At 26.5% G+C, this 72089-nt stretch overlaps 4 protein-coding genes across 5 annotated transcripts in view; 2 read left to right on the top strand and 2 right to left on the bottom strand.

Moving 5' to 3' along the window:
- Positions 1–6095, bottom strand: part of LOC145842212 (uncharacterized) — a 12791-nt gene extending 6696 nt beyond the window's left edge. The window contains exons 1-3 of the mRNA XM_082949624.1: positions 5992–6095; positions 4006–4177; positions 1–15 (exon numbers count right to left, since the gene is read on the bottom strand). The exon at positions 1–15 is cut by the window's left edge and continues 205 nt beyond it. Of these exons, the coding sequence (XP_082805750.1) occupies positions 1–15; positions 4006–4177 (187 nt within the window). The 5' untranslated portion in view covers positions 5992–6095. The remainder of the gene's footprint in view (positions 16–4005; positions 4178–5991) is intronic.
- A 35325-nt stretch (positions 6096–41420) lies between these two features.
- On the top strand, positions 41421–46443 carry LOC145842481 (metalloprotease TIKI homolog). The gene is made up of 7 exons (XM_082949933.1): positions 41421–41571; positions 42313–42450; positions 42713–42941; positions 44064–44311; positions 45401–45520; positions 45734–45833; positions 45974–46443. The coding sequence occupies exons 1-7, from the start codon at positions 41494–41496 to the stop codon at positions 46051–46053; spliced, it is 993 nt and encodes a 330-aa protein (XP_082806059.1). The 5' UTR covers positions 41421–41493; the 3' UTR covers positions 46054–46443.
- Positions 46444–46930: 487 nt separating this feature from the next.
- Positions 46931–56262, bottom strand: LOC145842500 (uncharacterized). 2 transcript variants are annotated; one of them, XM_082949954.1, is made up of 7 exons: positions 56128–56262; positions 53856–54017; positions 51796–51931; positions 50910–50987; positions 49993–50165; positions 48148–48373; positions 46931–47476 (listed from the first exon to the last, which is right to left on the bottom strand). In XM_082949954.1, the coding sequence occupies exons 1-7, from the start codon at positions 56151–56153 to the stop codon at positions 47189–47191; spliced, it is 1089 nt and encodes a 362-aa protein (XP_082806080.1). In that variant the 5' UTR covers positions 56154–56262; the 3' UTR covers positions 46931–47188. The 2 variants fall into 2 exon arrangements, with proteins under 2 accessions (XP_082806080.1, XP_082806081.1); XM_082949955.1 differs by lacking the exon at positions 56128–56262 and adding an exon at positions 54155–54287.
- Positions 56263–58210: 1948 nt separating this feature from the next.
- Positions 58211–58636, top strand: LOC145843183 (histone H3-like). Its single transcript, XM_082950642.1, has one exon. It carries the CDS (start codon positions 58211–58213, stop codon positions 58634–58636), a length of 426 nt encoding a protein of 141 aa, XP_082806768.1.
- Positions 58637–72089: the final 13453 nt, after the last annotated feature.

Raw genomic sequence — 72089 nt, 5'->3', positions numbered from 1 at the left:
TGATGAGCCTGGATACTGTGAAGTGAAAAATAAGTGATTAAAATATGCTCTATAATAATGATAATAATAACAAACAAGTTGCTGCTGATAATTTAAAATTAGATATGTTATGTCTAATATTTAAGAAGCGTGTAAAATTTGAAATAAATACCAAATACCTTAGAAATTATTTTTTGACGTATTAGAAAAACTTGATGAGCCTGGATACTGTGAGGTAAAAAAAAGTAATTAAAATATGATATGTTGCTTTGTAGTTTAATTTTAATGCATTTTTACTTAATAAACCTAAAAGCTGCAAACTAAATCATATTTATATCTTGTTTGATTTAGAAAATGTTTTAAAACATTGGGTAAAACAAAAAAGTCTGGGTACTGCAGTATATTGTAAACTGGAGACGAAAATAAGGATGAAAACATTTTTAAAAACACGAATACTGTGAAATATAGAAATACAAGTGACCAGTTGTTGATAAGCTTGAGATTTGTTTCTAATATTTAAGAAGCGTGTAAAATTTTAAATAAATACCAAATATCTTAGAATTTTTTTAGACGTACAGTAACCTCTCGCTTATTTACGCACATTTTGTCCACAGAAAAAGTGCGTAAAGATATGAGAGATCGTAAAGAAACGAGAGGTACCAAATATACACACTATAATGGCTGTTTTTTAATAATGCTTCTAGTTAAAAGCAGACTGTGCGCTTTCCCTTTTTAAACTATTTGTTTACTTTATCTATAAATATTAAAACAACAGATAAAACTATACATATATTAAAGAAAAAAGGATTTGAATTTCTATAAAATAATAATACGAGCAGAAATAATTTTACTATTTTAATATCAAGTATTCTATATGTGACATTTATATTCTATTCTACTTAGCAAATTCATTTTATTATTAAGCATTTCTTTACAATTATAAAATGGTGTATATTAATATATAGGGCAAAACTGATATATTATTTCTTTGTGTTTTAAACTCTCATTATTTCATTATACTTTCATTATTAAACACAGTCATGTTAATTTTAGAATTTTGATTTAATCTCTTATTGTTAACAAAATTTCTGATATACTGAGGTATAACTAAATGTTTATCAATTAGTCAAGGAACATAAATTTACAAAGTCTAAACCTAAAGATATAGAGAGGTGTGTTAGCATTCAAAAACATATTTTAATTTTAAAATATACATTAAACCTAATTTGTGCAATATTAAAAATAAATAAAAATTTTATTTTCTGAATTTTATAGAATTCTGAAACGCGTAACTAAACGAGAGTGCGTAACGTCACGAGTGCGTAACGTCACGAGTGCGTAAAGATCCGAGAGGTTACTGTATTAGAAAAGCCTGGATACTGTAAGATGAAAGTATAAACAAAAAAGTCTAAATAATGAGTTATAAATTTATTTGTAGAATAAGGTCCGTTTTTATGCAGTTATTTATACTTAAGAAGCCTGGAAACTCTTAATCAAAGGAAAATGTTTATTAAAAAAATAAAACTTAGTACACTTTTAGCTGTTTTCTAAAATTGAGCAAACAAAACAAGAGATAGGCTGTTAATGAAGAGTGCTTTGGGCCAAGAAGTTTAAAAAACTTATAAGTTTTGATGTGGACTTGTTTCTTAAAATTAGTGTTTAGAGCTATAAATAAATTTAAACAACTTTTTGAAAACTTTTTTTGAAGAAAACAATAACTTTTTTGATGTTGGTGTATTTAAAAATTATAAAATTATTAAGTAAACTATAAACTAGATAAACTTTAAGCAACACTGAAAGACATTTCTAGTCTTTATAAAAAATGTTTTTCATCAAAATAACTACAGTATCCTGCCCAGAGCTTTTTGTACATGGTTTTGTAAGTTACTTAAAGAAATAAAAAAAAAATAACATAAAAATAGGTTAAATCTTTAGTCAAGCTGTCAAGCACTCTACTAATCAACTTAAAACAAAAAACAATTTTAAAAAATGTTAATGTAAAAACAATACATTTAGTGTAGTGAACGTAACTCTTAGGTTTTTATAAGTTTACTTTTTCAACTTGATCAAAGAAAATAATAAGTTGATTTTATGTTTCAAATTTAAGAGTACATCCAATATTGAACTTCGAAAAAACATGACATACTGATGGCTCCTTAGTTTATTTATTAACTAACACTAAGTTTAGAATTATTAGTTTGACAATGGATTTATATTTCAAGCAACAGTGCAATGCAATAACAAGCGTTATCGAATGATGTTTATGAGTAGTTTGAAAATTTCATGAAAACGTACACTTGAACAAATTACTTTAAAAACACATAACCAAGCTTACTGCAATTAGAAAACTTGTTGCATGTTATTAGTTTATAAAAGTTATGATATAATTTTAAAGCTTTTACAAAACAAAAAAGCTTTTTTTTTGCAACCAAATATAATGATACAAAAATTAATTCAAGGTTTAGAGCTTTGGAAGCTCATTAAATTTTTTAAATATTAGGATTTTACATTTTATACTTTTTATTTAACAAGTAAAGACAGAGAAAACAATTAAGTTTTGAAAAACGGAAAAATGTTTATGTAATAATATTTTATAAAACTATATCATTCGTTGCTGTAGACAATATTAGTAATACTGGTAAAACATTACTAAGTAATTAGGTTTGTTATTATTAGTTTACTTTGTGTACTAATATCTTTTGATAGACATTGAAAGTTTGTTTAACAGTACTAAAATTTGTTTACTTAAGTTTTTAATAGTAAATATACATTAAATTAAACTTTCACTGAATACTTTTTGTCAACAAATAGTTTTGAGAAGTAATAATAATAATAATTGAAACACAGAATAGATAAATAAATTTCACTCTTAATACAAGTCACAGCCTTAAAAAAAAGTAAAACTAGCAAAAATAGTATTATCATTTACACTTTACCAACATAAATACAAAAACAAACATAATATACAAAGTTACACAAATGAAATACAAACTTTAAAAAGCATAACTTAAATGTATAAAAAAGCAAAGAATGTGAACAAAAAAATTGAAAGCTTTCAATTTCAAATATTCCAAAACATTTTGCAAAAGAATAAACCTCAAATTAGCCTGGGGTTTACAAAAACTTAAAACCAGCCTGACTATCTGCCCAGAATGAGAAAAGTACATTTTTGTAACAAAATATATTTTGTTTTAAATTAGGTCCAAAAAACAAAAATATATATTTCATACACAAATCTATTTTATACAAATCATTTTAACCAGGTGATTCCTGAATTTCAAACGTCGACATTACAGCCCAACAAGCTTGTTCCTTCTGCAAGCAGCACAGCATTGATACAAAACAATGCAAATAAATGTAGATAAAAATACAAATTAGTAGTATTTCGGTCGAAATGAGCTTTTATATTTAATTAAAAGAAACCTATTTCTATCAGTATTTCTTAACTTAAAGCATTTAAAAACATTTACCAAAGTAGTATAACTTTGTTAGAAAACCAAATTAGCATAACATAAATACAAAATATAAATAAAATACAAATAAATAAAATCAATTTTTATACAAATCATTTTAAGTAGGTGATTCCTGAATTTCAAACGTTAACATTACAGCCCAACAAACTTATCCCTTCTGCAAGCAGCACAACATTGATAGAAAACAATGCAAAGTATAAATAAAAAATACAGATCAGCACAATAAACTTATTTCGGTCGAAATGAGCTTTTAATTTTAATTTAAAGAAATCTATTTTTACTAGTATTTTTTTATCTTTAAGCATTTAAAAACATTCGCCAAAGTAGTATAAGATTGTTAGAAAACTAAAGTAGCATAACATAAATACAAAATATAAACAAAATACAAATTACTACAACTGACTTCTCCAGGTCGAAATGAGTTATTATATTTAATTTAAAGAAACCTGTTTCTATTAATATTTTTTTAACTTTAAGCAATTAAAAACCTTTACTAAAGTAGCATAACATAAATACAAAATTTAAACAAAACACAAATAAATAGAAAACTGACTTCTCCCGGTCATTACAAAGTGGGGCTGGAGGCAAACGGCGTCGTCGTTGAACTTCATGGTGGTCTTGGTGTAGAAGAAGATGGCGAACAGCACGTAGAAGACGACGCAGCACACCGGGAAGCTCACCGCGAACCTCTTCAATATGCCAACGGACTTTTTGTAATTAAACATCTGCGATCGGGTGTTTGTTACGGGTGATGAATTGAAAAAAGTAAAACATTTTAAAAAAAGTTTAAAATGTTTAATTGTAAAATTTATCTAGGCAAAATTGGTCAAAATTTTTAAAGCAAATGACAAGTTGAAATTTTTTTAATTAATAAGTTATCAAAGTAGTTTTTATCACTGAAGAGAAAATATGTTTGGAAGTAGTTAAAAATTAAAAATATTTAATAAAACTTTTCCAGGATTAAATGTTTACAACAAATCAATTTTCAGAAAAAAACGTTAATAAATATCTTACTGTTGCTGAAAATTCCAAGCTACTTTTGTTATTAAGCAATATTTTGTGGAAGTTTTTGTGATTCAAGTGTATGTTTTTGACTATTTTTTAAGGTAATGTGTATATGTTAATATAGTAAAGTCTAGTGACAAACCTTTTCAGAGAATAGCAGAATGTTTTAAAGCACATGATAAGTGGAAAATGTTTCAGAAAATAAAACATATCATTGATATAAGTCATAAGTTTATAAAATAAGATGTTATAATGAAACAGCACAATTTGATTTCCATCCAAAAAACAAATTTTCTAAGAAAAAATGTTAAAATTATCACAAGTTAATAAAACAGTAAGTTTTTCATAATTAAAAAATGAACGGCATGTTTTAGCAACAATAAAGGATATTTGAGTATAGACTAGAAATAAGTTTTTTTTTTTTAATAAATTAAAAGTGTATACATTTTTAGGAACAAATGATACATTGAAGCAACCTCTCGCAACAACTACCACTAAACTTTAAAATGAGGTAATAAACAATGTTTAATACCAACTAACTAAATGATAATTATACATGAATTTAATTTACTTCGCATCAGACTTACTGTGCACACCTGGAAACAATAAATCAATTTTGACACTTGAGGAAAAGTAACTTGATATATTATAAAAACAAATATGTTAGTGCCCTTTTTTAAAACTGTAAAACTTTACTACATGTTTTTTGTCAAACAATCTAAGAGATGATTTTCTAGCTTTCATTAGCCACAATACATTTTGAAAATTCAAGCAATTAACATTTGATTTTTCTGAAGACAACAAAGTAAGCAGTGGCAAACAACATTTAGTATATAAAGAACAAACATAACAGTTATATGTATATAAACAATTTCAGTATGGCTATATTGCAACAACACAAAATGTAAATTATAAATAATATAGCAACATATTTAGTTAATTTGATTTTAGTAGATTTCAAAGGTGGAAATAGAATTACCATAATAATAATTTACCATAAGTACCACAGCATATATTAGCTATTTTTCACAGGTAAAGTATATGAGTAGCATCAAAATTATTTTTTACATGATTTTAAATATAACTACGACAAAAATTTACAAACTATAAGTCTGAGTATGCAATACTACAAAATAAAAAAAACTCTTTTTAAACTTAAAGGAGTTTAAAATATAACAGCTTTGAAAATATACTATTTAAAAACATATATTATACTGTTTTAAAAATTTTTGATTAAAACTTATTCTTAGCTAATTTCTTTATTTGAAATTCATTAGTTTTAAATAAGAATTTACTAAGACAGTTTTAAAATTTAAACATACTATCTACTGTAAGTGTGAATAAAGTCTAAAGAAATATCAATGTCTTTTTTAGATTATAAATTTGAAAGCAGAACTTGAGTTAAAAACTCAAAGATTATATTGATAAAAAAATAAAATAGCAAAAGAGCATCAAAATAGATATAATATAATTAAAAATAATGTTTATAGACTAAAAATACATTCTCAAATGATAGAAAACAAAATTTAAAAACTTATTCATTTTTGGCACCATCCTCATCAAAGTTAACAATTTTCTCTTCAAAGTTAAACTGTTTCTTAGTAATTCTTTCATAAATATCAATGATGTCATTGCAAGTTGTTTCAAAGTGAGTAGAAGCATCATAGGACTTGCTTATGAAAACTTTGTCACCCTTCTTATCTTCTGGTTGCTCATAAAGATCATCAACCGTGAATATCTTGTCTGTGATTGGTTGAAGCAAATCCAAGGCTGGCTTCAGTTTATTTCCGGGGTTATCTGTCTCAACCTGTTCCAAAAATGATTGCATCGTACTCCTCGTCCATGAGTTACTTAGTCATTAATTCTAAAATGTAAAGGGTTGTGTTTTAACAAAACATTCTTGCTTAAAAATACTAACATTCAATGTGATATGTAGTTGACATGCAGTGCACAGGGCTTTTTTAAGTTAGAATACCACTGGCAAAAACTATTGTTTTATACTCTCTCAATTTTTTATAATTGTTACAAGTTTATACTACTGTATTTACACTATAAATTTAGATAGTTTGTTTTTAATTTAGTTCAATCATTTTAAACTATCAACCTCAATTAAATCAAATTAAGAATTCAAGTAGAAATGCTTAAGAATCAAAAGCATAATTTAAATATATTTAAATCATACAACGTAAAAGTTTTATTGTTAATAATTGTATATACCAAAGAAAGTAGTCCACCACTAAGCAAATAAGTAAAATAACATGTTCTTAATTTTTTTTCAATATTGTCAGGTGTTTTTTAGAAAATTTAAATTTTTCAGAATTTTTTAATGCACTGAAAACCATATACAGTACAGGATAGTTTAAGTTTGTAGTACCCAGTAAAAATATCTATATTTAGAAACATAAAACAAATGAATATTATCACTGAACCTAAATAGAATTTATAGTCAGTTTTTACTTTTACTGTTTTGATTTACATAAAAGTAAACACAATGTAGTAGATATAATTAAAAAAAGAAATATAATAAACACAACCAAAGCATAACACAAAACACATCACAAGAAAACAGAGTGGCCAGGCCACTGATAGTTATACAATTTTTTCAAGTTTTATCAAAATATATGGTTTCTTGACCTTTTATAGTAACAAATTAAACTTTAAAAATTTTCAATAGTATAAAATTACTGAAAAGATATTGTGGTGTGATTTAAACATGTTTCATAATTAACAAAAATAACAATAACATATATAAGCTTTTTTGGTATTTTATATAGATTAAATTATTTTATTTTTATAAAATATTCAATATTATTCAAGGTTTATTGACAAATTATCAAACTCCAGACTTTTCAATTTTTTTTTTTTGCTTAAATTTTTGAATTCAAGGTTTCCAGCTAAAACAGTCACCCTGACAATAGCTAAGCAAAAGAAAAGTGGTATTTATAAAGATAATATACAAAATTTTTAAATAAGTATATTTCTCACAGATCACATACTATGCAATGATCACATAAATAAACTTTACTCAGGTCACACTTATCAATCTCTAGGTTATGAAGCAAAAAAGTAAAGCTTTAAATGTTTCAAATAGTACACATACAAATTTTTATAACTGTGGTGCAGTTACTTTACCAAAAAAAAAGGTACTGATTTTCAAACAAAACTGTCCTCTCAAAAAAGTGCATTTAATTTTTTACCACTATGTATAACGCCTAACCTAAAAATAGATAATAGGAAGAGAATCAAATAAACTAATAGCATGATATTTACTCAAAGAAGAAAATGTTAAGTTATGCTACTACTGATTTAAAACCAATCAATAATTTTAAGGCCATATGGGGACACCTTTATTTTTAAAAGTTTATCATAAATTTTGTAGAGTTTTATTTCAGCTATCATACATTTTCAAAGGCTTAACCAAATGCAAAGTAACTCTTGAGATATGAGCCATCAAAGTTGTTTAACTCTTAAGGTTTCTTATAGAAGGAGCAATATAAAATTGCAAAAAAGACTATTTCACTAAATATCTATCTTATCCTTCATTTTTTAACCAATCTTTTTAAAATTTAAAAGTAATTTTATTGCTAATTTTCAAATTTTTTTTTAATTTTTTTAAATTTCAAAATTGAAAATCTTTTAAACTATAAACGATAGGTTTCCTAAAACGTTGAGGTCTTTAACTCAAAAAATGAAAGAGATGATAGATTTTAGATAATTTTAAATTTCTGAGAAAATTGACCCTGAAAAATGACCTCAATGACCAGTTTTAGAGATCAATAACTTAGAATCATATTCCTAAAACATATAAAATTAAAACTGCACCAATACTCAAACTCTGAATATATAAATTCTTGCAATTATTAGTTATTGAGAAATATCTGTTTTAATAAACAGTTTTAAATTTTTTTAATATTATTGCAATCTTATTAATTAGACTTACTTATATTTTATTTCAAATTTGGCTCACTAAACTGGAACTATTTTCAATAGTTACAAATTATATCTTATAGTTTTTTTATCATTATATTTGTATTTAATTGACCTACCATAAGCAAATTATTTATGAAACTCCTTTAAAATAATTTTTTGACAAATTTACCCATTCTGTCAATTTTTTCACACAACTTTTATTTGATGCACCTGCGAATCGCTAAATTATAAAATAGAATTTAAAAATTTATCTACAGAAGCTTTATTATGCATGTTTTAACTTTTTGCATACAGTTCCATTGTAATTAACATAAATTTTTCAAAGTATCTATTTCAGTTTTATTTTTGTGTTAGCTAACTTGAACACATGCAATGCTACGAGCTGTAAAGCTTTTAGTTCAAAGTTTGTCTGAGTTTTAAAACTGAAAAAGTTAAAAGAAATAAAAATATTCAAAACAAAATTTCAAAATTTAACCTTTATGTTTTTACGAAACAAAAATAAAAAAATTTAAATTTAAGCTAGATATATTTAAAACAGATAAATAAAGTTTAATCATTTACTATTTTTTTTTTTATAGTATCTTGAATATTTTAAACTTTTAATAAAAAAAACTATATGTCCAAAACTACAGAATATAATTTTTTTTTTTGAAAATAAAAAAAGTTTCAACATACTAAAACTTAATTTTAGCGTTATTAAACTTTAAATTTATAAGAGACAAAGATATCTTAAAAACATTTTTTTTGTTTATTATAACTTTTTGGATATAGTTAAATGTTAGTCACTTTTTCAACAAAAAACAATCAAAAAGTTTTTTGTTTGTAAAAGTGTAAAAGTAATTAATTACTTTAATATTTTGTAAATTCAAGAAAAATACTATTAAAGATTATTGGATTTAAAAATGATTTAGGTAGAAATTTATTTTTCCTTAAAGAAAATTTAAAAATGTTATTGTAAGATATTAACTAGCTACTTAGTATTGTTTTGCACAAAAACAACATTGAGAGTGTTGTTTTATTTTAAATCTATAGTTTGGTTGTACTTTTAAGCTCGCCGTACTAACACATTGAAATGTTCTTCAATGTCTTTATATTGATCTTGGTATGAGTTTTAAATGACACAACATTAAAGTTTTACTTTACTTAAAAAAAAACAAAGTCTTAAACACTGTAATAAATTGTATGAACTAAAATTATTTTTGTTAAGTACCATCGTACTTTAGTTAATTAACACATTTAGAAAAAAAAAACTGATCAATTAAATTAAATTAGTTTACACTTCTGAGTTACAAAAGAACAAAAAAAATTGTTACGTAATTAGTACTGTAATGAATACTTGCATTATTAATTGTTTAAAATTGAGCTTAGAGAGTACTTAGAATTGATACGGTTGAATACACGAGCCAATGAGAATCATCTGACGAAATGTTTCAAATTAAATACTGATGCAACAAAACATCAAGATATGTCAAGACAGTGTCATGTAAGCAGTGAGTTAATTAGTTTGGTGTGCAGCTTGAAGCAAAAACATATCTTGATCTTTTTTGTGAATGCTTATTGTAAGTATTGTTTTGTTTTAAAAGTAAATATTTCAACTGGTGTTTAATTGTTTAAATATTTAAGCCAGTTTTATGATTTAATAGTTTATTAAACCTTTTACAGTATCTTGTTTACTAAAAGTGTTATTTAGTTTTTAGTTTATTGTTTTAAGTCTTTTGATATAGATTTAAATAGCTACCATACCAGCTCTTAAAGTGTTTATCATAGTAATTTCTACTTTTAATTTTTGTTTGTATTGTTTTGTGGTTCTTTATATAATAGATTCATCACTCCAAACTGTCCTCTTTGATTATATAAAGTATTCTCAATATAACTTAGTATTTATTAGATAGTAATTAAATAAGGTAGGATTTAATTATGATGGGTAGTACTAATAAGTTAAGTGTACTACAATCCAATGCTACCGTACTATTAAATTGTTAAAAATTATAAAACCTCCACACCAAACGTCAATAACTCACTTTAACTCGATATGCATGAAAGTTTAAGTAATAAATTTAAAGCAGGGTTTCCCAAAGTGGGCGATATCGCCCCCCTGGGGGCGATTTTAGTATTTCGGGGGGCGATAACTAGTAAGGGGGCGAAAAGGGGGCGATTTTAAAATTTTGGGTTGTCATAAATTTTTTACTTTTTATTTTGCTTTTTTACTAATTCTAGCTTGCTGTTAAATATTTGACCCTGTGGTAAAACTTAAACAAAAAAGTTTATTGTGTTTTTGTAAAATACAGAGAAAAAAAATCAAGTACTTATGACTCTTACTTTCAAGTTAATTACATATTTTCAGTTATATATTTTCTTATTTAACACTTACATAGATCATAGACGATCGGAATTCTTTTCACTATTTTTTAACCTTACATATATGTTATTTAGGATCATAAATGGTTTGTAAAAATCTATGTTTTCTATATTAACTATCACCTCATGATATTTCCAATTGTTTTTTGAAAAGTCATTAAGTTAGACTAAGAAATAAAACTATACAGGGTTGCAAATTTACCTAATTTACCTAGAAAAACCTGGAATTTGACAATTTAGACAAAAAAAATTTTTAATCCGGAATTTTCAACAATTTCAACATATTAAGTAGTAAAATTTCGATTTGACACAAAAAGCTATCATATAGATAAAAATATGGATCCCTTCGTGGCAGATCTTTTTGAAGTAAACGACTCACAGGAAACCTTCTCCGACTTACAAACTGACCTTGAACTTAAAGTAATTTTTTCCAAAGAACGAAATGAAAGCTTTTGGACTCAACAAAAACTAAGGCAAAAGTATCCAATCATTTGAGAGGAATTTAGATTGTTGTGTATAGTTTTTTCTTCTAGCTATGTTGTTGAGAAAGCTTTCAGTTTAGTTATCAACATCTTGAGCAAAATATCTAATCAAAATATTGTAAAGGAGGTGATTTGAGGCTTTATTTGACTGATTTAGAATCAGATTATAAAAACTTGCAAGCATTCATGAACCTCATCCTTCGCATTATATTAGAATTCAGTAGCAGACATTATTTTATTAAAGTTTTTTTTATTTATTTGATCTTTTAAAATACTTCTTGTTTAACCTGGTTTGTATTGTATTTAAGTAGTCTTTTTATATAAAAAATTCTTTTAAGTTGTTTTTCTATAACAGGTTTGCATAATGCCTAATAAATAATAATTACGGTAGACTTCCTCTTGAGTTCGCACTTTTTACCCAAAAAAATGGCAAACTTATACTTTCTTAAATTTAACTTAAATACTAACTAAGTATTAATAAAACAAAAAATACACAATATTTAATAGCTTATATAGAGCTTTTTTTATGAAAGTTTGTTTTATGTTTTAGTTGATTTCATGTTTATTCATAACGTTATTGCATATAACATATTTAAATTTATCATTTTGTAAAAATAATTATAATAATTTTTGAGTTTAAACTTTTTTATTTTGGTCAAAGTGCGAATTGAAGAGGAAGTCTACTGTATTTATAAAATGTTTAATGCTTTAAATATGTTAATAGCTTTGTTTTGACCGGGTTAATTTTATAGTTTATATTTGTTGATTTACATTCCACTAAAAGTTTTTATAGCATAATGGTTAAAGTATTTGTTTGAAAGAAATTTATTTGACATATTTTTGTTATTACTTGTTTAATCTGTATAAATAATAATAAATAATTGATAACGATTAAAGTTTTTATTTCAAAAATTATTTTTAGTTTTAAAAGAGTATAGATTTGATGTCTCTTTTTGAAATGACTTCAAATTTTTCATTTAAAAGATTGTTAAACTCAAATTTATTTTTTAACTTGATTTATTACTGTTAGAAAATCTATCAAATAAAATTAAATAATTTTAAACTAATTATACAACTGTTTTTTGTTTTATCTTATTTTTTAATATATTAGCAATTAGAATATGTTGTTTATTTCAATAGTTCAACACTAGCTTTTAGTTTTTCACTATTTTCTTCTGGTAAATTATTATAGGCTAATCGCTAATAACTAGAGAAAAAATAAAATTAAACAGTATTAAATAAGCAATCGAAAAGACTTTTACAGTTACAAAAGAAAGTTTTAACACAATTAAAAGAATTTTTTAATTGATTACTTTCTGTTCACAGAATTAACTGTAAAACATTTGATTTTTTTTGAATTTAAATGAAGAAAAAAAATGTTAAAATTAAGGTTTAGTTTCCTAAAGGTTATTTTAAGTCAAATACTATTTATAGTATTTTACTACAAAACATATAGTTTAAAAAGTTTAGAATTAAATTTTTAATTTTGCAACTAAATTGCTTATAATAAATATCAGCATTGAAATTAATAATTTTACTGCATTAACAGAAGCTATTGATAAACCCACTTTTCATGTGAGATAATCAACCAGTCGGTCAAACTTCCTAAAACTGGATCAGCAATAATGTTTTAATATCTATTTCATTATGTTTAAAAAACTTGTTCATTCTTTTACAGTTTTTTAATCTCTGGTATTTAATTTTAGAATATACCTATTTATAAAATAATTTAAGTATTTTGTGCGGCTTAAATAAGTTACTTAGTATTCACTCTAAATGTCCGAAATTCGTTAAATGAGATATAGTTATAATGTCAGGTTTCAGTTAAGATTTCTGATGGGTAACTTACGGTCCAGATCCAATCAAATTTCGACCCGCCAAGTAACTTGAAAATACTTGTGCAAAATAAACGAAATTTAGTTTTTTGATGCTTATGATTTTGAAATACACTTTCAATTTGGTTTTCATTTACCTTAGTATTTCCTAGATCACAATAGTAGTAAACCATTTTATTACAATTATGCTCGAGTTTTTTTAGTTTTCTATATGTTATTTTTTTAAATTATGCAGCCCGCAATTACATTTTTTTAACGAGTTGAAACAAGAAAATATTTTTTAGTAAATATGAATTGTTGACTACAAAAGTTGTCCACCACTACCCTAAAAGTTTCATTAGTTTCATAACAATTCATATTTAAACAAGATTGATTACTGATTACATAGGGCTTTTTAATATTTAAGTATTTTAATACAATTTACTGGGCTTATAAGAAAACAACATAACTTATTTTCTTAAGCCCTGTAAACTACTTTGAACACAGCCCAAAAGTGCGTGTATAAGAAATACCAGACTAAATTACATTTCGAACACAATTTTTTGGCTCAAAAGTTTGTACTCAAGAGAAAAACTACTTTTTAAAATCGTGGGGGGCGATTATTTCCAAATTTCTGAAAAGGGGGCGATTTAGTAAATGAGTTTGGGAAACCCTGATTTAAAGAGTTCCTAAAGTACAGAACACAAAAGTACTCGTTAACAACACTTTATAAAAATCTACAGCTGATTTTAATGAAGTAGCACAATGTGGAGTAATCAGGCAACTTTTATTCATAACTTGTATTAATGACATCGCAAGAGAGGTTGATAATCAAAGTGTTATAAATTTATTTGCAGGTGATGCGAAATTGTTTAGTAAAACAAATAGCACCGTACAATTAACTCTAATTACGCTATTTAGTTTTAAGCTAGAGTACAACATTTTACTTTGTTCCCCTTATCGTAAAAAAGACACCAACAAAGTTAATAAAAAAAAATCAATCGTTTAATTTTTTGTCGTTGTAATAGTTCCAATGTGATCAATAGAACAAAATATCAAATAACCTTAGTAAAAGTTATTAAAGTATAAAAGATGGCAATTTGTTATTATGACTATTAAATTTGTATTTAGTCAAATATATAATTTATTAAATAATTTATTGTCAAACGATATAAAATGAAACGAAAATTAAAAAAATGGAACTAAAGTTTTTTCGCAGAACCATGATTTTGTGGAATAAGTTACAACATGATGTAGTAGAAGACGTAGTTTCGTTGAAGAGATTTTCGAGTTTTCGATTAAAACTTTAAAAAAATAGGTATTAACAAAATATTTGTCAGTTAACTTCCATATATCCCCCCATTAATCACAAAGTTATTTTTTTTAATACTTACTTTAATACTAATGATTGCAAATTTTAATAACAATGCTTTTCCAACACCATTTTCCTTAAATGTTTCAAGAATTGAGTAAATTAGTTTGTTTTAAAAATGCTTCCGATTACTTAACTTGAAAGAATGTGTTGTGTGTTCTTGGTATATTTTTATAAATATTAAGGTATTTTCTAATGTGTCTTATTTAAATAGTATGCTCTTTTTATCAACCAAGTTTTTTTTTATGAGTTTTTGTATTTTTTCATTAAACTTTATTTTTACGTAATTCCTTTATATTTTAATTCTCCGTATGTCTTTTGTTTAAGCGGCTCAGGTTTTGATGCCTTAGTCCAACGTTGAACAATAAATAATAATAAAAATAATAACATGTTTTGATTGATTTTTTTTTTTTTGATTTTATGACAAAACCAAACGTATCACGTGAGACACAACAACTTAGTTTTTTACTGCGTATGTACATAAAGTTTGTTTAATTCAATTTGCGTTCTGCAACCTTGTAAAATCATTGATTAAATCAAACATTCTAAACGTTGATCTATACTTAAGTCGATAGCTAGTACCTTGGGTTACATACAACTTATTCATAATGCAGCCAAAGGTCATGTGTTTAAATCCTCATGTCAATTGTGTGAGACTCAAATTTTCATGTCAAGTGTTAGAGATTGAAATCTTCATGTCAATTATTTGAGATTCAAATCTTCATGTTAATTTTGTTAGATTCAAATCTTCATGTCAAGTATTTGAGATTGAAATCTTCATGTCAAGTATTTGAGATTGAAACCTTTATGTCAATTATTTAAGATTAGAATTTTCATGCCAGTTATTTAAGATTCAAGTCTTCATGTTATTTATTTAAGATTCAAACCTTTATTTCAATTGTGTAAGATTGAAATCTTCACGTCAGTTATTTGAGATTGAAATTTTAATGCTAGTTATTCGAGATTTAAATATTCACGTCAATTGTGTGAGACTGTTTGTTTTATGGAACGCTATGCGGCTAAACAGTCAAACTTCGCCGCTCTCGTTCGTTCTTTGAAGGAGGCAACTATTTTAGTCAAAGAACCTGTCGAGAAAAATTCTCTATCCATTTAATACTTGTGTCCTGCAAGACACATTTAAAGTCCTTGACACAAACGTCAACAATATTTTTGTCACATGTTGGCACGTTTAATATTTTTCAAACTGTAGAATCTGTCAACTGTGAGGAAAACATACCTGCTCAAAGTGCCAAACGTATACATTTCTCTTCTTAAACAAGGTTTTGTTTTCTGCCATTGGAGATATAGCTTTTGGTTGCAACAAAATTTTTTTTTTAATTTTACGTATCTGCGTAGTTACCAAAAGGAAAAGTGATGTTGAAATAACGATAAAAAAATTTTTTTTTGTTGCTGTTATTAGATTTACTATGTTTCAAGCCAGTTTTGTTTTTAATTAGTTTCTTTTACTAGTGTAACACGACTGTTAACTTTCTTTAGTTAGCCGAAATTAAGTTGATAACAAGCTTAAAAGTTTATATAATAATAAGCAAACCTTCTGTACGAATATTCCACACTGAAATTACCTTGCTTGTTGTAAGATTTAAGACTGAAATTTTTTTTTTAACAGATTTAAAAGTATACAACGTTTGCAAATCTTGTATTAAATAAGACAAACAACTTGTGTATGTTTTTTCAATTTGTTTCATAAAATTATTAAAAAAAAAGTTTTTATTAAGGCCATCATCAACAAAGTTGAGATATTACGCGCCATTATTAATGAATAATATGCTTCACCACACGACCATCAACAACAGTATCTAAGACAAACTACGACCGGTTTCGTCCTGATTAGGACTCTTCAGGCAGGCATAGTTTCTCGTGACTACGATGACTCCTAATCAGGACGAAACCGGTCGTAAGTTGTCTCGTAACTGTTGTTGATGGTCGTGTGGTGTAGTTCATTATTTATTATATAACTATTTTGAAATTTGATTGTAGGTAAAGAAGAGATCTGATATTATAACGCATTGTATTGTTCAAGTAATAAAAATATGGTCAATTAAATAAACGTTTCTTTTTACTGTTAATTTCATAAAAAGTATCAGGGAAGTTCAGTTCTAGTTATCTTTTTGTATATCTTTCTACTAATATTTTAATACACGACCAGTTTCAATTTCTTGTAATAAACTTTTTGTCTTTATTTAAATTTGATCAATGCAATGCTTTGATTGCAATGCTATTTTTATTTAAATTGTAGAAATAAAATAACTTTTGCAACGTTTCAGTCTGAACAATTTTTTCAACAAAACTTTCAAAACCAATGTAGTTACGAAATTGTTGGGAAAACTTATAAACTCGCTTGTTTTGTTTTTAGTATACATGTTTAGCAGATTCTACTTAGTATCGATACTGAAAAAATAGTCGTATTTAAGTTTATGAAAACTAATCCAATAAAGTTTTTACTGCTAGTTTTTTATGAGTTATTCTCAGTTCAAAACTAACTGAGAGCTTGCTTTAGCTTCTAACAATCAATTGAAGTCTAAATTTGAAAAATCTGATCAATACTAAATAATGATTAGTACTATAAGTCTAGATTTGAAAAAAAATCAAATGCTTTAATTACGCTGAATAATAATGGGGAACTATATAAACGAATTGATACGATATTTGAAGAACTAAATGAAAATGAAAAAAAAAATATCTACAATGAATCCTTACAGTATGGGTATTTGTAAAAGGAACCTTAAACTCGATCAAATCCTGTTTCAGAGGTCGGCAGAACTTTTTGTGCATGGGCAAACGGGCCACATCAAAAAAAAGTTTCATTGCGTGCCATATTTTTTAAACATGTACAATTTAAGATAAAATAAGCATAAAATAGCACAGTTAACTCAAAAGCGTTATAAAACATTTTTGTAAACTTTTGTTAAATAAAACGTCTAAACTTGTTTCTTCTGCATTAGTTGATTTTTAAAACGAAAAGAACAAGTTAGGCCCTAAAAACATTTGCTGGGCGGACCACATTTGACTCGCGGGCCGACTGCTACTTCACTAAGTACACAATAAGTAACGTTTTTTATAGCAACATCAACCAGTTTTTCGGTTTTATTGAACAAAAACTAACTGTTCATGTGCTTCTTTAAATTATTTTCAAAGTTTTCATAACCTCAATGTTAGTGTTATCTACAGGCTTTGCTTAACAATTTAAAAAAATATCTTTTTATTATAAGATCTTCGATAAGTAGAGTGCGCTTCAATAATATTTTAAAGAATTTTGTGTGGTGTCAAGTTGTAACAAACTTTCATTTTAATCATTGGAAACACTACGATGATGTTATTTTAGCTGTGTTTTATTTCAAGTTTGAATTTTCAAGGAAAACTATTGAGTACTGTCTTTTCATAATTAAAAATATTGCTTTTAAAAATATGTTTTAAAGTCTTTGAGGAAATTTTAACAATTTAAACTGTTTGAAAATTTTGAAATAAATTGAAGTTTAAATGTGATAATAGAATAAAAAGCTTTAAGTTACTTTACACGAACAAAATAACGTCTGTTTTTGTACCTTATAGTTTTGTTTTGGTTCTTACACAATATTTTAAAGATTTTTGATGATAGAAAGGTGTTATTTTTGGCTTTAAATTTATATTGAAATTGCAGAAGTTAAAATAACAAATTGTTGGTAATGATAGCTTATAGAAATAGATGATTTGTTTTGTAAACTTCTTAGAATTTAAGTCTTCGATGAAGTAAATTTAACATTTTAAAATTTAGAAAAAAAAGTCATCTTAAACCTCATAGCTATTTTAAATTACTTTAAAAAGATTTTTTGTAATATTAAAACTCGTTTCTAGTCCTTCGAAAACATAACTATACTTTTTATAAGATATTGACTTATTAATTTTTTTTTTAACTTTATCCTAACAATTGTTTATAGCTTAAACAAATATAATCAGCTAAAATAGCAATTCTTAAACTAATATACACAAAATATTATACTAATGATAACAACAGCTGAGTCTATAAAATTTATTATGAATAAAGTATATAAGTATATGTTATGAAAATATAGTAGAAATAAAACAGCACTTATTTTGAATTCAAACAATATTTAGAAAGCTTAAATTTTGATAATAAAATAAGCTGTTTTAAAAAAATAAAAACTAAGTTTATTGTACGTATACTTCAAACTTAAAATTTTTAATCAAGTTTTTAATATAGTTTACAAATTAATTTCTTTTAGTTTAAAATAAAAACAGTATCTTAAAACTTTTAGAAATGAAGATTCTTTGTGCAGAACTTTGAAAAAGATTATTTTAGATCTAGACTTGATAATGAGTGCTTATTTTTAATAAAGCTCTTTTGAAACAGTATATGTTTTTTTTTAATGAGCTCATGAGTTTTATTTTAAATATAAAACCTAGTTTTAAGTAATCATGTTAGCACAGAATAAAAGTTTCAAAACAAACAGTCGAGGTTTGTTTTCAATTTTCTTTAAATTACCTGGTTCAAAATAAATGACCTGCGTCTTCTATGTGTCTCAGTTAAAATTCCAGAGGAACCAACGACTCCCAACACCTTCCAACAGTTTGGCTCAGCTGCAAAATTTCAGGGACAACCAGCGGTGGTGTTGGACGCCCTGAGGTCCGAGTAGACCGCCGCGCCCCCGGATGTAGGGGAAACCCCTGATGTGGTCGGCTGGAACTGCAAGCTCTCCTGGTAGCTGTATCCGCTGGGTGACGACTTGTTCCCGTCTCCGCCGCTGAAAGTCGCGTTGGCGTACTCGTTCGTTTCTCCACTAGGTGGCGCTGTTGAGCCGTAAACATTGTTGTACAATCCTGATTGCTGGTAGCCCTGCTGCTGGACGACGCGCGGTGTGAAGTAGGTCTGCTGCTGCTGGTAAGAGTATCCCGAATCGGGGTAATCCCCAACCGCGCTGCTGCCGTAACCGACGTCGGCGACGTGGTAGGGGTACTGCTGCTGGGAAGAGTCCACGTACGGGGATGCCCCGTTTTCGGGTTCATCCGCCTTCACGACGGCCTGGTAGCCGTTTGGCTCGTCCTTGACAGAACTCTCCGATTGGTCCATCTTGTTTTCTTGGGTGTTGAGGTACTTGTCGGCGGACTCTTCGTCGTTGCCGTCGTCGCTCGACTCTTTGCTGTGATTGGCTGACGTGGAAGTGGAGGGGGTTTCCTGGATCTTGGCGCCGTTCTGCGATTGAACGGACTTGTCGTCCTGCTTCAGCCTGCGCCACTTCGCCCTCCGGTTCTGAAACCACGTCTTTACCTGGGGGGATTTTAATTAATTTTAACTTTTTTACTTATACAGCATTTGAGTTTATTTTTTATATGTTTTATGACTACAGTAAACTATTTTAGTTTATATTTTAACGTCTTCACCTGAAAAATGCCAATCATATAATGCTAATCATAAACATACTTTTAAAAATATAAATAAAAAACAAAGCACGCGTTTATCGGATTATGTCTGGAGCTTTTTTCACAGGTACGGTAAAAGGCCAAACATGGAGTGGAGTATTGTTTCAAAGATAAAACATACATCCAACGGAGTAAGTAGAATTTGCCCAACTTGCAATACAGAAAGAGCAGTAATTGCAGCAGAAGATAAAGACCTACTTCTGAATAAGCGGCAAGATTTATCGAATATCTGTCCTCATAACCGACGATTCTACTTTAAATAACTCTGTCTATTTATGTACTAATTTATTTCACAAAACTTATATATTCTTGCAAGTTTAATACTTCATGTTTTCAAGCTGTATAAATTATTGAATAGTTTGTTAAAATTATTATGACGTAACATTTCTGCACAACTCAATTTAATTTTCATTTTTAAAATTTGCCTATTCTTAGAGCTTTTTGAGGTTGGTGCCTACTTTTATTAAATTTGTTTTTTTTGTAGACAATTTTATAATTTTACACTTTTATCCCAAACTTTGTTTTTAAACCATAAAGTCCATTTATAGTTACTACCTAGATAAACACTATACATAATTATACATGCTTTTTTCTGCTTTTTTTCTAATGTGTGTTAACATTTTATAGACTCCGTAGATCTGTTCTTAAATTTATTTGAGAGCAGTGAAACGCCGTTAGTCGGAATAAAGTTTTAGCACAAGAACATCTGTGATATATTTATTTATATTATGTTTGTGGTGTTAAATATATTTTGATATATTTTCAATTTCAGTTATTTAGATAGTATTCAACTAATAGCTTTATACCCGTAAATACCGCTAACTAGTTAAGTTTATATATTGTATGTGTTTACCTTATTCAATTTTGGCACTTTAAATTTTAAAGGAAAACTTCAATCTGTGAATTGTCAAAAGTTTCTAATATTTTATAAAATGTTGCAATTTTACTTAAGTACAAAGTTTAACATTAGTCTTAGCTAAACTTTGTTAAAATTTTTACTTGTAAGAGTAAACATCAATTGGATGTTTTTTTTTTTAAATTAAATTCTAATTTCAAGCACAGATTATCATATATGCCAACGTATTACTTACGTTATTTAGTACTATAATAACACATTGTGTTTGGTAAATTTAATAAAACAACCAATTATGTAAAAGCAAAATTAAATGCGCTTTGAACGTATCAATCGACAAATTAAAACACATGTTCCCGAGAATAGAACAAAAATTTTTTTTCTTACCAATTAGAATTTAAAAAATAAAATTCAAAACGACACTGGGATCAAAAAAGCGCGCAACTTTCTTCGTAACCAATGTGACGTCATTCGATCGTGGGAACGGCCAATGGCAAGGCCGCGTTTTCGTCGGGCGGCCAATGACATTGTTGCGACGACCGCCAACTACTTCCTGGATTGCCGCCCACGTCACACCAACCATTTTGGCCTTTTGCACGAACGACCGCAGGGCTGTGCGATGTGAAAAACAATTGATTTCCTGAGCATTCGAGATGTGTCACGTCATAGTTGAATTTCGATTGTTTCCTGACAAAATGGAGTCGCGATGCTTTTTTGGTTTCTTGTCTATTTAAAAAAAGATTTTCCGAACAAACGTTGTGTAACATTTTGAGCTATTTTCGGGAAATTTTTTGTTTAATACTTGAGGTTTTTTTTTAAGTGTTTTGAACTAAGTTGGTGGTGTATAACAAGGCCATTTATTAAAATAATTAAACTAAACCCGTTAGCTTTTTTTGCTTTATTAAAATACTTTGAGTCTTACTTAACTTAAATACTGTAGCTTTACACACAAAAAATTGTCAAATTTGAGTTATCAATCATTCAAACATTTTAATTAATTAATAAGTTATTAAAAAATGCGTTTTTCTAAAGTTTGAACAAAATCGTGACGAAGTTCCATATAAAATAATTAATAAATTACGCAACTTTTATGAAGCCCCTCTTTCAACGGTTTTAGCATAAAAGGATGCTTGTAACTCGATCCGCTGCGTTTGCTACTGTCTTGCGCGTTTTGCATCAATTTTTTGCAGATTTTATTGTTGAAAGTTCAATTACCATGTAAAAAGTGAAGTATATGGCAAATCATTGTTGATTTGAAATTTTTGCTAATTAAATGTGTTGTTTTGAAGCAGTTTAAAAAAAACTAACATTTTGCATGTTAAATATTTTTGCAGTTTTGGTGTTAAATATTTTCACATGGTAAAAAGTGTTGAACTAAAAAAAAGATATTAGAAGATTGACTTATGCTGTGTATAAATCAATTACTATAGTGTATAGCTACAAAATGCAAGTTAATTATTTTAAAATAATTTGATTAGTACTTACATGCGTAATGAGTAATATTGCATATGTGAACACATTTAATTCTTTGAAAACAGATTATTAAAAAAAAAAAAACACAAAAATGAAAAAATATTAAAAACCACGTAAAAACGTATAAAAATATAAAATAAACTATTTTGATATAACTATTACATTGAATAAATTTTTTATTTGCAGAATTTCAAGCAATGCTCAATACAACACTCATACACAAAAAGTCCACAAATATAAACATTGTTGTTGTTGTTTTATTATAAAGCAAATAGAAAAAAGATCTATAAATGAAATCAAACTTAGTTTAAACGAAATAAATTTGATAATTACTTTGACTTTGATATTTGTATATTTATATATTTGTTATTTGACGCTTGGAAAGGCAAGCAGGCAAAAACATAAAAACCATATCAAACATACATTATACCACAAAACACTTTATATAAATTCAAAATGATTGATTTTTATCATAATTATTACAAAGCAAACTTTGCTACTTGCTAAAAAATATTTCCAAGCAGATATTTTAGAACAGACCTTTCTTTAGGGGCGATTTGGCTACCATGGGGTGTTAATCAGTAAGGCGACGAAAAAATCTTAGGAGACGATGCGATATCTAGTATATGATTGTGATTATTTTTTCAAATTATGTTGAGTGTGCGTTCATAATTAAAAGTCTTAATAGACTCCATTTAAAGACTAAGTACAACATTTTTAAATAACATGTCCGTACACCATCAGAAAATAATAATAAACAAAGTAATCTGACTTGTCGCAAAGAAAGGCAATTTGAGTATTACTATAACTTAATAATGTAAAATTATTAAGTGTGATATAACGATCAAAAAAGAGACACTTTTGTTTGCTCACAGGTGTTTTATAAAAAAAATACAGTATTAAAACTTATGAACATTGTACAGTATACATTGTATACACTTAAAATTATATAAAATATTATTAAAACAAAAATCTTATTTGTGTATATATAATTTTATTCATAATCGTACAAAAAAATCAAAACAACTCACTTGTCGCTCTGAAAGCCTCAACGACTTGGCCAGTTTCTTCCTTTCGGTGGGCGAGAGGTACTTCTGAATTTCGAACTTTTTCTCCAGCTCAGCGGTCTGATCGTTGGTGAACCTGACCTGTCCTCCCTTCCGCTTGTGCATGCGGTTGGTGGAAAAGTGCCAGTAGGGTCGGCCTACTGTTTTGAAAACAAAATGTTAGCTTTGAAAAAAACTGTATATATTTTTTAATACTTTTTTGCATAGCTTTTTTATTTTGCAGTGATTAAATTTTATTGTCCACTAAATAGCCCGAAAATGTTAAGTTTGTCCTTCAAAATGAGGTTATTAACACCTAGAAAATCTTTTAGTTTGCATTTATTTTTGAAAAATTAAATAATTATAGTTATTAATATAAATTATTTCAAAAGTTTTAATTATTGAAACTTGGAAAGTTATATCGTAGGATGTTACTTTAAAGTATTTTTAAATTTTAAGTAATAGAAAACAGGACCTTTTCTTAAACTAAAATATAATCGAAACTTAACTTAATGTTTTTTTAACTTAACTGTACAATAAACAAAAAAAAAACAAGTAATCTTTGTTTAAATACAAACTAAAGTCAATACAAAATGACTACATTAACCAAATTAAGCTTCAAGAAAATACAACAAAACCAACGTCCTCTTGAGACGTATCCGGTCGAGGGGTCAAGCCACCTCTGGAACTCGGGGGCGGGTCTCTGGTGCCATCCAGTGGCGGCCTGCGACTGGTACGTCGAGTGGCCGTGCACGTAGGGAGAATAGTGCGAGTTGTACACCGTCGGGTCGTACCCCTGCGAACCGTACCCGTTGCCGTGGTGATACAGGTGGGAGTGGCTGGCGGTCGCCATGACAGGGGTGGGCACGATCGGCGGTCTCGTGGGCACGGGCTGCTGGACCCCGTGGGTAGGCTCGGCCGTCGCCAGGGAGACGTAGCTGGGCGCCGCCACGTAGTTCGCGATGGTGTCCTGTGACGTCAGCTGTGATGTCAGCTGTGACGTCAGCTGCTCGTCCTGAACCTGGTTGATTATTTCCTGGTTCGCCTGGCTGAACTCCTGGACCTGATTGGTCGGCTGGTCGTAGTACTTCAGGGTGGCGTCCTCCTGGTTGCCAGGTTGTTGTTGGGGCGCGGCGGAGAGCATGTTGGAGATGCTGAACCGGTGCCCGTCGAAGTTGTTGTTGTTGTTGGTGACGTTGTTGCTGGGCAGCAGAGCCGAAGGTGTTTCCCCGCCGACGATGGTCGGTTCCGCCTGGTGACTCAGAATGTCCTCGATGTAGAAGGGGGTCGTCTGCTGGTCGACCGGGTTCTGGATGTTTTCGCTGGTCTGGTTGTTGCTGGCGTCGTACGCCGCCTTCATGTCAATGCCCGCCTGGTTGTAGTCCATATTTTTTATATGTAATCTGTATTTTGTTTGTTTTTAGTACTTTTCTTTAGAGTGTAACATTTTTTGTACTATAGTTTCCTTATTAGCTTTTTTAAGTTTTGTGAAATTCTTAGGCTGTTCATACAAAAGTTGTAAATTGAAACAAGTGTTGGTGCGTGAAAAATTTGTTGAAACTTGGTCTAAACCTTTTTTGTTATCTGTTATTTCTATGATGTTTTTGTATTTTAGTAGCTTTTTTAACTTGTTAATACTATTGACTAATGATTTTTTATATGTTTCAAAACGTTTTAAGCTGTTTTTTTTAGCAGCAGTGCAAAGTAAATCGTACGTTGATATTTTTTGTAAAAGTTTGGTTGTAATCCGTATTTGTTTGTTGTACATTTAGTTATTTTTTATGAGGCTTTAATAATGTTTGTAGGTATGTTTAATACTTTGAATTATCAATTATATATATTTCTCATGTGTCTGTTAGTAAACTTCATGATGCTTCTAGTTTACTTAGTATTTTAACTACTTTAACTACCTTTTTATATTTTCTTATGACGTTAAAAAAGGGCCTTATTAGTAGTTTCAATTGTTTTTGCTATCTTTTTTTAATTTTTTTGAAACTTTGTAAGCTTTTACCAGCTACACACAGAAAATTTTAAAATGAAGCATTTATTGTTAAAAAAAGTAAGATCTTTATATTTTTATTTTACCGTAATCTTTAAAATTTGCGTATACAGACTTTTTAATTGTAAGTGAATAAAATGAGTATAACAATACTTAAACCGTCGTTTTGCTATGTATGTTTAAAAGTTTTTAACTGTCTAAATATTTTACACTTAGACCGCCGAAGATACAATTCACTTTAAAAATGGCAGGGATATTTTCCGCTGCACAAAATAAGTCCGTTTGTAAAACTAACAAAAAGAAGCGCCAAAGCAGAATTACAAACAACTGAAAAAAATTGCTTTTGTGGCAAAATTTTAGTTTTGAAGAACAACTTGTTAATGGAAACATGGTAGTTGATGAGTCATTTTGTGTCAAAATAGTAAACACTTTTCAATTTGATAATTAAACTTCGTTTTAATTCTTTTTCCTTGTAAAATAAAAAAACCACCACACAGTTTAAGTATATGTAAAAACATTTAGAATATGGTGAAGTAACTGAAATTAAGTAAAACATCTTTTTTAATTTTAAACTTTCAAAGATAGTAAGATGTGTACAGTTAATAAACGGTGATCTGACAATAATTAGTATATGCTTACCCAGTAAAAGGAAATAATATCTTAAAACATATGGATTGGTTATATGTCTAAAATAACGATTAAAATTATGAAGAAGTGTATATAAGCTACCGAGTTTCCGTATTTTAAAAAGATATTATAAACAAAATTTAAAATAAATTTGTCAAATTAATATCTTATCTCTTAATATGTTTGCTTAATAAATGTTTAAAAAAAATCATTTAAAAGTGACCCGATGGGCTAAAGTTTTCAATTAAAATCAAATATAAAGTTTTTGTTAAATTCTTAACAGAAGAAAAAGATAAGAAAACAATAAAAGTAAAAAATGTGCCAAGTTTTTTATCATTTGCCAAGTTATATTAATTGATCTTAAAAAAATTTTAAACAATTTTTTATTAATTACTTTCACAACTTATAATAAATAACTTCAACTATGGTTTTAAGTTGAAAATAAAATTACTTCCCACAATATATCAGCTGGTAAAATTGTATTTTCTTACCAAAATGAAGTCTAACATCATTTTATTTTATGTTTAAAATTATACTTACGCATTAATTACATCCACGTTTTATTTGTAAAGAGTTGTGTAGTTTAAAAAATGCTTGAAGTGTAAAAAATACAAATAATTTCAAGTTAAACAGTTTAGTTAATAATGAGTACAAAAAACTTTTTTTAAATAATATAGAAAAAGTTTATTTAAAATTTTTGAGGTCTTAAAGATAAACTCCGACTTTAAAATTATGTGAAAAAGGCCTAAATGTTAAATCTTTCTGAAAATTTATTTAACATGAATCTTGTTTTAGTCAGAGATTGAAAAATTTAAAACAATAAAGTTTGGATGCAGTGTAGCTGTGCATTTAGTTTTATGTGAATGTCCACACCAACAAAACTATGTGTGCAATTTTTGTGTTTACTACTTTATATAATTAAAAATTCCTTTTTGTGAAATAAATATAATTTAACTAGGTTATAACCACCCAGTGCCAACCGGTCAGGTCATATATTGTTGCAATAAAGCTCAATTTGCCGTAACGACAAAAAATAAAATAAAAACTACAAACAATAAATAATCTCAATCTTGTCACTATACTCTACCAAATTGCTAATTTTTTGTTGCAATCTACACCTCTCGATAGGCTATACGCGCTAATAAATGGCTGACTTTTAGCTCTCTCTAAAGATGCAAGAACCCTCGCTTTTTATGCGAAAAAGTGCCTTTTTCCTTTCTGCACTGCGCTTTCAGCTCGAAGCTTCTCTTGAGCAGCTCATGCAACAAACTTTGGCTCATGCCCGCATCGCGAAAAGGCACAAAAGTTTTGAGCGCCGGAAACAAACGCACCTGTAATTTGAAACTGAAGTTTGAAAAAAGCCTTTTTGCGTTCGGTTTTTTCTTAAAAAACAAAAAAATTCCACTGTGGTTTTTTGAAAAAAATTTGTTAAAAAATGTTTTGCAAAATTTTTTAATTTTGCATTTTTGTGTCAGAGTTGAGACGTTGGCAGTTTTGAGCTTCGGACAGTTTAAGCTTTGAGTCATGACAACGGCAAGTTGAATTTTGTGCTCGAATGATGTTACTATAATACAAAAGCGCCTTATTTAATATAAATCTTTAATTAACAGTACGCAATTTTTATTTTATAGAAAAAGCTGAAGACCTTGAAAAAATTCTACAATAAAAATATTAACCTAACTTTTAAAACTTATTTTGCACAACAGTTCAACACAAGCTAGTTAAGCTGAATGTGAGGTCATGAAACTAATGATACATGTAACAATAGTGTGTGAGGGCAATTAGAAAGTCATCTGACCTTTTTTTTGTTTTTCAAAATCTTGTAAGTTTTTTAAAGAATTTAAATTTGCACAAAAGCTGAGGCTCACATGATTGAAAAAATAAGATAAAATTTATTTAAAAAATAAGAAAATGTTAATAATTTTTTTTGAAAAATGAACCCAATTAAACTGTAGGGTTGAACCAAAAAAAAACATTTTCCCACTTTTAATGAATTAAATTCGTTTAAAGTTTCAAAAGTTTTAAAACTTTTTTTCTTTGATTATCGAATCAATGTTGAGTATCTTTAGACAAACTTACAAAGGCTACACTAAGCTTTCAAAAAAATCTCGTAAAGTCATCTTAAATACTTGTACAGCTCAAGAAAAACAAAACTGCTAAAACTCAGTAATAAAATTTAACGATTGAAAGTTTGTGTTAAAAACAAGTAATCAATTTCTATTATTGAAACTTTTAAAGATAATCAAATACATAGTTTTTCTGCATGCTGCTGCTTTAGAAAGTTATTTTTTTATATCAAAAATTATTTAATAAATAATAAATAATTAAAAAATCTAAACAGTCTCTACCAAGTTAATGTCAGTTAAATGTAACAGGAAAGTTATGATTTTTTTTACTGTCAGTATAGATTAATTTCAAAAACAAAAATTTGTCCTTATTTTTAAACAAACAAACCTCAAAATAACTTTTAATTTCTTCAGGTTCAAAGTTCAAGCGATAAAAAAAAGCTTTTAAAAGCTGTTCACTTTAAAAACTAAAGTTTGTTATTTACACAAAAAACTGTTTTTGTTCTTAAAACTTGAAAATTTAACAGTATTATCATAAATCTACTATGTAGGCTTTAGCTTAAAAAATAACTTACCTCTTTAGATGACTTGTATAAAACTAAAAACAAGAGCAGTTTTACAGCAATTTATCTTTATTTTGAAAAATTGTTTACAAAGTATTAGTTAACATTCAAAACAAACACAAACTACAAAATACAAGAAAATACTGATAGTTTTTTCTACTAAAATTTCATATTCTAAATGATAATAAAATATTATTTTTCGCTAATTTTATCGAAGTGTAAGCAGGGTCATGACATTAAATTAAAATATATGTAATAAAAATTGCTTACAAAAAAATAAGCTTTACACTTGCAATTTAAGTAAAATTATCAAAAAAAAAAAAATTTAAAATGTTTTTTTGTTTTGCACCACATTTAAAAAACTTCATTCGATTTAATTATTTAAATATTTCATAGAAAATTAATCTAAGTATATATTTACACCTAGTTAATAATGAGTTCAAGTAAAGATTGTTAATTGTTTTAGTTAGCTAATTAACAAGTTAATTTGTCAAAGTAAGTTCATAGTAGAAAATGAAAATTTAGCTAGAAAACTTAGATACCGATAAAAACAAAACTAACTACTGACACAACTGTTTCTATAACAAAAAATTGTTAACTATTTTAAATATTAAAAACAAAACAAAATATTGTACTATCAACAGACAGCTTGGATGAAAATCTAAAATGCAGTCATAATAAAAAATATCAAAACCACAACTTTTACACAAATAATAACGTGACCTTTTCACTTAAAACTTCTCCATTTAACAGTTTATTTTATTACATAGTTATATGAAGGTGCTAGCTACAATTAAAACAAACAAGTAGTTCTTTTTATTCGCTAAAAATATACTTATAACACAAGTTTCAGGTTTGCAGTTAATTATCTTAAAAAGTTGCAAACATTGATATAACGCGGTTTTTATAAAAAACCGCAAAAAATCAAATATTAACAAAAAAGCTATTTATAATATATTAAAAAAACTATTATTGTGTATTTTATTAATGGGACTAAAACATTCAAAGATACTTTAATTCTTTATTTATATTTTTTAGTAGAAAATGAATGTTCATATATGTGTATTAGTAAAAGACTTAAAGAAACTAGGCCTTGAAAATGAACGTTTACTAATTAAAGCTGCTATAACTGTTGGAAGTCAAAAACCAAAGCTAATTTTCAAGATAAAATATTTATCACCAATTAAAAGTAATATTAAGTTAGTTGTTTTTATATTTCTAGTAGTGTGGATAGTTTTACTTACAGCTTAAATAAAGTTTGTAAATATGTTTTAAGAAAACACAAACAATATTTGAAAAATAAAGAATTTTCGATAGACATTACAAAACATTAATAAAATAAAAAATTAAAAAAAGTTACGTCAGTATTGAAACAAAAAAAACTTGCATCAGCAGTTTTGTACTAAAGTGTACAGAGACAAAAATAATCTTCTGTGTTAAAATAATGCGTGCTTAGCAATTATTAGTTTCTTTATTCTGATTTTAATTTTTTGTGCAATAAGCATATTTGTTTCAACTAAGATTATAAAAACTTAAAAAAATCTCATGAGCTTTAAAACTTGCATAACAATTATGGCTAAAATGTTTTTTTGTTTAACAATAAAAAATAAATAAATTTCTAAAGTTTATTTTAATGAATTAGTTTATTAGTTTTTAATTTAATTTATGACCTATATAAAGTGGTTGGAAAGTATTTAAAAAAAATTTAATTTAAAAACTTAACTTATGCTTTTACTAAATTTATTTGCTTTGAAACAGTTTAAAACACGATGTAACAAACATAAACGTATTTGTAAGCTTAAGTTTAACGCAAGTGAGATCAAACTAATTAGAGATATATAATGATTAAAAATCATTGTTTTATTTAGCTGTTTTTACATTTATAACTACATAATTTTTACTTTTAAACAACTTGTTTTCGAAAAATATTCCAAATAATGTTAAATAGATTTAAAAAATAAGCGCAAAAAAAACTTAAAAAACATTTACCGCCTTTTTACAAGTGTTTTTGTTTACAAAAATACTTTTTCAAGTGTTTTTTTTATTTTTCGTTTTGATCTTTTATGACTTAGAAATTAAATTTTTATGTGCAAAAAATTAAATAAGGTTAAATATATAACTTGTAATCTTTTATCTAAAGGCACAGTTTATTTTATTGCAAAAACTTAGTTAGTTTGTCAAGATAAATTATTTTATTGTTTACCAGCTGATTTTTGGCAGTCTGCTGTTTAACTTCACTATAAAACTTAAAACTTTCATATTAAAACAATACACTTTTGAACATGTGACTAGAAAAACTGTCAATTGAAAATTTAAGTGCTTACAAAAACAAATTGAAGTTGTGTGCCATAAAAAATGCAAACTGAAAGTGGCTAACGAGTTTTCTGCAACAATTCTCTTTATGAGCTTCACTGAAAGTCTGATAATCGTTGAAAAACTTATACGTTCATTTTTTAAGACTTGTAACAGATGGCAACCTAAAAGTGATATTATCGTTATTTTATTGATTTTAATTGTCTTACTTATTATCTATTGCACTAATTTGTACCTATTGTTGTACTTAAAACTTTTAAAATCTAGCGAATGGTCTTTTTATGAGCAAAAAGTATGTAGTTACAATTCAGTATGTGTCTAATAATTAAACTATAACAAATTGAATACCTTTTAAAATTTAAAGAAAGTAGAATAAAAAATAAACTCGTCATTAAAGTTTAAGTGTGTTGCAAAATTTCTGCAATATTTTATATTTGATGAGATACATATACTTTGATTTATTCTTATATTAATAAAAAAAGCTTAGGTTTTAAAGTTTTAGTTTTAAAAGTTTTTATCTATGAGCAAAACAAATATATTAAGGTAACAGATTACAACAACTTCGAATTCAAATTGTCAGAAAAGTTGCTTAATCAAAGTTTTGAATGATGCTATTTGATAATTTATTAGATAATAAACTAATTGTGTAAGTTTTTGTTTGGATAAGATAGTAACACTTTTTATTGCTTAACTATTGATTACGATAAGTTTTTTTTTGTGTTAAAAAGTACGTGAAAGAATTTAAAAAGCAAAACAGGCACAAAAATTAATATTTTAAGTTTTAGAATTGAAAATTTCTGATAACCAAGTTAATTTTTTTCGGCACATAAAAATTTGTTTTTACTGCAATGCAAAATACTATTTTTGCAGATTGTAAAAACTGTTTTTGAAAAAGTTTTCCAACACAATTAATTTATATTTAAATTGAAGTATATTAAAAGTTTATCTCATCAAATCGATTCAATATTTAAAGTATATAAAGCTAACTTCATTAAAATCAGTTCAAAGTTAATGTAATTTAACAATAAAACATTTTGTGTTTTTTAGATCGTCTATAGCAGAATGTAAATTAAAACTACTTTTCATCATTAATTATATGTTTTTATCTACTTTTGACCTAAAAGGTAAAAGAAAAAAATACAGTTATATGTAGCAGTTATTGAGTTTATAAAGCTAGTTTATATCTTAAAATATTTTTTTCTATAACACAAATAAAACTTTACATGCTTTAAAACTTGTTCAACAACTTCTATTTTAACTATTGATATTCATAAAATAGATCAATAAGCCGCCAGTCGCTTGCTTAAGAATTGAAGTTTAAGTCAAAAAAAAATTAGTACCTACTTTAGCCTTATTAAAAGACTATCAAAATATTTTTGGTTACAATAAAACAGTAAACTTTTGTTTAGTTTTGTTGTCACTTTGTTGTCATTTATCATTATTAGTTGACACTTATACATAAAAAAAAACAATAGTTTTCATATTATAATTGTTCGGGTTATATGATAGAACATTAAAGTTTGTATTTGTTTTTTGTTGTTCTCTTAACGAAAACTTGAAAAAAAAAAAGTTTTCAATGAAATCAGTTGCTTTAAATACTCTATTTTCTGTAAAGTTATCTTTTAGTTCACATAACTAAAAGTATACTTATGGTTTAAATCTATGTATAGTTAGTGTCTTCACATTTTATATCATCAACTTATGTTTGAAGCGTAAAAAGAAGGTAAAGTAAGTTGTGAACAATTTTTTTTTACTCAAATTAAAATCATAACTAAAGGTATCTTTCTAAATGAAAATTGGTTTGTTGTCAATAAACATAAATATTTTCAACTAAATAAAAATATTGTGTTGTAAAGTTGAATGAAGTTTACTTTATTTCATTGTACAAGTGATGAGATAAAGTTGAAGAAAATAGAATAAACTAACTTAAAGTACTGATAACAGCAAAAAATACTTCTGTTTAGAAATTAACGTGACTAAAACTAAACTTTTTTAAAACATGAAAACTGTTTTTTTAACTTAAGATTTGAAACACAATATAATAGAAAAACAAAAGGAATAAACAAAGTTTTACAAATCAAAAAGTTATTTAAAACATTTTTAATGATTGAAATCTACCTTCAAATAAAAGGTGTACATGAAAGAGAAAAAGAAAGAATAAGTTGAACAGTTTTCAAGCGTAAAAAAATAAGCAAAAATATTAAAAGTCTGTGAAAAAATAATTCAGTATTTAAATAAAGGTCTTTTCTGCCAATTGAAAGTTAATATCCGCCTATGAACTTTATTCGAAGCTACTTGTTTTTTAATTCCAGTAAACAAAAAATAAATTGTGAAAATAAGACAAAGTTAAGCGAAAAGTAGTTAAAAACAAGTTTAAAGAGTTTAGAAAAAGCAATTGACATAACTATAAAAAGCAATACAAGTTATAGAATGCAAAATAAGTATTAAAAAACGATTGTACTTTAATACCATACTATACTAAAAAATCAATTGAAAAAGTTTATTAGTCTTAAAAATTGATCAAAAATATAAAAAACTTGGTATAAAAAGCTAAAAACTACTCGAAACTTAGATTATAATTTATTAAAAATAAAATCTTAATACTAAGATTAATTGTATATAACATTTAAATTGATTGTTTTATTAGTACCGTTATATAACAGTTCTTGAATCTTTTATAGACAGTAAAAACTTTGAGCACAAATTAAAGTTTTAAACAGCCATATTATAACCATATCACAGTTCTTATACATGCTTGTCGATTGATAACAACAGCATAGTCTAGCGGTTAATATAATTTGCTTAAAAACTTAATAGAAATGATAAAATAGAGTTCACAATTCAAATTTAAAACAACACTTAACAAAAATTTTACAATTGTATATGGTAGAACTCCAGTCTTAATACATTACTACTTTTCTCTTTCTGTTTTTAAAGTTTTTACTTGATAGCTTGAAAACTTGAAAAGCAGTTCCTTGAACTATTCAAGATCTATTGAGGCGTTAATTTCTAAGTATTTCTTTTAAACATACAAAAAATATGTGGTATTAATGATGTAACATAACAATTGTGTGTAATGATAGCTAAAAAATAAACATTTAGTTTTGATATTGACACATAAATGATGTAAATAAAATATGTAATAGATAATTAAAAAGTCAAAAATAAACTTAAAGGAAATAGCACTCTTAAAATACGCATATTTATCTATTATTTGGTAAAAACAACTATTATTTTAATACATGCATTGTTTTGTACATAAAAATACATAACTTTGTCTTCAGTTAAAAAATAGTTATAACATAAATTTACTTTATATAAATTTGTAAAATTTTTGGATATATACTTTTAAAAGGTTTTCAGATGTAAAATACCTTCATAATGTACGTATTTTGACTGCTTATTTAAAGCTAGTATATACAACAAGTTAGAAAAAAACCATAATGCACTTTCAACAAAAATGTTTCAATTGTACATAATTTCATTAAAAAAGTTGCTATCATTTTAACGTTTTTGTTTTGAAAAATTTTTTTTATAAGTTACAGTAGAAAACTTATAGTTCTTGGTTTAAATAGAATATGTTATCATTTTTAAAGCATAAAATAAGAAACTACTTATAATGAACAAAGTTTTAAGATTCACTAAAACTATTTTAGTGTTATTCATACAAACCTTTACCTTTTTTAAAAGAGTAATCGGAAATTTGAACTGAATGAGTAATAACTCAAACTTTATATTACTTCCTTCGTTAGTCAATACCTTATGTAATTATCAATGCAAATAGTTTATATTTTGTTCCAAATATAAAAATAATCTAATGTTTGAATAAACAAAAAGATTATCTTCATCTCTCTAAACCTTAACAAGTTTATTTTTAAAGATATGAACGACAGTACAATAGTTAGAAACTTACTTTAACTTTTACCACAAATGAAACTTTTATTTTGTAAATTGAAACCTCTAAAGTTCTAAATATTAATAATTTTTTTCAATTTTTTTGTAGAACTGTTAATGCTTTTTATTTAAACTGAATATAAATATTCTAGTGTATTTATAGAAAAGTTTGAAATAAATAAACTAAATTTGTAACACAAATAAGTTAAAAGTCAGCTAAAACATTGAAATATTTTTTTTTGGTAATTTGATAGACGTCTGATAAACTGCTCTTAAAAAGTATGATTTTTAGATTCTGGTGTCAATTGTTGAGTATATGTTATCGATTTGCACTTATAACTTATACTCCTAAATTATTCTTAACTTATACTTTTTCACACTTTAAAAAAATTTTACATGTCTAAAATATTAAAATAAAGTTTACTACACGGCTATAGTGAAGAATGCAAATGTTAATTGTATATCAGTTTAAAGTAGGCATTATTTTTTCAGCCAAAAGTTCCGTTTACTAAATAAAAATTGCTTTTTTAAACTAAAGGTTTCATAATTAGACCTGTCAAACTACAAAAGTTACACTTTTCGTTTCAGTTAGTAGAGTAATTAATCAAAATACTTTAACATTGTTGTAAGTTATAAAATATGTTTTTAATATTTTTGATTTTAAGTTATATTTAAAACCTTACAGTTATAAGCTTAGTTTTACTATTATGTTTTTGATTAAGACAGCTCTTTCTCAAACTAAAAGTCCAAAGTGTGCTCTCAAGACTTAAGTTTTAAATTATCACTTCATACTTTGTAGCATTCAAGAAAAAAGAGTGACACTTACATTTTGTGTTGATTTTTGTTTAGCAATTGTAAGGAAAATCGTGACTCTTTTTCATTGTTTCATTTTTGAACAAGTTTTGAATGTTTATTGGCATTTTAATGATTTCCTTTTTAAACTAAAAATAAAGGGAACTAATTGAAAATCGACCTTTTTGTTGAAATTTTTTAACAAATACCAAATTAGAGTATAGGAAATTACGTTCATCCTACACGCGTCATAAGGACTTAAAACAATCAGTTAATTTTAGATATTTTGACTACAAAAAAAAACAATGAAAAGACTATCAATATTTTTTTCGTATTAATAGTGTTTTAAACAAACAGAAAACTAGTATTATTTAGAATAAACTAAAATTATTTTAAAATATTTATAAACAGATAAAGTCACTTGACTGTACTATTAAGACTTAGTGTTATACTTTTCAGAGGCAGATAAACGGCTGCTACTAAGACATATTCAATGTAGATTTTTAATTTTACAACAACAACTTCTTAGTAATTTTGAAAAAAGTTAATACGTCTGAGTTTGTAAAAATATTATTTAAGTCTTATTTATTTTTCATTTAAAGTTATTCTAAGTTAAGTCACATATACTTTTATTTTTACCATATCTTCTCATTTTATTTGTACATTGGGTCCTGTAATCATATTTTCGGAAGTCGATTTCTTTGTGTTGTTATATTAAGGTAACAATCTTAAAGCATAAATGTAAAAAGTATTTCTAATGACTACTTGGAAGCTAATCAAGGCAGCGAAAACTACTGTTTTTTAGGTTTGGTTTATAAGGGATGTTTTAGTAGTTTTCAATGACTAATTTCTATGTTTTTATGACGAGCTATTTTCTTTCCCTTAGTAAACTTTTAAGTACCTGTGATGAATTTTTAAAATCCCGGAATAACTTTATACTTTTTCGTTCCACCGTGATTGAAAAAGTTTTTTAACATTTAATCTCTTCATTTACGACTATTATATCAAAACTTAGTTAAGAAATACACTAATTAGCATCATATAAATCTTGGGAACTCAGACTTAAGAATTATCTATGATAAGAAATTATAATTTTCTATGCAAATAGTAAACAACTGCAAAACTTGGGTCATTAAAAAAATTTAACTCATAATTCTAGTAACATTAAGCATCCGTACCGACTATGAGTAGTTGCTCGTCTGTTTTAATCATCAATGCGATTGGCAACATAAAATGTAATTTTAGCAATAATTTAAATCTATTGACTTAAACATTTGATTGAGAATAAGAAAGTATTTCAAATAAAATAATCATTACAATTTTTTAAGATCACAGTTTAGTTACAAACATTACAACTGATTTACTTAGCTAAAAAACTGTTTTAAAAGGAACTTAAAGATAAAATTCTATACATTTTGAAGCGTTTTTAGTTTAAGGAAGCTAATAATTTGCTATCTTAATCATTTTAGACAAATAATGCTTATTGTTTTTCTTACGATATTGGTCAAAACATTTTAGTTTTATATTAAATTTTCTCAACAAGATGAGTATATACAAGTACATAAACAAGTATTATATCTGATACTTTATTCTCTAAGTTACACACGAGAAAAAATAAACAAAAGAAAGTTATCAGCTACTTGAAAACTTCAAGTATAAGTATACCTTAAACTATAAAAAGGTGGAAATTTATTAACACATGTGTAAAAACGTATAAAGGTTCAACTTACTGAAACATTTAGAAGATAAGCATTTTTTACATATTGAAGAAGTGATGTTAAAACGTATGGAAAATCAAAAACTTTAAAATTTATATATAATAAAAAGATACCACAGCTCAATCTTAAAGTTGATAAGCTTTTACTTTGTTTTGCCGTGTTCACGTTATTTTTTCCACTAAATTCGCCTCTGATGCGCCTCGCAAGCTGCATGTCTCTTATAATGATGATCACTCTACTAAAAGTGCAGCTTTCTGATGAGCATGTCAGTGGACTCCTGGTATTTTCGGATCTCTCAAAGGGATTCACCAAGAAACCTACTTGGTACGTACTTGTCGGATATTTGTGTGTCTTCGGTCGCTTGTTAACGCGTGTTTCGGCGAATGACTTCTTGCTCAACTAACCTGCGCTTTGTAGCGTTCTTAGTACGGGTAGTTTCAAACTATAATATTAGATTGCAAAACAAAATTGTTGTACATTAGGAGTTAGTAATGTTGTTTACATTTAACAAGTACAAAAATTGAATTAGAACAATAAGTCTCTTATTGTTATAAAACATATGAAGGTTTGAATAGTTTGTTTAATACAGAGCAATGCTCAGTGAGAATGCAGTTTTTCACAAAATTTTACACTTTAAGTTTTGTCATTAATTTGATACTTTTGCAACAGAAGTATTTACAGTTAAAAGTTAGTTTGACAAATAATTTAAGATTTATCAAAGTAATATTTAATCATCACTATAAATAGTCTTATTTATAAGGACAGTGTGTAATTATAACCGCCATATTTTCATCAATATAAAAGCAATGTTAAACCATGTTAAGTATACCAAATCAGGACCCAAGTTATATAACAAGTATGTATTTCATTACGAAACTATTAAACTGCTCAAAAGCTCAGATTAACTAAGTTACAACTTTTAGGAACAAATTTTTAGGTGTACAGTAAAAATTATGTTTCTTTCTTATTAAACAAAGTTTTACAAGAAAAGCATAAATTTTTTTAAACATTGATCAACAAAATATTGTTTCAAAAACTAACTTGTCTTTTAACAAAAGAATTAAGACAAACACACATTTTCTTTTAGTGTTGGTGTATAAGCTACAGGAAAAATTTAAATTTTTAATGACGGTTTATTTTTAACATTTACTACAAATTGTCGGTTTTTTTAAACTTTAAAAACATACAATAGTTAATTTGTTATAGTATAGCTCTAGTTTTTCACCCTTTTGGAATGAATCAAAGTAATGTTATGATTGCTTTTTAAAAAATGAAAAATTTCAACCTTTGATAGCTTAGATTCGAAAATTAAACTCAAGATTTTACGAAAACATTTTTAAAGAAGTAACTTAATTTAGTAATGTGCATCTAGGCTCATACGGAACTAATGTTTTGGGTTAAACCAGTAATTGAAATAAAAAGACAAAACAAATTTGCATAACATGAGCTTAGTAATTTTGTTTTTTATTAACTATTACATCATATTACTACACTATATATCTATAGAATATTTTATTTCACTCTTATGACAACTTAAAAAACATTAAAACTTTTAATTTGTAAAGTTTTCATTTTGAAAGTTTTCTCGTAAATAATCAATAGTAAGCTTCACCAAAATTCAACTGTATGTTTTAATTCAAACATTTGTATAGCTTTTTTATAAGAATATTTTTCGAAAACGTAAAAAAAACTGTAAAAATTTCTTTTGAAGTTTAAAAGCGCTAATTAAAGTACAGATCTATCAGTGATAGTAAGAATACTACAGCTTTTTATTATAGAGTTGTAACAATGGTTTATGTTCTAATAAGCTTTTTAAAACAAAAGATAAAACTTAAATAAGATAAAGAAATACTTTTTTATGGTTTATTAAGTTTAAAGATAAAAAAATGGTATTTTAATCAAGATAAAATTCTTAACAAAGTATTTACTTGCAAGTGTGTACGAATATTTTACATTTGCTAATCAAATTTAGAACCAGTTTGAAAAAGTTGTTAGTTTATTGCCAAAAGATAAAGTTCATGAATATTACAGACCGATATCTTAACTATGTAGCGTTTGAGATAAAAAACCAACAATATAGAGCTTTTCGGAACATTTTGGTATGCTATAAATGTTTACTACAACAAAAAGTTTAACTAGTATAAAATGCACACAAACTAATAAATTAGTTGAATTTTTTTTCATAAACTAATTAACTGTTGTAGTTTAGAGAAGTTTTACAAATTTTATGCTTGCATACACATTTTAATATTGTAAGTTTATTGAACACAACAAAGAAATCGAAGCTCAAAACAATGGTTAAAATACCTTATGTATAGAAAGACGTTTCTGTCATAAAGCTACACAACAGTTATTTGGTATAACTATTATCACAAAAGAAATAATTTATTAGTTCTTGTCCTGGACAAGACGTTAAACTGTATACAAGTAGTCTACGACTCAATATGTCTTTGAAGGCATTTTTAGTCCTTCAAATAATTATGACTCATAAAAAATACAAAATTAAATAAGAATAACTTAAAATGAAAACTGAATGGTCAGTTAACTTTATATCAAAAAAAACATCAGGCCTATTTATTTGACTTAAGTTGTAAAAAGATTTTTATAAAAACTAATTTTTCACTACTGTTTATAAAAAGCTACGCATTGTATGATACAGTGTTTTAAATTTATCTAGTTTATCATGCTAAAAAAACTTAATAGAGTCAGGATTAGAAAAGTTAAAGTTTCAAAAAATATTATAATAATATGGACACGCCACATGTTTTAGCTGTATGTATTTTACTTATCTTAAAAACAACATTATTATTGTTAAATAATTATCTTTGTTAATACCAAAACTTTAAAATTAAATATGTTTGGGTTTAGTACAAAGTGAAAACTTTTAGTTTCTTTGAACTCGGTAATGTAAAATAAGACTAATTATTTTTACATACATAAAACTTTATAATGATAGCAGTTTGATTTAAATTTGTTCCATTACTTAAAGAATTGTTTTAGAAGTTCTTTGTTAAATATTATAATTTTGTATTACAATTTGTGTGAAATTATTTTGTACTACTGTTTAATTTTGTTTGTATGTCATTTTAAGCAACATAAGATTACAAACCGGTTACCAGAACAACTAAAGTTAAATCGAAATACGCTTTTGACTAAACTAAAATTAACTAAATTTAAAAGACAAACTTTAAAGTTTTCGAAGCAAAATAACAAAAAATATTATAAATACGAGTATATAAGCTTCTTTTAAATGTTATGTATTTGCTAGATTTTAGATTTTTGGCCGTAAAACAAGACTTAAATAAAAACTTTCGAATGCTTTAAATTTCAACAGTAAAAATATTTCGAACGAGCCTTTTTTATATTGTAAATACTACAAATTTGTGTTTTGTTTTTATTCATTTGTGACAATTAAACATTTTCCCAGTTAAAGTTTACAGCACTATAGGTTTGTGGTTTTTAAGCTTCTTCTATACACTCTAAATGAACTTTTACCTAAAGTATGTAAAAATGTAAAATTCAACAAAATAATACAGCGTAATTGAAATTCGTTATAGATACGGGTATGCGGATTACACGTGGTTTAAAACGATTAAATATAGTATGTTTCTATTCTGGTTACAAATGTTTGTTTAGAAATATCTAACAATCTCTTTGTCTTCCTGTAAAAATATAAATATAGCCGTTTTGAGCTACTTTAAGCTAAATAGCTCATTCTATTTGAATAAGCCGTTTACTAAATTTGATAATGTTAAATAAATGATAAAAGCTTTGTAAATAAATTGTTTGCTTTGTATTTCATTTGGAAGTTATTTAAGCTAGATATAAACCAAAGAAAAAAAAGTTCTATGGACCGTTTTAATGCGGTGAAACAATTTTACTGGCTACTAAACAGTGTGACATGTGATACAGATTAACACACAATAAAAACCTTAAATTTGTTTTTCTGTGTCTTTTAAATATTCACCACAGGAATTACATTTGGAATTAAAGTGCCGAAGGCAAAATCTTAACGTTTTAAAACGATATGCTGCAGTTTAATTTAACACAGAGTGAAGTATAACAAAACAAAAAGGTTCAAGTTTTTATTAAGTGTAAGCTGCTTTTTTATTAAGTTTTAGGTAAACAGATTTTTTTATAAAAAGAAAACTGTATATTTTAAACCTAAAACAGAACTAAGGTTAAGAAAACTTTTGGTATAGTTTATTTTTTAGCAAATTTTGATTACCGATATTAGTTTGTGGTATTTCTTTCTAACTAAAAGTAAGATAATTTCTTGTCAAACTTTTTTTTTTCAGAAATGAGTTATTCAATAACTTTAGTTGGTTTCTTATTGACAGGCTTAGCCAGTTCTGTTCCAATTAATTCAAACCAATGTGTAAGTTTAAGTATATTTTAGACCTTATAAATTTTTTTGTTATACCGTAAACACCTTAGTGTCGCGTATAAATCTTTAATAATTTTGTTCAGTTTAAACTTAATGAAAAAGTTGTGTAACAATTTAAAATTTTATAAACTTTTTTACAAGTAGTTCTTTAACATTTTTAAACATCTAGGTAGAAATGTGCATTTTTTATAAAGTTTAAATAAAGTTATTAAAATTTAATTTCAGTTCTTTCTATAAAAAACGAGTAAAATATGGTTATCTAGTTTTTGATTTTGTTTTGATAATTGTTATGGTGAAGCTTGTTGTAGGTATAAATAAAATACTTATTGATTTTACAATTTTATTATATTTTTGTATTTTAATTTAATACTAGTTTATTCATAAACTCTCTATGTCATTAAATTTAGTTGTTTTAGTTTTTATCGTAGTTTTTAAAACAGGGCTCCTGGTATAAGAAATGTGTACGATTTAATAGAAAAAAATTAGGCAAATATACTTTTTTAAATTAAAACATATACAAACTGTTTAACAATAAAAATTTGATCAATAAAGTTAAAACTATTGCTTGTTAACATGACATCATTTTATGGGGTTTTAAATTGAAAATAAGTAGTTACAGTTGCTTTTATTAACGATAAGTCGTTAGCTGTAGCTGTAGCTACTGTAGCTTACCAGCTTCTATGTTATAAACAAATATTAAACTGAACACAAATTTGTAAAATACAAATACAGGTGAAGGAGGATGTAATCGGAAAACCATCCTACTTGTGGGAAATAAGCTCATCATTTTCCAATAAAACTTCCTACTTGTTCGGAACACTTAACGTTCCGTTCGATAAAGTTCAGCAATGGTTGCCTACAAACACTTTGGTATGTTTTTTAGTTTGCTCTCTTTATGGTTGATTTTACAAATAAAGCATTTAATTTTTTTCTACTGTAAAGATTCTACCAAAGGAAAGTAAATACATAAAAAATAAATTTGTTTGTTCTTACAAGAAAATTTCGCAGCTAAAAAAGCTTATAGCTAAATTAAAAATTTTTAGAATAAATACGACTTTTCGTAATTAAATCGAACTCAACAATGGTTTATAATTTTTACAATTTAACTTTTAGTCGCGCTACGATTTTTTAGACGGCGTTGAAATCCGCCGATGAGATAGTTCCAGAAGTGAACTTGTTCGACAAAGATTCCGAAGCCCAACTGAAATCCTGCCAGTATTTGCCCGACAACAAAACGCTGAAAGACGTTGTGGGATCAACAGGCTTGTTCAGCAGAGTGGAACGCCACCTGAAAGTCGTGGAGGGATCGGTGCACCGGTGGATACCCAACGTTTCAAACAAGACTTTTGCTGAACAAATAGGTCAGACTTTGAGAAGAAAACTAAGCTTTCTTGTAATTCGGATTATAAGAACATACTTATTTTAGTAATCAAAAAAACACAGCTCGAATGGTGAATTGTTTTCAAACACGAAAATAAAAAACCCAACTCAAAGCTGCTTAAAGTAACATAAAACTACTTTTAAGGCTAACGGGTCTAAATTGCACTAAGAAAAAATTTCACGAGAACATAATTGCACAAGTGCACAAAATTGCACGAAGCCAAATTTGCACGAGGGCACAACATTGCTCGAGGGAACAAAATTGCACCAAGAGTCAATTTTGCACGAGTTACATTTTTTCACAAGAATTAAAAATAAAGAAAAAAACTAGAAAAAAACAGAAAAAAAAAAAACTAAAAGATGATTTAATAAAAAAAAGAAAAAAGTTGCTGATCGAGGGTAAGGGTTAGGGGTAACAGTGATAGTAAAAATAAAAAAATAACTAATAAAAACTATTATAAAAAAAAGAAGATAAAAAAATTTAGCAAAATAAAATTAACCAAAAAAAAAGAAGGTACTAACCGAAAGTAACGATTAGGGGTAACAGTGATAGAAAAAAAAGTATATACAAAAAAAAAAAACATAAAAACTAAAAAATAAAAAATAAAATAACTTACTGACTGAGGGTAAGGGTTAGGGGTAACAGTGATAAAAGTAAAAAAAATAATAAAAAAATATAAATTTAAAAAATAAACAAACTAATCCACCCGTTCAAAAATTTCTGTATGCAAAATTGTCTGCTCGTGAAAAAGTGACCTTTCGTGCAAAGTTGTCTTTGTGCAAACTTGTCTCGTGCAAAAGTATCTTCGTGCAATTTTGTTCACTCCGGCAGTTTTGTACGCTCTCACAAACTTGACAGCTACCCATTTTTGAATTATATTTTTCTAAAATATCTTTAATTTTTTCATCTTAATCTAAGTTTTATTAAAGGTTTGATTTTTGAAAAAAAAACAGTTAAAAGTCTCTACTTTGCCAATGAAATTTATTTTTAAAATTATAAGAACTAATACAAGTCTTTTTATTTGGAAGAATAAGAAGTTTCAATACTACTTAAACGAAAAAAGCTATAATATCTGTTTTTAGACTTACATATCACATTCCAGGCTCACAACTTTTCAAAATGTGGACCAGAGACCTGTTCATGAAGAAGCCGCACGTGGTTGCCGGGGTCATCGAGATCCTGGACCCCGTGCTGGTATCCAACCGCATCCGGGTCATCAACGACCAGGTTTACTACGCGCTCAGCATGAACGACTACATGATGGCAATGGGCAGAAGGAACAAATTGGTGAAAGCGCTGCAGTCGGGAAGCGAAGCGTGCGAGCAGATCAACATGATGAGTGACGAACAGGTTTGTGTGTTTTTCAATAGTTGATTCGTTGTTTTTTTTTGTTAAGTACTTAAAGACAATTGAAATTTTACAAAACTAGCTTACGTGTTTGTATTGTTTTGATTTATTGTTGTAAAGTATTACCGAAGTAAGTTTACTTGTTTATGATTTTCGTGATTTTTTGATTTTGAGTAAATTTAATGCGAAAAGCAAAAACAACCTTAAAAGTGAAAAAAAATGTTTTAACAAGAGGTTTTTTTTTTCTAAAATGCTTTCATGTGAAGCTTTTCAGCAGATTAACACGACTAGTGACGAACAAGTTTGGACAATTTTCTGTTGCTGTTTTCTTCTTTTAATTTTTTTTGTTAAGTGCTTATTATAATTTAAATTTCACAAAACTAGCTCATATGTTTATAATATCTCGCTAACAAACATCTTTAAAAGTTTATTGTTGTTTGAGTGATGAACTAGTTTGAAAATCATTTGTTGCTGTTTTCCTGTTGTAAACAATGTTTTTTATATCAAGTGCACTATAGGGTTCTTGAAAGTAGTTTAAGTATTACCAAAGTTAACTTGTTTATAATATTCGTAGTTTTTTGATTTTCGCAAGCAATTAATGCAAAAACACCCTTAAACGTTAAAAACTAATGTTTTACTTAAAATGGGTTTTGCTAAAAAAAATCGTTTTAAACTTTAGATTCTTTTAACATTAAATGAGTTTTCGAATAAGCTTTTTAGCTTTGAATTTTTTTTTGGTGATAGTAAATTTAAGTTTATAGTAAGAAATGTTTTTAAATAAGTAAATGCTTAAAAATATGTGTAAAATAAAATATTTTGCAGTTAGTAAATAGCTGTTTATTTTAAGCTTAAAATGTTTCATCAAACCAAATACTGCTTGAGTATAAGAAAATATTTTTTTTTACAATGCACATGTACTTTAATAACATATGCAATCTTAAACTTATCACCATAATTTTTTCTTAAAAGACTGGAAATAAACATTTGTGTATATTTTTAACAAAACAAACAAATGCGAGTTATAGCTCTTGCTCATTTATTAAAAAAAAAACTTTAAACTACATCACCCACACTTTAACACTCAAAAAACAGGGTGAGAAAAAGTTAGAGGAAGCATTAAACAAATGGGAAAATATTCTGTCCGCGAAAGAATCGGAGCACAAAGAAGCTAAAAACCAAGAGTTTATTGACTACAAATGTTTAAAGATCACTGTGAGCTGATTGTAAAACAGAGTTTTTGAATAATAATTTTTTTCAATGATTAACCTTTTCAAAATATATAAATTTAAATTAAAAATAAAGGAATGTTTAATTTTAAATTTTATAAATTGTGTCTTTGATGTAATCTATTTTAAATTGATATTTTTAACAGAATCTTGATTAAACAAATTTTTTCTGAAAACATTAAAGTAAATATTGTCATAGGAAAACGTAGAAGCTACCGAAAAAGCGTGGGCAACCGACAAAATTGACAGACTTTTGCAAGACAATTCTAACACTTCTTTCCTATTCACTTTTAACATATGTGAGTTATAAATTCAATAAAAAACATATAAAATGGCTTAGCTACTTATAATGCTACAGCTAAATAAAACTGTAGTAATAGTTAGAAATGTAAGTGATTGTGTCTAAAAACTTTTTTAAGTACAAAAAAATGTAAAACAGACGACTTTTTTGGAGAAAGGTCTGTAGTGGAGGCTTTGAAGCAAAAAGGGTACAAAGTTGAAAGACAAAACGCTGAATGATGTACACAGGAGTACACAATCAATCGACTAGCAATAAATTTGTAATTATAAAGCTTGTGTTTAGGTTTAGCATTAGACTTTTAGAGGCTCTTGGTTTTATTATAAGTTAAACAAAGCTATTGTTTTTAAAATATTTCTTGAAACTTACATCTTTTAGCACTTTATTTTTTAAATAAAATCTAAGTCGCTTGTTTTTACTCAGATGCTTCAGGCTATAAGACTTTAAAAAATACTTTCTAAGTCTATGTGATCTTTAACATAACTTCAAAAAAATGTAACAACTTTATACAGTTTTTATGTGATAATAAACAAAATTCTATGCCAAAAATCTTGCACCACTTTAATGAAGGTAATATTTAAGATATTTCGATGTAGCTGCTGATATTAATCTTTTTTTACTTTTATTTTATAATGAAATAAAATAGTCTTAGTTTAATTATTGTCTTTGTAAGTTTTATAGAAAAATTATTTTAGATTTTCTATGACTTAAACTTAACAAACTCTTATTTGAATTTTTACTTAAGAAAGTAATTTAAAATTTTTAGTGAATTGTTAAATAAATATAGTATGTTTTACTACTGTCTTGTTTATCTGTACTAAACTTTAAACTATTAAAAATTCTAGCTTTAAAAAAAGCTTGAAACTTTTTAATTAATCAAAGTAAAACTAGCTAAAAATAACCAAGTATTTTCAGAGATTTTAAACAAACGTTTGTTTTATTTTAGTTAACGTGTTGAAATATGGTTTTTTTAACAACAGATATATTTTTCATATACACAATGTAAAACATAATGAAAATAAAAGTTCATTAACATCTCTTACTTAACTTATCAATTAAAATAACAGTGCTTAAAAACTTTTTTGGTTTAATATGAAAATGTTAAAATAAAAACACAGTGGAGAAGAAAAACTAAGTAAAGACACATTAAGGTATCACGTTAAAACAGTTAATTCTAATTCGAAAATAAGGTAATAAAAAAACTTACTGCTAAAAAAACTCAAAAATTCAAAAAGCTCAGAATTAATTAGCCTCAAATTTGAAGATAAAAAGTAGTTTAATCAAAGACACAGTGTACCTATAAAAAATATTTAAAACTTAAAATACACAAAGCAAAACACTTAGTTCATTCGATACCTAAACTTCTTCCTCCTCTCCCTCTTCGGGGGCTTCCCCCTCTCCACCCTCACCACCAGGTGTCAGCAGTTCCATCTGCACCTTCACCAGCGTCCGCATCTCCCCCTCCCTCCCCCGCAGCGCCACGTTGTCCCTCAGCAGCGCCTTGTTCTCCCCCGCCAGCTTCTCGTTGCTCTGCCTGAACCGGTCGTTCTCCCCCCTCAGCGACCCGTTCTGCGCCCGCACCTTCAAGTTCTCCTGCCGCACCTCCTGGTTCTCGTCCCTCAGAGAGCCGTTTTCGTCGCGGATCTGCCGGGAGTTTTTTTTTGTTTTGATGTTGGGTTCGAGGTGAGGTCTTATTTATAAAGTTCAAAGAAAATAGTGTTTCAGATTTTTTCCCGCGTATATAAACACATTTAATTTAAACGACTGCGAAATACAAGTGTTGTTCAAACATATTTGCATGTTTATTAACTTGGTAATGTTTTTGTAATCACAGTGTCTACAGATATATATATATTAAGCTTAAGTAGGCAGTCAACTTTTTGTATGCAAACGCCTGGAAACTACTTTGCATGAATAAATGTAAAAACAAAACAAAAATATACTGTTGTACAATAAAATAGGGATCGGCAAACTGCGGCCCTCAAAGCCTAAATCTTCGGCCCGTGAGGTACTTTTTAGATACAAACATCCATATTAAGACCATAAAAATAAAATATTTTGTAATAAAAACTTAAAATAAGGCTATGTATTCTTAAAAATACTTTTTACTAGTGCATTGACTTTTTAACCACATTTTTGGTTTGAAATTAATATTTTATACTGACTATTACAATTGTTTTAAAATAAGTACGGCTCTCGAAAACTTTTTTTTTAAATTGTGCGACCCGAAAGCAATTTTGTCTGGGAAGTTTGGCCTGCGAGTTACAAAAAGCCCCTGAAATAAAACTAGTTTTCACAAATCTCAAAAGCATTACTTTTTGGTTTTCAGCCTTCACTTTCCCGCTCTCCTCCCTCAACTCCGCATTCTCCTCTCTGATCTTCCCGTTCTCTCCCCGCAAACTCCCGTTCTCCTCCCTCACTTGATCGTTCTCCCCTCTCAGTTTCTTGTTCTCCCCCCTCAGCTGATCGTTCTCTCCTCTCACCTTTCCGCTCTCTTCCTTCGTCCTCTCGAACTCCGCCCTCAACACTTTGTTGTCCGCCCTGAGTTGGTTTTGGGATTTTAGAGTTTTTATACAGTTGAAGCTGTTTAATGGTTTTAAAATAAGGAGCTTCTTTTGGAATAAGTGTTGCTTTCATCGCTGCCCAGAGTTGTGCTTTACAAGTTGTTTTCGAATTATTTTTAAAATTAATTTAATTTAGAGTATTTTAAAACTTAAATAGCACCAGTTCTAAAGTTTAGAGTGAGCTGTACTCGCATCAGTCGCTTTTAAAGTTGATGGCCAACTTCAATACATTTTTGCCAATTGAAGTTTTACTTTATAAAACAAAAAGTTAAACGCTCATCCAAAGGTAAGTTGAAAATTTGAGCTGTTATGAGGCTTATTAAACATTTTTTGCAATTTTTTGTAAGTTTAAAAATGCTAGCAGTGAGTTTATAAAATGTTTTAATGTTAACTCATTTTCTTACAATCTTTTTTATTAACGTTTTTGTAAAAATATTATGTAATCAAATTTGTATAAGTAATATTACTATTCATTCCAGATGTGCTAGAGCACCTAGTTGGCAATTTTATTTCTTAAGTAAAGCATCGGATTTTATTTACTAAGTAAACATCAAAACAAACAACTTCTTACGATAAAGGAATGTAGTAAAATAAACAAAATGTTTCAAAAATAGCGGTCAGTTTGTTTAAATACTAAAGTTTTAGATATGCTAAATTTGAGTGCTTAAAAATTATTAAAAAATTGTATAGGACAAAAAATTAAAGTTTTAAATTATCTAAACCTTATTTTAATGGTCTCTTTTATCGAGCCTTTACTTTAAAGTAAATTTATATTTTGTTTTTTTCGTTCTTGATATTTTTTGACACTGCTTTACAATTTTACTATTTCATGGTATAAAGTTTGTATTTGACTTAAAATAAAATATTAAAATTAGTAAACATAGTAAGTAAAAAATTAGTTGAAACAAAGTTATTTTAAAAGTTCGTACTAAATCGTGTTTAAATTAATAAATAAATACATAATCGTAACAATAAAATAAAACATGGTATGTTATCTATACATTAAAATAAGAACTTTAATTTTAAGCTTGTATATTTCTCAAACTTTCCAATAACGTTAGAAAACTGTTCTAAAAGTAGTAAAACATATATGAAGAAAAGTTTTTTAAACAATAAAAAAACTTATAGAATGTTCAAACTATATTTTGGTAAGTTGATTGATATTTTGCATCACTGCAGCATCACTAAACTAAACTTCTGATTATTGTACATATCATAAAATTCTTGAGAAAAATTTTTAAATACATTTCTCTTACCTTGAAAGTTTGATTTAAGCATATACAACTACTCGACACCAAACCTAGCTGTTGACAAGGTGTGCAAATATAAATAATTTGCATATATTAAAATTTGATTTATTTTTTATATACTCTACAAAGCTTTAAATTAATTTTTTAGTGTACACCCTTACCACTAACCCACCTTACCCAAAACTTCAACAAACATATTGAAAGAAAGAGTTTAAATAACAAAAATTAAAAATAACATTATAAAAAATGAATAAAACAAGTGTAGTTTTAAATTGCGCAAAGTTAGTGCATGTTTTTTAATGCACCCGTTGACAACCATTAAATAAAAAGACAAAAAAGCAAACACCTTGAAAGTTCGTTGTCACCGCGCAGTTTCTCAATGTCCTTCTTCTGTTTACAATTCTCAACACTCAACCGCAAGATGTCGTCCTTCGCCTTCTTCAGCTCGTTCTCGAACTCGACTATTGATGCCAATTGGTCGTCTTTGTCCTGCTGCAGCATCTGAATCTTTCTTATCATCTGTGAAGAATTTATTAATATTTTGATATTTCAAAACAGTGTTTCGAAAAAAGTTTTTATCTATTTCTCAAAAAAAAATTCTTATCATCTGTGATTCAATTTAATTTTAAAATGTTTTTTTTTTAAATAGCAGTAATGATCTTTCGAAAAACACTGCGTTTTAATTTGTTTAACTCCTTCAAGCAGCAAATAAAATTGTTAGTTACAAATGTACTTAAAAGTAGTAAATATTACTTCAGTATCACTAAATTTTTTAGATGTTTTTTTACTAAATATTAATCTTTATAATAATTTTGTTACAGTTACACTAAACTACAGCTTATAACGTTTTAGAATTTAGTCCCTGAATTTTTTTTATCCTTTGCAAAGTTTTTTAGCATTTAGATAACTTAAGAATTATTCAGCATTCGTTTTGCTGAAAAAATATAGTTTTGAAAATTTTAAAACTATTTTAAGTAAATAATACAGTTGTTTGAAAATAAAGCTGAAGCGATTGGTTTTTCACTCATCGTGCACGAGTAAAATCAAAACGTCAGCAAATGTTTCATAAAACTTTATAACGAAAACTATGTCATGTAAAACAAACTTTCGCTGTATATGTTTGTTATAAATACGAATTGGTTACACTAAGTGATATAGATATATACTTTTATTTACTAGTACTTTATACTGCTTAAGTAAAGTAACGAACGTTAAGTTTTTTCACTATACTTAGAATTTTTAACACATATATATTAAACTCACATCAAGACGTTCCTCTTCACCATCGAGGTACCGACGAATGTAATCTATTGCCACTTCTTTGGCGATCCTTCGCGATCTCTATAAGTTTTAGTTTAATACATGTTTTTTTTTTGGAATATGGTTAAATTAGTGTTTAGAGTAGTGTTTTGGTTTAATAATGAAACAATTGACCTTAGGTACTTATTAAGATTAAAATCATTCAGATAATATGATAAGTCGCTGAGTTTGTGAAAAAACGATGTTTTTGACAATTTCCTTAAAAATGTTACGAACAAACCTTTTATTGTTTATTTTAAATGTGTTTAAAAAAATAATCTGACGATATATTATTTGGACTAAAGTTGTAACTAACATACGTAGTTTAAAAAATATTTTTTCATGAAAATATATTATCATTTTTATAAAAGGGTTACAGCAACATTTGTTTTACTATATGCACATTTTAACCACAATGTAAAAAATAAACTTTGGATTTAAAAATACATTTTTGTTTGGTTAGTTTCAATAGCAAGTTGATAGTCACAATAAATGCAACTATACTATCTATACTTTAATGGAATCTGTTTACACGGTGTTATAAAATTGTAACGGTCAGAATCAGTATACTGTTTTAAAGCTAACATCCTTATAAGTTTAAGCAGTCTTTTAAAGCAATACAAATAAACAAACAGCATTTCGCATAAACAATTTTTCATACAAACAGGATGAAATTCAATTCAATAGCTTTTTCTACTAGTACTATGGTGTCTAATAAGTAGACTAATGTCTTATTTTTATACTATAGTAAAAAAACTGATTGTTTTACAGTAAACAACACTAACAGGAGGAATATAACAAGTGCTACGCTTAAAAAATATTTGTTTTTTGTGAATAGGTAAACACATACGGGAGGGCTGCTGATGCCGGAGTCCATCTCCTCCTTGATCACCCTCCTGTTCCACTCCATCTTCGCCGCCGTCGAATACTGAATCTGCTTGATCTTGTCCGGGTCCGTCAGGAACGTCATGACGTCATCGTCGTTCCTGAAAAAAAATAAAATAAAGTTTAAAGTTTGAAAAAATATATAACACAAACTGTTTGATGGCCAAAAATATGAATGGAAAATATTGTAATGAGTTGATGTTATGGTAGTGTCCTTTATGAAATAATCAGTTATTTATTATTGTTAAAAATTATTTTTATTGTTAATTAAAATTTTAAACCGTATGTCAGTAAATTGAAAAACTAAAGCAATAATTGCGTTTAACAATAAAAAGTATAAAACTTTTAGTGTTTTTGTTTTGCTCAACAAAAAGACAGTTGTCAGATTAAAAATAACTTTTAATCACCGTTTATCAAATGATTAATCGAGCGTGATAGTAGTGTTTAGTGCATCGTGGTGAGAAATATTTACAAAAATCGTTACCATTTAAATGTTATAATAAGTTGAAACTTACAATAAAATTAAGTATAAAAGCTGTGTTTCGTCAGTACTTAAGTATAGATAAAAAGGAAGATAGTACTAATTATCACAGGTTATAAAACACAGGTTTGTAATAAAAACTATCAATATACTTGAAGCTAGCACAATTTTTTTTTCTTATAGGTTGTACCCAACTGTTATGTAAGTATGATAGCTAAATTGTTAATTAATAAACATAAATAAAATTAAGTTTTAAACGTAACTTCTATCAAAGTTTCCGTTAGATAGACTTTCAAAAATTATATGAATTATTTAAGAGTCTTGTAAAATAAACATAATTAAGTAAATGAAAAGTTGTGATTCGTTCCATCATGTAATTTTTTTTTTCATTTTAAAAAAGGTACGCCTTCTTATAAGTATTTGAAAATAAAATTTCTATGCTTATCACATAGTAGTTTAAATCAGTTATTGCATTTTCAATACAACTTCAAACCTGCTTAAAAAGGGAAACATATAAACTTGTAGCAAATAGATTACAAGTTTATTTTGTACAAACGTCAAAAGGTTTTTATTTTTTTCAGATTATAAAAGTTATACTTTAGAGTGTTAGAAAAGTTAATTAACTCTAAAACAGCTCAGAAAAGATTAAAAAAAACACAAATATTTGATTTAAAAATTAGACATTTACCAAATGAGAACGTGGCGTTATTAGGTTTTAGTTAAATATGTTTGTAGATAACTTATTTCAACTTTTAAAAACATTGTCTTAACTTTCGTTATACTGCAAATTGTTTACAAAACATTTTTTTTTATTATACTTATGTTTTTGAATATTTTTCTGTTTTTCTTTAAGATTTTCTTCTTTACACAAAAATTAAAATTCTCGTTCAAAGCAGATTGCTATTAAACCATATAAAACATAACGAAATCAAATACACGGTTCAAATTAAAGCCGTTACAAGATAGCGAGCCGAAACAAAGCGGTGTTGAGACAATCATACAAACATGTGCAAACAAGCGTTGAGACGTATCGTTTACTATACAGCGCACACAAACAATGAGAAAGGGAGAAAATTTCAACGGCTTTTGAGATTTCAAAGTTTAACGTGAAACGAACACTGCTGGCTGTTATTCAGACGTTTAAGCATGATATATTAATGATATTAAATTAGCACAGAATACTTGCTAAATAGTTTTAATCTTTATTTAAAACATTAAAAAACAATTTACAACATAAAAATCAATTTAGTTAAACTCAATGATAAGGAAAAAACTAAAATGTAGTTATAGTATGTTCTTTTTCAACTGAGCAACTTTAAAACAAGCTAGTTATAATTATTTACAAAGTATATTTTATTTATCACAAAAAAGCTAGTCATAATATTTAACAAAGTATAATTTGTTTTACTACAAAAAAAAAACGTTTTAATTTAAAATACAAAAACACAATCTACACAGTCGATCAAAACATAATTTAAAGCTTCACAACTTTTTTTAAATTTGGTCAACAAAATACAAAAATAAAAATCAACACATTTACAAACCTGTACTGAATTCTGAGCACGCTGAGCACCTCGTTCAAAGCGCAGTCCCAACTCTGTCCGGTCAGGTCCGACAACCTGGTCGGGCTGTGCGACCTGAGCCTGGTCGGGCTGTAGCTTCTTGTGGGGCTGTAGCTCCTGTTTGGGCTGCAGCTCCGTATTTCCCTGCAATAAGTAAACAAAATTAAAAATATAGCTAGATATTTTCTATCGTTTTGAGAAAAAAAAGTTAATTTTGCTTTTACTAAGTTAAAATCAAAAGCAAACAAAATTATATTACGTTTTAACGCATTAAAACTCACCCGTAACTCATATTTGTGATTTAACTAAAAAATCCACTGTAAACAAATTGCTAGTCGAGCAAGCAAGTATGCTGGTGAACTCGGCAAACATTTAACACAAAATTTTGAGAGAAAGTAGTTTAAAACAAACGAGAGAATTTTTTTCTAAGTTTTAGTATTACTTTGAAACTTACACGAGAACATTTACACAAATTTACAGTGATTAAGTTGAAATTAAGACTTTGAATTTTTAAAAGTATAGATTAATTTTAAATATAAACTTTTTTCGTGGGTGACAATTTATATTGTTGCTAAGATAAAAGATATATGTTTTACTGTAAACTATAAGAAGAGTTTAAAATGAATGATTATTAAATTTTAACAAACTATTTAATTTTTTTCGCGTGAATTTTGAATAAAATGTTATGTGTTTTTAATTACTTATACTTGATACTTTTTACTTAATGGCTATTTTGTTATAAGGTTTTATCTGTAAAAAAAAAAAGTTTTTTTTTTGTCATATCTAGAAAAAAGTAACTTAAAATTAATAAAATAAAAAGTGCAAGAAGGTCAAATCATAAAAACTAGAACGTAACAAAAAGGAAAAAAAAACTTATTTAAAGAACACAATTGCTAAAAACAGACATATTCTATTGTGTATAAACAAATACTTTGGCTCTATCTCAAAAAAAAAAAACTAAAAATGAAAAAAAATCTAACAGAGGGCTCAATCAATAACGATTAAGATAGTATTACAAAATAATTTTTATTATAGTTTATTGAACGACAAAAAATATTTTGTCCTAAAACCTGGTGCACAAAGAACCTTTCGGTTATCAAGACGCACACCACGGATGCCTTTTAGTGTGTTGTCCTGGAATAGAAACATTTATACACCGAGATAATTCATAATAATTAAGTGCTATTAGAGTTTGAAACAGCTCGCACCCGGACTATTTATATATCTTAAATTGCTTTATTTAAATTAATCAATTAATTGTTTGTTTTCATTTTCTAATGCTTAATTCTTACTTCATAAATGTATTATTTTTTACAAACCCTAATTTAAGTAAACAAACTTAAACATGACGTTTAAAAACTAACATATGACTACACATTTTCGAAATATTGTCGAATAAAGTCAGTATTAAGATAATAAAAAAAAGTTATGAGACGTTAAACTGCAAAAAAAATACTACTAAAAGTCCAAAGTGTTCTGGTGTATGACAAGATAACCGAAAGGTTTTTTGTTATGCACCAGGTCCTTAGACAAAATTTTTTGAGCGTTTTTTGTCGTTCAATAAACAGTATACTGTACTAATTTTAAAGCTTTGTCGGTATCTATACACTTTTGGTTTTTATTAGTATAAATAACTTCAAAGCTATTGAACTACGTATTTAGTTTTGTTTATACATATGCAGCAATATAGTTTTTCTATAGAAGTATTCAGTGTTAAATTTAACAATTTGTTTTTTGATATTACCTAAAAACTTTTTATGTAAAGATTTGAATTTATTTAAATAAACTTCAGTGTACTAAAATATTTTTAAAAAGTGTAACTAAGATTGTTAAAGTTATTTTATAATTGCTATCATTTTGATGCATGTGTTGTTGTTGTTTTTTAGTTTATAAAACTTTTTTTCGGTAATAAAGAAACTTTAAAGTAGATTAATTTTATAACAGTTACTAATTTTATTCCAATTTTAGTTATAAGTTTCGAAAAGCGTTTTATTAAAAGTTAGTAACACTTTTCGATGTTGAACAATTTTTATAAGTTTTTTAATCTGATACAAAACACTATAATGGTATACATACGGCGATTAGTATGTGATCTGTTATAAAACCTTGTGCTGATTACTCACATTTCACTTTTTGTTTTTAAATTAATCTAAACTTAAATAGCTTAAAACAAAAATCAAACGGTTTTTAACTTTTTTTTGTAAATATCTTATTAGTTAACTACATTATATCTTATGAACTTATTAAAAACCACCTTAAAGTTTTCTCCAGTTCATCCATCTAAGCAACTTATACAACTTGCCAATTCGAGCTTAAAAAAACATAAGTTTTAATCAAACTTGATATAAACAAATATTTATAAAATATTTGCTTGTAAACAACTTTTAATCTCGAAAAACGCTTTCTAAATGAGCACCACCGTACAGCTCTCGCTACTTATAAATACTTGAAGCTTTTTGTTGTGTAGGAATTTCAATAACTTCATGATAACAAAAAAAAATAGTTGCACAACAAGTATAAGTAAAAAAATGTTCATTGTGCTGCTAAATCTTAATTCAAGGTCGTTAATGAAATAATTGCTAATACTAATTTCCTGCTCTGCATTTCCACAAAGAAAATGTTTTCATTTGAAAGAAAAATATGCTTTTGTTGCCAAATATTTTCAAAGCAGCTTTAAAAATCTGTTATTGGAAAAATGGTTTTCAATGAAAACATGTTTTGCTAAATGTTTTCGTAAAAAAAAACTGGCTCACTTACTTAATAATTAAGCATGAGTTAGAACTTTTGGTTTGAAAGCTTTTAGTTGCACGTCATTATCGAAAAACATTATAACAAAATGTAGTTTTAATATAAAGTTAACTAAAATGTTGGGTATAAAAGACTAATGTAATTAAATAAAATTTGTTAAATTTTTGGCTTTAATTTAAAATTTTGTTTTTATTATTAAAACAGCACAACTTCTTTGTGCACATTTTTTTTTTAATTTTAAACTCTTAAGTTAAGTTTTCAAAGTGTACATATCATATTTGTAGAGATTGCCTTAACTTTTATACAAAATAAAACCTACTATATTTTTTTTAGATAAGAGTTGAACTAAAACTTAATGAAAGTTACATCGCTAAATCAACAACTTAAGAAGCAAAATTATTGTCCGAAATAAAACTTTTTTTTCCAGAATTTAAGTGTTGAAAGTTTCTATTCAGCTACAGCTTTGGTACTACTCATACAAAATTATTTTTATTTATTAATTGATTATTTTAAGAAAAAATATAATGTTCGAAAATTTCTTTAAATATAAAGAAGTATTTATAGTTTAGAAGTTGTATTATCGTCTTTTTAACTTTGATGCATCAAAATACTTGTTGTAATATCAACTATACTGCAGACATATATTATCAAAAAAAAAATTAAAAGGTTTAAATATCCCTAAAAATTCGTAGTAATACTGTTAAAGTTTATTTAGACTAACCCCTAAGATACTTATACAGCATTGTAAAATAAAAACTTTTTGTATATAAATTGTTAGTCAAAATTTTTAAAGTTTTTGTTGAAAAGAAATGTTTTTTTTCATACCAATATAAATTGATATTAAATACTTCTAGTGCTATAAAACTGTTAAATTAATTTTTAAACAGCTGCTGAAAATAAAAGTTTTACTTTATGCTAATGCAAAAAGACAAATTAGTTTATTAATTAATTTCTGCTTTAATATAATTATATCGATATTTCGTATTAATGATTAAATTAAGTACTTTTAAACACATAAATACCCACAACTAAACATTTAAAACATCAGTTTGTTTTAAAATTGACAGTGTATACACAAGGTAAGCTAACATGCATTTTGTTGTATATTAGTTTTTTGGCTTTTCTATATACTTAAAATTTACCTCAAAGAACTCACAAAACTAAGACAATAAGTATTCAATTTTTTTTTAACTAAAAAAATAATAACATACATTTTTAAGCATTGTGTCTTAATCAAAATCATTTTGTCAAGAAGGTTCATTTTTAGTGACTAAAAATTATGTTTAATAATCTTAAAAAGTTTTTTTTTTCTCAAATAAAAATGTCAAGTTTTTGAAACATTCTTATATTTATTCAATTCATTGTTGTTAACAAAATAATTTTGTTAAAATATAAGTTTTGTATCTTAAATGTTGGAATCAGACAATTTATAAAAAAATTATTTTTAAATGTAAGCATTAAACATTCCTAAAAGAAAAATGTATAAGCTTGATCTATAAATTGACTAGTGTAAATTTAGCCAACAATGATTTGGTAAAGCACGCTTCAACTCCTGGTATAAACTTTTCATTGTACTATTTCAGTTTGAAATGGCCCGCACTAAGAAACCCACTGACGGAAAATCAACCGGAGGAAAAGTTCCCGCCAGAAGAAACGCCGCCAAATCTTACAGGTTCATTCAGCCAGGCATGAAGAAACCTCACCGTTACCGCCCCGGAACCGTGGCCCTCCGAGAGATCCGCAAGTACCAGAAGTCCACCGACCTGCTCATCCGAAAGCTGCCCTTCCAGCGCCTCGTCAAGGAAGTTGCCCAGGACTTCAAGGCCGACCTGCGGTTCCAGAGCGCGGCCATCGCAGCGTTGCAGACGGCGGCCGAAGCTTACCTGGTCTCCATGTTCGAGGACGCCAACTTGTGCGCAATCCACGCCAAGAGAGTGACCATCATGCCGAGAGACATACAGCTTGCGAGGCGCATCAGAGGCGAAACGAATATTGTACAAACGACTAACAATTAAGGTTTGCCGTGATGTGTTGTCACATTTTGCTGTGTGAACCGCTTTAAAAAAATTAAATACACAATTTAACTCAAAAGGATTTATAAGGTCAATAATGATTTGTTTTGATTACTAACAACTGTATAAAAGTGAATGCGAAAGTTTATAATTTGTTATAATGTTTTATATTGTTTTATAATGTGTTTTGATTTCATGTGTTTTGTCGTGCTTGTCTTAATAAAGTATATAAACTAAGCTGGTAGTGTTTGATATGTAAGTAAGCTTAAAATTTAAATTAATGAAAAACTGATAGAAAAACTTAAATTTGTTTCCAAACTGCTTTTGGTTTGTTAGAATCCGTTTTGAAGTTTGTTACAATCAACTTTAAACAATAGTAAATCTTCGCAAGTAATTTTAAAATATAGTTATGAGTATGTATGAACTAAAACTGAATTTTTAGTTTTAGTTAGTTGTATATGCGGTTTCTTACTAACGTTGAACTACATGGGTTCAATCGAGAGTTTAATGAATTTATCTGATTAAATAATATTTAATATATTATTTTATAACTAAGTATTTTAAACGATAAGCATTATCGATTTTTTATACTTTTTCTCGAATTGTTCTAGCTTTCCTGATCAAGTTTTTTTCATACTTTGTAAATTAAAGAATATAAGCCATTTACTTGCACTTAAGAATATTAAAAGTTCGTTAGCTCAATGAAATTAAGTTCTTCGAATTAATTCAATATTCCCTTAGTACTTAAGCATTATTAAATAAAATTTATGTTCTTTGACATAAGCTGTTAACTCTAACATTCAAACTGTGAAATTACTTGACTTGGTTGTGCTTCAACTAAAAAGTTCGCATGTTGTTGCTTGAAGGCATGAATTCAGTTTTTCAGATAATGTCTTGCGAACTTGTAAAAACGTATGCAGATGTAGTTTCGGTGGAATTTTATCACAAATGTTTTAGCTTAATGTGGAAGTTCATTCGTAATGTTTCGCTTAAACATGTTTAGTCCTAAATTTTCTTACAAGCTTAAAAACTATTTACTATAACTTTGTTATCTGTACGGTAGAATGCCACTTGAGGTTTTTGAAAGTCTTCCGCTAAAACATTTTTAAAAGCTATGAATTGAGAGTTTTTAGTTAAGTCATAAATACTGTTGATCAATATTTTAAATTTAAAATTGATTCTGTAAAAGCTACAAAACATACTTTAAACTTAATTATTCAGATAAACAGATCTTGTAAATCAGAAATCGTTTCATATATAAATATATATTGTTGTATAATAAAATATGTATACGTATACGCGTTGATTTATTTTTATTAACTAATCAATTTAAAATTTATTTTTTTATTTTAAAAGTATAAGTATGTAAAATCAATAATAAAATGTATTGTTATCAAAACTTATGAATCTAAAACATTCTTGAAACATACATTCTTTTTATTTAGTTCTAAGATACTAAAACTATTTTAAAAATATATTAGTTTTTGAGTTCAAATCTGATTCATTGACTTTTTGAAATATTGACCTTTCAAACTGAATTAGTTTATAAAATACTCAAAGAATTTTTTCAAATGCGCAAGTAGATTTGTATTTACAAACCATCGCTAACATTTGTTTTTAGTTAGATGCAGTTTGACTGCGACAACAGATTTCACAATGCAGATTAAGTATAATAAATGAAATGAAGACTTCCAATTCAAGATGTGTAGTAAAAGCTTGTACTGCAATAACGCACACGGCTAGCTTAGTACAAAATTCGGAAGTATTTTTAAGTCTTGACCCGCACTGTATAGAAAAAAGTCTTCCGCGGGCGCAGTTGTTTTGAAATTGTTGTAGTAAGGAATATAAAAGGACTGTTTTAAATTAAAACAGTGATGAAAAATCAATAGAATAGGAATAGTAAAGAGTGATCAATAAGTTAAGAACCTAGCTTAAAACTTGTCTTTATGTTCTAAAATGGTTTTGTTATGTTTGAGCTGAAAAGTTCAGATTTTAAGGGCTGCATTTGGCACGCTTGCCGCAGTTTGCCCACCTGTGAGTAATTAACTTTTATTAACCATACTATTTTTTTAAAATACTTTTCATGCACTTTTTGTGTTTCAATTTTGGTTAAAAAAGTTTTCCGTCGTGATAAATAATCAGTTTATAAACCTTAAACTGATATTAGATTCTTAAGAAGATTGTTAGCAATAAAACTTTGTTATTAGTGCAAATAAAAATCTTATAAAACTGCAGCGTAAGTATCTAAATACATTGTTTATTAAAAGACAAAAAAAAGCACTCAAAATATTTGGTCCTAGGACCTGGTGCACAAAAAAAACCTTTCGGTTTTCAAGTCGCACACCATTTTGGTACCTTCTAACGTTTTGTCCAGGACTTGCATCAGCTTTTTCTCAACAATAATAATGTATTATCATTAATTCACGCATAAAAAGTTTTGCACTATTTTTCAAAGACTTTTTTAATAAATAATCGAAACTTTTTGTCTAATTTTATTATGAATTAAAAGTGATTTTATAATTTTATATTATATGCCGAGTAACATCACTTTAAATTATAAACTTGGAGAACTTTTAAACTATTTATAAAACTTGATTTTAAAACAATACTGTTCCTATTGTTTTTTTGCGTACATTTTCATAAAAAAATCACTATTAGAGTACAATAGTATTTTGGTCTTTCTTTTTGAACATTGCCATTGTTTAACGGCGACTTTTTACATTTTCCTTGCATAAAACTGCTGCTAGTTATAAATAAGACTAATAACTTATAATTATAGTAGAGTTGGAGAAACTTCAACTACTTTACTAAGAGTTATTTTGCTTTAATATTTTTTATTAGAACTTTTTCATTTACCTTGAAGAATATTAATCATAATATATTTTCAGTGACTCTTCATTAGCAAAAATAACTTTACGAAGTTGTATTAGAAAAAATTTGCACTAAAAAAAAATAAAATTAAACATTCTTTATATTTAGCATTTTTACTAGGCAATATGTCAAGTTGTCTTTTCAACTAAGTAAACAAAAAATTGCACGATTACATAGCTAAAAATCGTAATCTAAAATTACTATAAACTTCTTAAAATTTGCTAGTTTGTTCAGTAATTGCCAGTAAAAATGTAACGATTTCTTGTGTTTTTTAATTTAACAAAAATTTCTTTTAATAGATTAATTTCTCTATAACACTTTCTTTTGACCTTATCATCTAAACTAAGATCTTATATAATATAAAGTTGCCTTAGCTGCCGATAACCGAAAGGTTCTTCGTGCACCAGGTCCTACGACCAAATATTTTGAGCATTTTCTGTTGTTGTTCAATAAAATACAACTTACATAATGGTAATCTAACCAAACAAGTAGCGCTAATTCGTTTATAGTAGAAACAAATATCAGATCATCAACAATATTGTAGTAAAGAGGAGGCAAGATTTTCCAGTAAAACAAAATCAGCATTATTTATCATTTGATTAGTAGAAAAAACTCTCTGGAACAATTTATAAGTACAAAATTTATGCTATGAACAAGTACACTAGTATTTCGTACTTATTTTTTAAACATTGCACAAGTTTTTTTCAAGTTCCGCATATAAGATGTTCCATTAATTTAGTACAGGCAAAAAGAACATAGAATTGTTAAAAATTGCGAGGTTAAGTCTGTGCATTTTTAGAAGGGAACAGTGAAAGAAAACTAAATAAAAAATGCTAAAGTAGCCTATAAAGTATGATATAAGGAAAGGAAAATATAGAAGATAAATTTATCTTTCCTAATACCTTTTTTATTAAAAAACTACTTAACCTAGCATCTGAACTCCAAGCTATAAGCCTTTTACGTTTTCAAATATTAATTAGTTTTAAGTAAAGCTTTGTTGAAACTAAGTTGTTCTCACAAACACCTTATACTACTCTTATATAGCCTTTAAACTATAAGTTTGTTTTTTGACTTTCAATTAATTTTGTATTAATTTTATTATATAAAACTAGTAGTGAATTTTGTTACTACTTACTTTAATCTTAACATGCATGCAAATAAATTTCTTGATTTCCTTAGTTTACTTCATACTTTTATTGCACTTTAGTAAGAAAATGATTTAGTTATAAGTATTACTATAACATTTTCATAACCAGTAATTTTTTGAAAAATGACTATTAATACAGTTATCTTGTACATTTTATTTTTTTCGTAATAAAAGAAAAGTGATAATATCAATCTAGAGTATGCACAATTTTTACAAATCAATTTTATTTAAGAAAAGATTTCTGGATTTTAGCTGCCTAGTATTACAGTCTTTTTGTTTTCTTTTAAGAAAACGTTTGATAATTAAAAGTTTTCTTTTAAGTTCGAAAATAGCAATCTAGATTGTCTGTAATATGTTAAACTAGTTTTCTTTAGTAGTTTCAATTTCTCCAATTGTTGTAGAACTTTTAAAGTATGAGTAGACAACTTACTATCAACCCATTATAAGCTTAAAACTTTTGTTCAAATTAAATAAACTTAATAATTTTGTTAATAGTATTTGTAGTGCAATTATTAAACTTTCACATCTTTGTGATTGTTTCATTTTACTTTTTTTAATAAAACTTTACAAATTTATATGATCCCTTTATGTTTTCAGATATGTCCGGCCAGCAAATGAATATTTCTGGTAAATATGACCTCCGACATATAAAGTTGCCCAACTCTTCTTATAAAATTCTAAACTTAAATCCATAGGGAGTAAAAGCATTTCCTTTACAAAAACTAACATTTAATCTTATATGAGAGCTTTGAAATTTAACTAGTAGTCAGTTTTGTAAAAAATTGAAGATTAAACCTATATTTGAGATATAAATAGTTTATCAAATATTTCCAATGAAAGCCTGGAAAACAGATCTTTTTTCAATGACATTAAAAAAAATTATTAAAAATCTATTTATAATTTTTAAGTTTTTTGAGCAGAATACTTCAAACTTTAGGGTATTTTTCTTAACTAGTTTAAAAAAATTGAGTAATTTAATTTCTTTTAAATTTTAAAAAGTAACGATTTAAAAAAAGTACGAGAAAATATAGTTCATCAATAGAGAAAATGATATCTTCAATTTTTTTTTACTCGGCTTATTATTATTTATCATCTGAACTATGAATGGTTGTAAAAACTTTTTTTGTTCTTTTTATACGATGAATTACATATAGTTGATGAATATTTATTAACTTATCCACAAAAAAAAATCACTACAGCTCTAAGTGCCATGAAAAAAACTACAATCTTAGTAACATTAAATACTTCTTCAATCATTGAGTTCATAACTTTTAGTTTCTCTTCAAAATCAAATTCACTTTTTGAAAGTCCCTTCTCCGCGCCTGCTTCTATTATTTCATCTAACTCTTCCTGATAGACTTTGCTGAAAACAAATTTAAAATGTATGAAAATTTAAAATTTAAACATTTTTTATAATCCGTCAACAATTAGTATGAGACAGTGTAAAATTTGAACAAAAGTGTTATTTGAACAAAAGTTATCTGTCAAAAATTATTGGACCTCAATATTTAGCAAGTCAAATTTCCCTACGCCTCTCGCCTAACAGATTATCAATTTACTTTTATCAATTTTGTACAAATATGTTTGTATGTACGAAGTTATCGTTCTTAATATCAAGCAAATAAGTTTAAACTTATGAATAAGTTTTTTTTTATAAATTTAGCTTTGTTTAATGTTTTGTTTATGTATATTTTTGTTGAATACAAATGTATTTTATTTTGTTTTTCTCATTCTTTGTCCTGTTTAAGTGGCTAAGGTTTTGATGGCTGAGTCCAACGTTGCACAATAAACAATACAATAATGATATCTAAAAAATAAATTTTAAGAGAAATTAAAAAAAAAAAGAACTGCAGTTTAACTGATACAAAGTCAAAAGCAAAAAATGTTCCTTTTGTAACTACTAAGAAAAAATAGCTATTAAGGTTTTTGAAGTTAAGAGAAATATAAAAACTAGGGTACTAATTGAAAACAAGGGTTATTAATTATTATATTATTTTAAACCGTATTTTTTTTCTATCCTTAACATACATATATAGGCATGACTATAACAAAGTAAAAAAAAAAACAATAACAAGTAACTAAATAGAGTAGAAAAATAATGAGTTCTTAATATAATTACTAAGAGAAATGATTTTAATAGAATAACCACAGAGTATAAGTATTTGAGTGCTATAAACTAATCACAATTTTGAAAACAAACAATAAATAAATATAAAACAAAATCATTAAACTTAATTTCATACGAAAATCTGAAATTTTAAGTTATATACCAAAATAAAAAAAGTTCTATTTTTTCTATTAAGTCATTTGAACATTTAGACCTTTTCAATACGGTATGATGATATACGATGGTAAAATATAGAGTAAAAAATTAACAAGACTCACCGTTTTGCTCTCAAGCACAAATATTTGTAACCAAGAAATAATGTGTTGATCGCATAACACAAAATATTCAACAGAACCCCAAACCTAATGAGTTGTTTCCATGTCAGCTTGAAAAATGAAAACATTTGCTCATCTGCAAAAGTTGGTGGTTAAACAAATTTTTACACAAAATGTGCAAGTTTTAAAACATGTAAGCATGGTTTAGTTTTTAACTACTTAATATAGTAATTGTAATCATGTTTAGTTTAGTTTTTGTGATGTTACCAACCAGGGTCGTGTCTAGACTATTTTCAGTGGGGTCGCAAAAATTTTATGTTCAATAAAAGAGTAGTTATGCAGTAGCTTTTATTATACACTTTAACAAAACTACATAGCTGTATAAAATTTCTCAAGCACTTAAAACTGTTAATACTTTTAAAAAATTTAAAACACCAGTATAAAAGATTGCAAAATATTAACGAGTAATCCAGTTTCTTAACGACTAATTTAAACCTAAGCCCTGTTTTTATTGACTATGTGAAAATTTTGCCTTACATTGTGAAGCTAGCCTGTACTTTTAACTTTAGAAATCACAACACAATATTCTATTTGAATAACATTTAAGTTGACGAAACCTCTTATTTATAAGAAAATGAAAACAAAGTACTAATCAAAATTAGTTATTAACTTCTCTTCAAGTAAGAAAAACATATTCAATGATATGTAAATAAACTACATAGTTAAACAGTTCCAGTTCAAATAATTTAGCTAAAATTAAATCTTAAATCAAAAAAAAGTTTTTAAATATTTGAAAACAAACTAAAAGCAGGTTTCAACAATTATCTTACAACTTGATAAATAAAATACGGTTTTTCTAATATTGTAAAAATAAAAATAAAAAGTATGTGAGATGGTATGAAGTTTCCCAAGTAAATATCCTATCAAGTTGTAAAACCGTTCAAAAATAGATTTTCAAAACACCTTGAATGGCAAATTTTAAATGAAAAGTTTTCCATGTCAAATCGTGCAACATTAACAATTAAATTTTTTTTAATTGCTTATTCATATTTTTACACGAAAAAAACTTATAAAAGATATGAACTAAACTTTTTTGGATATAAAAAAGATAATTTTTACTAAAAAAATTCAAAGAAGCCATAAAATGAATTGCTTTTTTATTACGTTTATTCCAGTTTTTCATGGGTCGCACAGGAAACCAGTTAAAACACACCCATGTTATTAACAAACTTTGGATGGTCGACAGAAACATGATTTTTTTGTGAGTAGAGTATCAAATTAGGTGGTATAAAAAATTGTTTAGAGTTAAATCAGTTCTTTTAAAATTTTTACCTTTTTTTTTTTCTGTTTTAACTATTTCAAAACTTTTGTAAGCTTCAACTTTGGAATATTGATTAAATTTTACCTTAGAAACTACTAGAGATTCTATTTAGTTATGTAAACACTAACAATTGCAACAATTACACAAAAATACGTGTTATGCTTATTAACAAAACCTTTTAAATATTTTTAAATATTGTATGATCAAATATTTTAGAAAATTCAATAATTTTTTTTTTTCAAAAAAAAAATAATAATTAGCTTCCAAAACATTGCTAAAAAAACATCCATGTAATGATAACCGGATTTCTGAAAGTATAACTTCAGATTTTAAATCACACAAGATCAAACTGAAAAAAAAAAAGATTAATGCTTTAAGGTGGCATTTTGAGCTATATAACAATTGCACTATAAATACCACTGAGTTCATAAAGAAAAAGTATATGAACAAAAAAGAAGTTAATTAACTTGTGTTATTTCCCAATAAACAGTATACGATGTTAAAAGTAAATTAAAAAAACAAATCATATAAATGTACTTAGTTATTTTTGTAAAGTTTGAGCAAATGCATTTTTTTAGGTAACTGTTAAACAGAAAACTAACTAAAATTTAAGACATTAAAAACTTATTAATCTTGAATTGCTTAAATCACAAAAAAAAAATCTAAGTTAACACAACTTTTTATAACAACTACTTTGATTTTATAGTCACCAAATAAGTCAAGTTTACGCTTGACAGTCTACTGTGCAAATAAACAAGACAACTATTACATTTTAATATAAATTTGACAAACCAATTTAAGGGAAATATTTTGAATTATAACTAAATTTAAAAATATAAGTTTTATATTTTCATTAAAACTATATATTTGGCTTACAAAATCAGTTTTAAATAATGTATATAACATATATTATGTACTTCATTTGTATGAGAATAAAGAAAATTTGTGAACATGTACATATATAAAGCTAAAGCTTATGATAAAATATATCACGGGTTTAAAAAAAGGTATTACAAATCAGTTTGGGTTAACAAGTTTAAATATATATTTGTAATATACATTAAACAATTTTTTTCTTTTTTGTTAAGAATAGAGTGCTAACAAGTACAATAAACTTATTAAACAACTAGAACAGCGATTTTTACTTGCAGATTACAGGTTGTATAAATTTTAAATATAAAGTTTAGTAATGTAGACTAACCTATAAGTTCAGAGTACCCATTGTGCTCCATATAGTTCAACATAGAAACAAGGCCTGAAAAGAAATTTGCAACAACTAAAACTTAAACAAAGAAGTTTATCACAAACACCGTTAATACAGTTATTGATTTCATTTAGAAAAGTTACCTAAAATGAATTTCTTGATGGCATAGAAAAAACTAGTCTTTGTGTTGACAATAATAAATTATGCAAGTATGGGAACAAGGTAAAAGAAAAAACTTAAAATTCTTAAAAAATATATATATATATATTTGTTTTTTTTTTCACTCGAATCCTCAACTTTTTTTCTTTAACAGTGTTACTAATTTCTTGTGTTTACATTTTAGATAGACGAAAAAATTAAAAAGTAATATAAATATAGAAAATTGTTAAAATAAGTTATATATTTTTTAAATTTATTAAGTTTAATTTTTTTATTAATTGAATATTTACTCAGGTATTTACAGGGTTGCCACTCATTTTTTCAAACTTTTTTCCAGGTTTTCCAAATTTCTTCCAGGTTTTTAAAAGTACACATTTTTGGGTCTATTTTTAGTTTTAAGTTAATTTCTATTAAAGAAACTGTGTTAAATAGAATATAAGCATTGAAAAGATACTGTAAAATTACTTTAAATGTGTTTTTTAATAAAGAGAATATTTGATGATGACAAAAAATCTTAATTATATAATAGATTTTTGGTGTCAAATCAAAATTTTACAACTGAAAATGTTAAAGTTATTAAAAATTCCAGGTTTTTCCATGTTTTTTGATCAAATTTCCAGGTTTTTATCAAATTTTCTCAAATTCCAGATTATTTTAGCCTAAATTGTCAAATTCCAGGTTTTTCCAGGTAAAGTGGCAACCCTGTATTTAAAAGCTTTAAAACTTTTAAGAAAATAGACCTTTAAATAAACAAATGACTTTTTAAATCTTGTAAAAGTCTCTTATTTACACAATAGTTTTAACTATTTATATATCAACCCTTAATATGACAGGGTTGTCAAGTTGTTTTTTTAATTTCATCCAGGTTATCTGAATTTATTCAAGGTTTTTAAAAAAACAAATACTTTTGTCTCTTTCTAGTATAAGATTAAACTTAAGGTAAAAACAATATATTAAGTAATTTTACTAACTTGATTTTTAAGGAAAAATTTTTTAATGATACAATTTTTTTTTTTTATTTATGATAGATTTTTTATATGAAATCTAAATTTTATTACCATACATAAAAAGTAGTTGAAAACTAGGTTTTTTAGGATTTTTCTAGGGTGTTTTGTTCTAAATTCCAGGTTTTTTTTCAAATCTCTCAAGTTCCAGATTTTTTCAGACTTTTTTTTTTGCCAAAATTGTCCAATTCCAGGTTTTCCTTGATTTCAGGTTTTTTTGCAACCCTTCTATGAGTTTTAAAACAGGGCTTTTTTAATAACCAAAAAAAAAATTTAGACTTCTAAATATTAAAATTAACTTGTAAAAACAAGGCCCAAGTGACCTAAAGTGTTTATAGATGACTTTGCTTTGTTTACTGCTTATAATTTTTGATTTACTAAAAACAAAAAGTTAAGAATTCTTGAGAGTTTAATTATCTATTTAAAACTATGAAGCTTAAAATTACCTATTATTTTTCTAATAGTTAGTATTTACACAAGATTAAGTTGAAACAGGAGTAATTTATAAAATTTTGAAATATTTTACATATATCTTATTAAAAGAATAGTGCTTATTCAACAGTTTTTGTTATATAATACTTAATTTTAAACTTTTAAATAAAACCAAATATGTTTTTTAAAGGTTCAAAAACTTAAAACAAGGATTTTGCAAATTATTTACATAAGATCAAGAGTATACTAAAATGTACTTAAAAATAAGTTTAAGGCTAATATAAAAAAAAAACTCTAAATTTCATTTAGAAGGATTTAAAAGATTTTTTAAAGTAATACTCATAATGTTTTATTATATAATAAATGTCTAATATTTTTTTTTTCCATCTACAAAACAGAAAAAATATAGACTTGATATATTTTGCTCAGAATTCAAGAACTTAAAAACAAAGCAAACTAAACACAGTTTTAAAAGTTTTACTTCTATGTATATCATTTTAACTAAAAATAAGAAATGTTAAAGTAAACTAAAACTACTTACCCACTTCACATCCCAATGATCTGAAAATGTAGATAGTTTATTTAATAGTTAGATTATTTTTAACAAAATATTTAAACATCAAACATTTTTTAACATATAGAATACTTATATTTCACATAATTAAAAATACTTTATACCTTTTTATAATGCTAAGAATTTTATTGATAGTAAGATACTAAAAAATTAAACTCACAGAATAATAGCTGCAGCACAAGTAATAAGTGATTTGGAATGCTTTGATTTTTTTTCAACATCCATTCTGACTTCAGGCAAACTAACTTAATATATATTTTATTAAATAAAATGATTAAAAAGGGAAGGATTCTTACCCTCGGTTTGTATATTTTACTTATATCAAAACTAACTGTTCACAACGATAGTTGTGAACATTAAAAACAGGGCTTAAAAACAGAAATAAGTAGAAAAGGTTTAAATAAACTTCAAACAAACCATTTATAGACTAAAAGAAGTACCACAAAAAATAAAATAACTATTTTTTATATCTAATCAATGTATGTGTTATAAATCGTTAAGCTAATTTTAACATAATTGATCAAATAATTATATAACTATAATAATATCTTAACTCTTAACAATTTTTAAACCTTTTTGTTAATTTTTTAGAACTAGTTTAATTTAATAAAAACTAAATAAAATAAAAATCTTAAGAAATACTTTTGATATAGAAAGTAGAGTCGTAATCGTCTTAATAATTTTAAATCAACGATAATTGTTCTTAAGCAAACTTTATAGTTTAAAGTTAATTTTTTACCAAAAAAGTATTTGACGTTAACAAGCTCGATCAATTAATTAGTAGTTACAAAAATGTAATAAAGTATTAACTTTTAACTATTTTATAAGTTTTTTGCTAATTTTTTTGATTAAACTTAACTTAATAATAAACAAATAAATTGTAATATTAATTGTATAATCACTAATACGAATTTTTATCAAAAATAATTCTAAGTTTGAATTTGTAATTAGAATAGTCTAACTAAATTTAAATCAACGATAATTGTTCTAAAGTAGGGGTGAGCAACGTAAATAATTGACGGGCCGGATCCAAAAAAATTTAATCCTCAGTGGGCCGGAGCATTTTGAGTAAGTGATCTCTACCGGATCATTAGAATCCTAGGCTAATTCATTATAATGACTAATTTAACTTGAAAACCTAACAATTTCTAGTTTGTTTTCAAAGATTTTGTAAAAACTTATTCATAGTATGAGTAAAAACATAAAAATATTTGAATTACTGTTAACAATTACACTTTTTACATTTAATTTTATAATTTTTACTTAAACAACTTATATTAATGGTGTGAATAACTATAAATACATTAATCTAAGGTCAGCCTTTCCACACATCATACTATTTGTATGAATGAAAACCATAAAATTTAAATTTATAGCTTGCAGCTTGACATAAAGAAAAGCATTTAATTTTTTTACAGTCTTAACTCTTAACTGGCTTTTCTTTCAAAATTTTGACACCTAGATCAATGGTTGAGAAACGATTCACATAGGAAAAGGTATAAATTTTGTATTTATTTTTTCAAAAGCTAGTTTTTTGTAAAAATTAACGATTTATAATATAACTAGTTGTAAAAAGTATTTTAAAATACTAGATATTATTCTTTTAGATGTTTCTTGTCTACCTCAGTACCTACTATTTTCCATTACTTTGCTCTTAACAGGTTAATATTTAAAATGTTAAGGCTAAGGACATAGAAAAGATCTAACATTTGAAAAATTTAATAAAAGTGGCTAACATTGTTTACATGACAATTTAAATTCGGACAACTCAAATTCTTAAAAAAATATATGAAAGACTATATCTCAATAATTGTTATAAATTAAAAAAATAAATAAAAAGTACATATGTAGGTCTTAACTGTTCGAAATATATATTCAGTCGTTTGCTAATAAAAACACTTAAAAGATCGTAGTGATACAAGTTCACTGGAATATAAATAAATAAAAACAAGTTATACAGTTACCTTCTTTTATTGTACCAACCTATGTTTCTGTGTGTTAACTAATCAAAACACTTCAACTGGGTTATTAATGGAAAGAAATACTCTTATATGTAGATCTTATTAATATCTACACGCCAGTTTTTAATGTTTTGCAAAAAGAAAAAATTGCCTGCAGATATTAAGGGCATAGGGGGGTTACACATTTTTTTGAAAATTGATCTTATTTTATATAGTTTGTACTAAGCTACAAGATGCTTTTTACAGATTTTAAAAATTCTAAATAATTTTTGAGATATAGCTGGTCAAAGTAGGAGTTAACAATAGGTTCCTTATGTGAGGCGCAAACTAAAACGGCAAAAATAGACTATTTCACTAAAATTCTATCTCCTCCTACGTTTTTTGAGATAACTACCTCAAAT

This window comes from Thalia democratica, chromosome 8 (assembly GCF_965202585.1).
Source record: "Thalia democratica chromosome 8, ktThaDemo2.hap1.1, whole genome shotgun sequence".
In the NCBI taxonomy this organism is placed as follows: Eukaryota; Metazoa; Chordata; class Thaliacea; order Salpida; family Salpidae; genus Thalia; species Thalia democratica.
The sequence above is the reverse complement of the archived record's forward strand: the minus strand, read 5'-3'. Positions and strand labels throughout refer to the sequence as shown.

Excerpts from the sequence above, each read along its gene's own strand:
- LOC145843183 (XM_082950642.1), top strand. The coding sequence starts at position 58,211 with ATGGCCCGCACTAAGAAACCCACTGACGGAAAATCAACCGGAGGAAAA.
- LOC145842500 (XM_082949954.1), bottom strand. The coding sequence starts at position 56,153 with ATGGATGAACTGGAGAAAACTTTAAG. Across the intron at positions 54,018-56,127 it reads GAACTGGAGAAAACTTTAAG|GGAAATACGGAGCTGCAGCC; the intron begins GTGGTTTTTAAT and ends TACTTATTGCAG. Across the intron at positions 50,166-50,909 it reads GTGAAGAGGAACGTCTTGAT|ATGATAAGAAAGATTCAGAT; the intron begins GTGAGTTTAATA and ends AATTCTTCACAG.
- LOC145842481 (XM_082949933.1), top strand. The coding sequence starts at position 41,494 with ATGAGTTATTCAATAACTTTAGTTGGTTTCTTATTGACAGGCTTAGCC. Across the intron at positions 42,942-44,063 it reads GACTTTTGCTGAACAAATAG|GCTCACAACTTTTCAAAATG; the intron begins GTCAGACTTTGA and ends ATCACATTCCAG. Across the intron at positions 45,834-45,973 it reads CCTATTCACTTTTAACATAT|ACGACTTTTTTGGAGAAAGG; the intron begins GTGAGTTATAAA and ends AATGTAAAACAG.